Source organism: Talpa europaea, assembly GCF_964194135.1.
Source record: "Talpa europaea genome assembly, chromosome: 15".
Lineage (NCBI taxonomy): Eukaryota > Metazoa > Chordata > Mammalia > Eulipotyphla > Talpidae > Talpa > Talpa europaea.
The window spans coordinates 68826143-68898231 of NC_140083.1; the positions used below are offsets into that span (position 1 = coordinate 68826143).

Sequence of the window (72089 nt, forward strand, 5' to 3'; positions counted from 1 at the left end):
TGCTTTTCCCCAATAAGTGATGATGAGAATTTTTTTTTTCATGTGCATACTGGCCATCTGTATGTCTTCTTTGAAGAAATATTTATTTAACTCTTCCACCCATTTTTTTTTTTTTTGACTGGGGTATTTTCTTTTTCTTGAATTGCATGAGTTCTTTATATATTTTGGGTATTAACCCTTTGTCAGATTTATAATATGGAAATATGCAACTTGACTTGTAATTGATAGTCACTCTGTGATCATGAGTGGAACTAGCCTTTGGAGAACAAGAACACCATGGATAGCTGAGTACAGCCCTGGAAACAACCTAGTCTTCTTATTTATTTATGTATGTATGTATGTATGTATGTATGTATGTATGTAGAAGAACTGGGGTGCAGGCCAGAGTTGGAGGGTGAGAGGATAAACCAGATACAGAGTGGGAAACTAAACAGGTGGATTTAGTGAAATACACTGCTGCGGGGAGGAGGGGGGCAGCAGGCAGGACAAAAGAGGTCTGCTGCAACATGTGGGTCACCTCCCTGGCCAGGGATTGAACTCATGCTGCAGTGGCTGGCGATAGCTTGATAACACTGAAATTTTAACCCCTGCTGGTGAATATATACCATATTTTCTTGATTCACTCACATATTTTGGGGCACTTAGATTGTTTCCATAATTAAACTATAGTAAACAGTGCTGCAGTAAATGGGAGTGCAAGTTTCCATTCAAGAACCTAGTCCTAAGGGCATTGTGGAGCCACTGAATCAACTATTCCTGAATTATCTTCTATTCTGAATTCTTAGTAATGAGAGTTAATAAATTTTCTAGTTAATTAAGGCTGATTTTAGTGTGATTGATATAAAAAATATATTTTTTTAGCAAGCAAAGTTTACTGAGGTTCAGTTTATAAATAGCAAATAACTAGAATTTCAGAGTACAGTTCAATGAATATTTTTATTTAAAATTTTTAATAGATTTACATTTTATTTCTTTAATTACTGAAGTTGTACACTGTCCACCTGTTTATTAGCCATTATCTCTTTTTAAAATTACCTGTTCATATCTCTTGTCATTTTTTAAAATAAATTTTTATTGACATAACATTGCATTATAACATTATATAAGTTTTACCTGTGTATCATTATAAAACAGCATCTGTATCTAATACACTAAATTCACCACTAAGAGTTCAATCCTATCCTTCATAAAACTGGCCACATTTACTTGATTTTCCTTTTCCTTTTCTTCCTTTTCTTTTTGATAAGCCGTTATTGGTCTTATTATCTAAAAGTTTGTTTTTGCCTAATTTAGCTGGTTGATTTGTTTGGTTTCTCTGCTTTCACATATGAGTGAAATCATACAATTTTTATCTGTCTGGCATCTCATTAATTATAACTCCTCTGGTCCATCCATGTTATGAAAATGGCAAGATTTTATCTACTTTTTATAGCTGAGTAATATTTCATTGTTTATATATACCATGTTTTCTTTATTCAACCATCTGTCAATGGGTACTTACCTTTGTTCAAAGGGATACCACTGTCATCTAGATATGGTTATAGGGAAAAGGAATGGAAAGAAGCACAGAGAATGGAGCCCACTGTTGCCAATGGTCAAGATCAGAAGGTGATTAGGGGAGTATTTATTGGAGATAGACAAAAAAGTGAAGAGGTCTTTAATTTGCTTTACATATACATAGCTGGAGAAAAATTTTTCTTCTCCTTGAGCATCAAGTGATTCAATTCTTGAGTTCATGTTTCTTCATTTTGAGGGGAACTGGAAACAGATGGTGAGGCTTTATAACCACTTCTTCTCTCCTTCTAATTTGTTGCCCCTCATACCGACCCAGAGGAGAATATTCTGTTTTCATACTGTCCTAATGTCTATTTCCTCACTATCACTGAAAATAACTTGTTGAGTTCAATATTTATATATTCATGGTATTTTTTTAAGTATTCAATTCTGCACAGTTGAGAATGTGGAGATATTTGTGATGTTAATAAAGAGAACAGTCCAAATTCTAGAGTTGATGTTAGAAAGGATCCCCATGCACTAGACTAATGGCAAGAAATTCATGAAGTTCCCCTTACCTAATCAGGGAAATTATAAAATATACTCTGCCCAACAGTGGTCTTGATGCAATTAGAAGGTATAATCACTTTTGCAGGTAGATTCCAGAATTTTCCCTATGCAATCATATTTCTGAACAATATCACAGCTTTTTATGTAATTTGCTATATTGATTTATCATCTGTGTTATATCTATTCAATCAGATTTGGGTTCACTCCCCATGATGCTGTTCAACATATGATTTAAGTCTTCCATGAAATTCAAGGTAAAAGTTGGTTAAGGAGCATTTAGTTTAATTAAGACCTATAAATACATTTATTTTAGGGCATATAAAGTTTTCTATTTTGCTTGCTAGAATGAATAGGAATCAGAGAAATTTTGTGCCAGGAAATGAACAAATGTTCTGAATATTTTTTGTTGAAATTCTCATGAATAATTTTGGATATATTTCTCAATTTCCTCTTTTACTTTTTTCTGATATTATTTTAAAATCACTGGAAACTTTAGTCCAAACCACTACTTCTTCTTTCAAGCTATTCTTTATATTGGAAGTTTCTGAGCCTTGTCAGAGTTTTAGCAGTTTGTCGCCGAGATTTGATCTTACCCAGGTCCTTGGGTAACATCTTCAGGGAGAGAGACATAAGAGTTCCCTATACCTTCTGAACACAAAGACCCCCACATAATGGTTCAAGAAGGGGAACTTCAGGGTAGAGGTGAGCATTCCTTTTCTCAGTTCCAGAGAAGAAGTGAGAAAAACTACTAAGAGTCATCTGGCCAGAAGATATAGACAACAGACAGACTGAAGGGAAGGAGATGGACCTCAGAGCAGAGTCATGGAAACTTGAAAGAAAGAATAATTCTTCCCAGTCAAAGGCACTTGAAAGAACACTAAAATCAAATACTAATGCAGTGCTATGAGAAGTGAGAGACTAAAGATTGTGTTTTGAGAAGACAGAGAGTGACCAGATGAATGTAATATTTAAGAAAGAAAAAGAAAATAGCAATTGCTGAGGACATTTTGCCAAATACTTTTGGATTTTAGAGTTATTACCTGTTCATTTATTCTAAAGGATTTTCTAGCTCTTTTCTTGCTTTATGTTGAATTATTCAGAGGGTCTTCATCTGCTCCAAGCTTCTCAGGAGCTCCAGCTTCCTGGCATTTGAGTAACTGCATTTATCTTCCTTGCCTGACAGGGAAAGCCATGTGGGGCTCACAGGTGAGGCTGTGGTCTGTTGCTGTGGCTTGCCTAGCACTCCTCAGTGCTAGTTTCATCGTGAGCTGTGTGGGTAAGTACTTTGTGGAGAAGGTACTCTTTGTGATCCTTATCTTGTCATGTTCTACAGAGATTCCCAAGGGCATGTTCTCCTTTCCCCCATTCACATGCGGGCTTTTGCTTGTAATGGCATGCCTTCCTTGATTTACCTGGCCTTTTTTCTTCTTCCTCTGTCTTTTGATAATTGGCTTTGCTCCCAAATTTACTTCACCTGTTTGCCTTTGTTAGCATTTTCCCCAGTCATGACCTCACCTTGAATGTGTGTTGATTGTAGCCATCCTCTAAGACACCATCTTCTACTCCGTGGTCAGGAGTGATCCATGTTCTCCAGTCACCAAGCCCTCTACTGACAGTGCGGCCATAATTGCTTTTGGAACCATAATCCTTTAGGTCTTTGCTATTCCTATGGAAGTGTTTTCCAATATAAAATGAAAAGTATTCATATAAAATATTAGCAATCTTTAGGAATGGTATATTTCCTCCATATTTGACTTATCTCCACATAAATATTTCAAATTCATTTTGTGAGAAGAGTCATAGATCTTTTTTTGCTCAGTAATCTACAGTTTGGTTCTCTATTCATTAATAAGGATATTCAAATATTTCTGGATAGTCTAGGAGAGACTTCATGTTTGAAATTCCTCTGAGATGTAAATCTCATAGTCTTAATAATACACAGGTAATTATTGCTGAAATTAGACTTTGCTTTACTTTTCATGGTCAAATGTAAGAGAGAAGGGGGTTTAAGAATAGTTATTTTATTAATTAATAAGGAACAGATACTCAGGATCCAAGACAGATGCCAAAAGAAAGTTGGAAAAGTTTGAAAATATTGAGCTTAACAGTAGAAGGATAAGAAAGAAATCAGTGAAAAATCAAGTCAGGACCTGAGAGAGAACAGGTCTTATATACACCTTGAACGTAAAAGATCATGTTCCCCTTGGTTGTTATTTTTATTCTACATGTTTATCTGTAGCTACTAGCAATCAGAAACTTAAAAAAAATATCAAAATAACCTACATGTTTACTTCAGAATTATTAAAATCAAGGAGACACAGGCATCCAATAAGTCAACACATATTCATTGATAACTTTGTGACCATCACTGTTCTAAGATTAATTGATGTAGAAAACAGAACATATGCCCTAGGAAATAGAGCTTAAAAGGCAATGGGGAAAGAGCAAAGAAAGTGTAGGTTTGCTAATATAAAGAGGAATAAATAATATAAAGCATTAATTCTGTACAGTCTTCATTGGGTTGTCATAAAGAATCCTGGCACTTAAGGATAAACCAAGTTGGCACAGATTTGTGACACGTGAGGCTATATTGCATGTCAATGAAAGACTCTAATCCTTCTTATTCCTCCACAGTGACTTATCATTTTACATATGGTAAAACCAGCAACAGGTTGTCTGAACTACACACATATTCAAGTCTAACTTGCTTCAGTGAAGGCACAAGCATGACAGGTAAGATATTGCTCTACTTAACCAGACTTTATCTTTTTTCAGTGAGAGGTCAAGGTTGAGCTCAAGGTTGGTTTATTCTATTTTTTTAAAATATCCTTAAGCTGCCTCTAAACATACATGTTTGTATCAGGTTATAGATATGCCCTCAAAACCGTTCTCCCTCCAGTCTCTTGATCTCAATAAATGCTACCAACATACACCATACACTATGCTCCAGCCATTCCTGGAATTGTACATAACAGCTTTTACTTCACATTATCCTCACCCCTCAAATGAATAAAATTCTCTTTTTGATTTCTAATGTTCCAATCTCCATTACAAGTATTAGCTTTATTACTGGCCAATTGGTTCTTAGAACATAACCCAGGATGAGGCTGCCCTTACTATAAAATACAGCCTATGTGGAGAGTGGGGAGAGTTGAATTCAGAATCAAGGTATACATGCAAATATATATTGTATGTATACATGTATATATATGTATATTTTCTAATATATATTTACACATATTTGCTAAATTTATATACATGTAATTAAAATAGATATAGTTTTTTTTTGACCATAAGAGAGTGGCAAATTGGTGCTTCTAAGGGGAAAGGAGAGAAAACTGATAAACTCTTAAGTGCTTGAAACTTTGTAAAAGACATTATTAGGTAATGTTTATAATTAATTATTCCTTTCAAATTACTTTATACTTACTTTGTGATTGTCTCCCTTTAAATTGCTACTGCTATCATTTCCATTTTAAAGATGAAATAATTAAGGCTCAAGGAGATTGTGTAATTTGCCCAAGGGCATATATATGACAAATGGTGAAGCTAGAATTGTAAATGAGGCATAATTCTAATTCTCCTAAATACCCCATGAATAATTATCATCTCCATTTAAAAAATCCTGAGTCTCTGTGGTTTGCCCAAGATTATGAAGACGATCTGGTACCCAATTCACTTGTGTTAGTCATTGACAACTTTAAGAGAATTTTTTTTTTTTTTTGACTGAAGTAAAGAATTTTTTATTTTTATTTTTTTATTTTTTTTTTTTATAAAATTTTATTGTTATATTCCCCATACAATTGCAGCCCCCCATTCTGACCCCAATCCCTTCCCTCCCGCCCCCGCCCCCCTAAAGACAACTTTAAGAGAATTTTGTGCTTTAATGCATAAGTTATATGAAGAACAGACCAAAAAACCAAAAACCGTGTATAGTGACTTTGGGACAAATATCCCGAACAACTCTCCAGGTAAGCCTTAGTAAACATTGAGGAATGAATGTTAAAGAATGTTTATATAAACTCAATTCTATGGATGAAATCATGTAATTCAGGGTGAATTAAGAAACACCTCTAGAAAACAGCCACAGATCCTTGGATGTTATGTATTTAGAACATACCTCTTTAATACAGTTCACATTACCTTGCACTGACCTTTCTCTTTCATGCAACACAGAAAAAGTTTGGGGGTGTTGTCCAGGTACCTGGAAATCATTTGGTTCCAGCTGCTACCTCATTTCTACTGAACTGAACTTTTGGAAGAAGAGTGAGCAGAACTGTGTTGGGATGGGGGCTCATTTGGTGGTGATAAACACAGAAACTGAGCAGGTACTTCCTTTGACTTTAATTTTCATAAAAATGTTTTAATTGTAGAAACAAAATAACACAAAATCTTCTACCTCACGGTTTTTCATTTTAAAAATTACATTTTTTTCAAATTGAGGTAACAATTGACTTATAGTACCTGGGTTTTTTTAAGTGTTTTTTAAGTGTCCAGTTCAGGAGTATTAACTATCTTCATGTTCTTGCAAAAATAGCTCCACATTTTTTTCATTTCACTAAATTGAAGCTCTATATCCATTGAACAACTACCCATTTCCTGTGTTTGATTACTTCAGGTAACTCATTTAGATGGAATCATATTGCATTTGTTCTTTTGTGACTGCCTTATTTCACTTAGTGAAAATTCATCCATGTTGTAGCATGTGACAGGATCTTCTTCTTTTTTAAGACTGAATAATATTCCATTCTTATGTTAATGGGCATTTGGGACGCTTCTTACACTTGGCTACTATGAATATCTCTTTGAAATCCCATTTTCAGTTACTTTGGATATAGTCCCAGAAATGGAATTGCTTGATCATATAGTTATTCTAATTTTAATTTTTGGAGATGCACCACACTGTTTTTCACAGTGACTATACTATTTTACAGTCTAAGAGAGTACACAAGTTTTCCGGTTCAGGGCACTAAGTCCAGAGGGCATTTCAGTCTGGAAATTTCTGGCAATGATCCTTTCTTTTTCTTCCTTCAGAATTTCATTGTCCAGCAGCTGAATAAAAACTTTTCTTATTTTCTGGGACTCTCAGATCCACAAGGGAATAACAACTGGCAATGGATTGATCAGACATCTTACACAGAAAATGTCAGGTGAGTGCAGACTCAAATTCATGAGCCACAGGGTCTTGTTTACTTGAGAAATTTAGGGCAAATTTATTAGTAGGAACTATTACTAATGATAAAAGATACTAATTATTAAACTCTTGCTAAATATATGCATTATTTCAAACATCATGAGAAGTTATTTTTTTATAACCCATTTCATTAGTGAAAAATTGGATAACTTGACCAAGGTCAATAAATTAGTGAGATGAGAACATGGATCTCAGTTTATGTTTATCTATACCAAAGGTGGGACTTTTTCTTTTTTTTTTGTGGGACCCTTACCGGCGGCCGGGGAACGAACCGCAGTGCCCAAACGCTGCGCCACCAGGGGAGGCCCAGGTGGGACTTTTTCAACCATAACATTTTGCTGCTCTAAGCAAATATAGACACTTCAATGAATTTTTTCACCAATTGACTTAAAATATCTGAGTCAAAACTATGTTCAATTCTGGTAGGATAATTATATAGCAGTACCATTTATTTGTGGCTTAAAATGCCAGAATTTTAATTTTACATTATCTCATTTGATTTGCACACAATCTTGTCAGTCATTTGGGGACCTTATTATGATTCTTATTTTTATACATAAATAATACTTAGGAGATTGAATTACTTCCTTAAGATCAAACTAGTCAGCAAAAAAATTCAGTCTCTTAATTGCAAAAATAATGTACTGCTTCCCATCCTCATCACAAATTTGTATTTTCTGAAGGTAAGGTAACTCCTCTTTTCCAGACTCAATCTCCCTTTTTTTAAGGTAACAGCATGAGAATAGGGAAACTTAGAAAGGTGGTAAAAGTTCACAACTAAAGAAGGCCCTTTACCACTAAGAAGGGAATTGTTTAATAACTGAAGTCAAGACAAGGGTTCTGCAAGAGGAGGAAGTATAAAGATCAAAGTCTAAAGGAAAGGTCCAAGATCACTCCACTTAATAAAAATTTTGCTGGGAGAATGTTAGATGGACAAGTATAAAAAGCATGTGTCTGCATCTGAGGTTGTTGAGGAGGGTGGCGTGAGACAAGGAAGACAATCATTGGGATAGTCTTTCACACCGAGCCCCAGTCTGTCCAGCTGCAATGCTACATACTTTTTAATCAATCACTATACTGTCATTGATGACATATTTTTACCCTATATTTCTCTTTAGATTTTGGCACGAAAATGAGCCTAATTTTTCTGCAGAGGAATGTGCTACAATAGTTTTCTGGAATCATAGAGGATGGGGTTGGAATGATGTTTTCTGTGACTCTAAGAGGCATTCGATATGTGAGATGAAGAAGATTTACCTATGAATGGAACTTTATTTATCAACACTTTAAAAATTGAGATCTAGCATAAAATAATTCCCTTTCATAATTATGCATAATATTTATCACAGAAGTTCAAGAAAATCTATAGATACCTTTCTCTCATCAACTGTCTCTCTTCCAGTTTCCTTTTTTCCACTAGCGATAGGATGACCTCTTCCTTTCTTTGTTTTTTCTTTATTCATTTATTTCTTTTTTTTTTTAAAGATTTATTTATTTTTATACAAGAATTGGGGTACAGGTCAGAGATGTGGGGCATGAGAGGATTCACCAGAGACAGAGCAGGGAACAGAACAGGCAGATGGACTGAAGTACACTGCTGAGGGGAGCAGCGGGCAAGACAGGAGGGGTCTGTCCTGCCATGTTGGTTTCTCCCTGGCTGGCTGGGAATTGAACTCGTGCTGCAGTGGCTGTGGATTGCTTCATAGGTTGCGTCTTAACCCCTGCGCCACCAGGGAGGCCCTATTCATTTATTTCTTCCCTTTCTTCATACTTACTTTCACAAACATTCCTTGTGCCATAGATTGTTTTATCTTGTCTATTAGAAGACTTTTAAGGAGATAATATTTGAAAATTATGACCTACCATTCTCAAAATGCCATAGAAAACACCTTTGGTCAATATGGTAACTGGGACGCATCATCTGAAGACCCAATCCAGTCATTTGATCTCTTTACAGATGGCTCATTCACATGGTTAGTAACTTGGCATTGATTATTGGTAGGAGGAAGCCTTAGTTCCTCACTACATAGTGCTACTTGACTGTTCTCATAGTATGGTGGCTGGCATCTACCAGAGCAATTAATCCTAAAAAGCAAATGAAAGCAATAATGTCTTCTATGGTTTAGTCTCAGAAGTTAAAGAGTATAACTTCTGCTGCTTTCCACTAATAATAATAAAGAAGGGGACTACTCAAAGGCACAGGTATCAGAAGGTGAGAATTGTTAAGGTTTATCTTGGAAGTTGACTATCACAGCAGGATTTCTTTCAATGATACAAAAAAGTATGTGTATCAAGAAGGAAAATAATTAAAAATTCTGTCACATTAAAATGATGAACTTTAGGGCCTCCCTGGTGGTGCAGCAGTTGAACGCTGGGTTGCAAAGCTGCCCGCAGCCTCTGCAGTGCCAGTTCGATCCCCGGCTGCTCCCCAGCCACCGGAGGAGGGTCCCACATGGCGCACAGACCTCTCCTGCCGCCTGCTGCTCCTCTCAGCAGTGTACTTCGGTCCTTCTGCCAGCTCTGCTCCCCGCTCTGGCTCTGGTGAATTCTCTCACCCTCCCATGCTTCTGACTATACCCAGTGCTTGTATAAATAAATAAATATCTTTAAAAAAATATTAAAAAAAATAAAATGATGAGCTTTAGCTAGAATGAAAGAACCTGAAAATAGAACTGGGAGAAGATATTTCAAATACTTATAACTAACACAGTATTAATAGCAAAAGCATAAAAAACTGTCACAAATCAATTAGAATGACAATAGAGTAACATATTTGAAAAGTATTTCACAGACGATAAACTACATAATCCACTAAACACGTTTTTATAGAGATGTTCATCATCTTCACTCATAATTTGATAATCACAAGTAGCGACTATAATTATATAATACCATTTCATACCCATTTTAATGGCAAAAACTAAGAAACAGATAATACCAAGGATTGTGGGAGATATAGATAAATGGAATCTCATATGCATTGATGATTTGAGCTTATATTGACAAAACCACATCTGAACCCACAGAAATTTATGTATTTCCTATATAAACATCATCCAATCAAAGATGAATTGAGAGAAAAAGAGATCTAAGAAATGTGGGTGTTAAAATATTGTTTTGTGGGATTAACTTTAACAAGGGAGCCCATCTGCAAAATATGCTTATATTACTTAGGTACATAAGGGGTAAAAGTGAAAACAAACCAAGGATTTGGTAAATACGAAAATCAATATAACAGGTATACTTGAATGGTAAGTAGGAGGTGGGATTGGTTGATTACATAATAAGGAAGCTTGTAGTGCAATGAATAAACTCTCAGTGGAGATTACCCACAAGAGAAGCAAGTATCTTCACACTCTATCCTGAGAGGTATAGCCTTATACCACTTTCCCAATCTTTTTTTTTTTAGTTTATTTTATATATGTTTTACATCATTTTTTATCTTTGTACAATGTGTGCATTTTCATTTTTGTTACCCTCCCCGTAAAATTCCCACCCCCCCTTGTTTTGATCCTACTCCCTTCTTCCCCCCCTGCAGTGTGTCTCTGGTTTATAGTTGCCTGTTGATTTTGATTTTTACTTTGTTATAATTAGTCTTTTTCCTGATCCCTTATTTAGGTTTTCTAAATTCCTGCTATGAGTGAGACCATCCGGTATTTTTCTTTTTCTTTCTGGCTTATTTCACTAAGCATGATCCCTTCCAGCTCCAGTCTTTCTTGATATTGATTTTCCAGTCCCTTTTCTTTCAAGTCAATGACCATCTAGTCACACCATAAGATACTGACTGAATTTATGTAGATTTCTAAAGCCATTTCTTAAGCCATTTTTTTCTTCCAGGCAAAGGGAATCATCAGATTGTATAGTATGAATATACAGTTTAAAGTTATACCTAGTGGGAAAATTAACATTTTTTACAGACCTTCAGAACTACTTCTGAGTAGAGCTATGATATTTTACAGTCCATCTCTGGCTGTTGCCAAAAAAATGAGTAGTGCCATCTGTAATACAAGCTCATTTTCTTTCCTTTCTGAGAAAATTAGTCAGAGGGAACTCTCCAGAAGGATGAGGGGGTTGAGGGAGAGGAGGCATTGTGATAGGAAGAAGCACGCTGGATTGTGAGTCATCTCCTCATGAAATGAGTTTATGCTCAATCCTATTTAAAATGCTTAAAAGTTTGCCTTGATGAATAAGCTAGCACCATTTGTGATGATTTTCCATAATCAAATATTCTCTCTCTATCAAACAATCTGCATTCTGGATGAGCTAGAGATTCTGTTTCTTGTGCTTAGCTTGTCTTGGCTTACAAGGTTTATTGTCAAATGGTTAAGTGTACTAGAACAGCACACACAAATATGGATTCTCTCCCATTTCCATAGTGACCAACAAGTGTCAAGCCTTTTTCTTGGTGTTAGGTGGTCATAGGTCCAGCAATTACCTTTCACTTTGCAGGGAATTTCTTGACAGGATACATACAATTGGGAGCTAGACACTTAGCTAAGTGTCTATTTTGGTGAGCTTTCTTTTCTCCTACATATATAGGTAATACTAAGGCATCTGAGGCATTTCCCCTTTGTGGTAGCCATATTTTTACAAAATGTTATAAAATTCGTGAAGAATTTTTTTTTTTTAAAGATTTATTTATTTATTTATACAAGCACTGGGTACAGTCAGAAGCGCGGGAGGGTGAAAGAATTCACCAGAGCCAGAGAGGAGAGCAGAACAGGCAGAGTGACAAAGTACACTGCTGAGGGGAGCAGCGGGCAGCAGGAGAGGTCTGCGCGCCATGTGGGACCCTCCTCTGGTGGCCAGGGAGCAGCCGGGGATCGAACCGGCACTGTAGCTGCGGGCAGCTTCGCAACCCAGCGCTCAATCACCGCACCACCGGGGAGGCCCGTGAAGAATTTTTTATATCAAATGAATATAAAATTCACACAGTCACCACTCATGTAAAAAAAGAAAAAAGACATGGACAGACGCATAGAAATGTGTTGCCTAGAAATTCCCTTTCCATCCAAATCCCTCCTCCTCCAACCATTTTGCTAACTTCAGTGTAATCAATTTCTTATCCCTTGTATATTTTTGTGCCCTTAGTTTGCATTATCTTGTTTTCAAAATGATTTCAAATTGTTAGAAAATATCGAGATTTGCTTGTGGCCCAGAGAAATATTAACTGCTGTAAATGTTTTATGTACCCTGGAAATAAATCTTTTTTTTTAAAATCAAACCATTTTATTTATTTATTTATTTGTAAATTTTATTATTATATTCCCCGTACAATTGCAACCCCCTTATTTTGACCCCAATTCTTCCCCTCCCCACACCCCACCCCTCATAGAGTGTCTCTGGTTCATAGTTTTTGTTGATTTTGATTTTCACTTTCTAATAATTATTCATTTTCCTGGTCCCTTATTTAAGTTTTCCAGATTCCTGCTATGAGTGAGACCATCCGGTATTTTTCTTTTTCTTTCTAGCTTATTTCATGGAGCATAATCCCTTCCAGCGTCATCCATGTTGCTGCAAATTGCATGTGTTTATCTTTTTTGAATGTAATATTCCATGGTGTATATGTACCACATCTTCTTGATCCAGTCATCTATTTTTGGGCATTTGGGTTGTTTTCGAAGCTTAGCTATTGTAAACAGTGCTGCTATAAACATAGGGGTGCAGGTGCTCTTTGGAACTGATGTTTCTGTGTCCTTTGGGTAAATACATAGGAGTGGAATTGCTGGATCATATGGAAGCTCTATATTTAGTAGGTCCAGAAATCTCCACACAGCTCTCCATAGTGGTTGGACCAGTTTGCACTCCCACCAACAGTGCAGGAGAGTTCCTTCTTCTCCACATCCTCACCAACATTTGTTGTTGCTGTTTTTTTTTTTTAAATAATAAATTTTATTTTTATATTCCCCATACAATTGCAACCCCCCCATTCTGATCCCAATATTCACCTCCCGCCCCCCCCACAAAGTGTCTCTGTTTCATAGTTTTTTGTTGATTCTGATTTTCACTTTCTTATAGTTATTCATTTTCCTGGTCCCTTATTTAAGTTTTCTAGATTCCTGCTATGAGTGAGACCATCCGGTATTTTTCTTTTTCTTTTTGGCTTATTTCGCTGAGCATGATCCCTTCCAGCGCCATCCATGTTGCTGCAAATTGCATGTGTTTATCTTTTTTGAATGCTGAGTAATATTCCATGGTGTATATGTACCACATCTTCTTGATCCAGTCATCTATTTTTGGGCATTTGGGTTGTTTCCAAAGCTTAGCTATTGTAAATAGTGCTGCTATAAACATAGGGGTGCAGGTGTTCTTTGGAATTGATGTTTCTGTGTCCTTTGGGTAAATACCTAGGAGTGGAATTGCTGGATCATATGGAAGCACTATGTTTAGTAGGTCCAGAAATCTCCACACAGCTCTCCATAGTGGTTGGACCAGTTTGCACTCCCACCAACAGTGCAGAAGAGTTCCTTTTTCTCCACACCCTCGCCAACATTTGTTGTTGCTAGTTTTTTTTAATATGTGCCATTCTCACTGGTGTAAGATGGTATCTCATGGTAGTTTTGATTTGCATTTCCCTGATTACAAGTGATGTTGAACATTTTTTCATATGCCTGTTGGCCATTTGCATTTCCTCTTCAGAGAAGTTTCTTTTCAGCTGTTCTGCCCTTTTTTGACAGGATTATTTTCTTTGTTGTTGTTGAGTCTCATCAGCTCTTTGCAGATTTTTGTGATCAGTCCTTTATCATTAGTGTTGTGTGCAAAAATGATCTCCCAGTTGGTGGGGTTTCTCTTTGTTTTGGTTATTGTCTCTTTTGCTGTGCAGAAAGCTCTTTAATTTGGTGTAGTCCCAGCTGTTTATCTTTGCCTTCACTATCACTGCTTTGGGTGATGTGTCTGTAAAGATGTCTTTGATGTGCATATCACGTAGTGTTTCACCTATCTTTCCTTCTATGTATTTTATGGTTTCAGGTCTTATGTCTAGTTCTTTAATCCATTTTGAGTTGGTTTTGTGTATGGTGTGAGGTAGTGGTCAAGCTTCATTCTTTTGCATGTAGCGACCCAGTTTTCCCAGCACCATTTATTGAGCAAACTTTCTTTGCTCCAATGCATAGTCTTTGCTCCTTTGTCAAAGATTAGTTGACCATAAATCTGTGGGTTTATTTTTGGATTTTCTATTCGATTCCATTGGTCTGTGTGTCTGTTCTTGTTCCAATATCATGCAGTTTTGATGATTATGGCTTTGTAGTATAGTTTAAAGTCTGGGAGTATGATGCCTCCATTCCCTTCTTTTTTTTTTTCAGGAGAGCTTTGGCTATTCGGGGTTTTTGGTGATTCCATATGAATTTCATCAATAATTGTTCTATTTCTTTGAAGAATGACAATGAAATTTTTATTGGAATAGCATTGAATCTGTATATTGCTTTTGCTAGAATGGCCATTTTAATAATGTTTATTCTTCCAATCCATGAGCAGGGGATGTCTTTCCATTTCTTTGTGTCTTCTTCTATTTCTTTTAACAGTGTTTTATAGTTTTCTTTGTATAGGTCCTTTACCTCTTTTGTTAGATTTATTCCCAAGTATTTGAATTTTTGTTTCCATAATAAAAGGGATGTTTTTTTTATTTCTTCTTCAGATTTATTGTTTGTGTATAGGAAGGCTACTGACTTTTGCGTGTTGATTTTGTATCCTGCCACTTTACCGAACTGATTGACAAGTTGAATTAGATTTTCTGTGGAGTTTTTGGGTTCTCTATGTATATTATCATATCATCTGCAAATAGTGATAGTTTGACTTCTTCTTTTCCTATTTGGATTCCTTGTATGTCTTTCTCTTATCTTATTGCTCTGGCTAGGACTTCCAGTATTATATTGAAAAGCAGTGGTGAGAGTGGACATCCTTGTCTTGTTCCAGATCTTAATGGAAATGCTTCCAGCTTTTCACCATTGAGAATGATACTGGCTGTTGGCTTGTCATATATGGCCTTTATGATGTTGAGGTATGTTCCTTATATCCGAAGAATTTCAAGGGCTTTTATCATGAATGGGTGTTGCACTTCACTTTGTCAAAAGCTTTCTCAGCATCTATTGATATTATCATATGTTTTTTATATTTCTTTTTGTTGATGTGTTGGATAACGTTGATTGATTTTCAGATGTTGAACCATCCTTGTGTCCCTGGCATGAATCCTACTTGGTCGTGGTGAATTATTTTATGGATACATTGTTGGATTCTGATAGCTAAAATTTTATTGAGGATTTTTGCATCAGTGTTCATTAGGGAGATTGGCCTGTAGTTTTCCTTTTTTGTGTTGTCCTTGTTCGGTTTTGGTATTAGTGTAATGTTGGCTTCATAGAACGTGTTTGGTATTATCCCTTCCTTCTCAATTTTTTGGAAGAGTTTGTGAAGGAGAGGCACCGATTCGTTTCTGAATGTTTGGTAGAATTCATTTGTAAATCCATCAGGTCCTGGGTTTTGTTTTTTGGGTGGTTTTTGATTACCATTTCAATTTCGCTGCTTGTAATTGGTCTGTTTAGGTGTTCTGTTTCTTCTTTATCTAGCTTTGGGTGATTGTAGAGTTGTAGGAATTTGTCCATCTCCTCTAGATTGTTGAACTTGTTTCCATAAAACTGTTCATAGTCATTACTGATTATTCTTTTGATTTCTGCTGTGTCCATTGTGATTTCTCCTCTTTCATTTATGATCCTGTTTATTTGTGCCTTCTCCTGTGCAGTTGCTAGGTTGCATGTGGTTCTTCTACTCCCTACTGTCTGTTTCCTAATTTGCTGTATGCATTGGGACACTGTGTTGCTGGGACTGGCCGACATCTTGGGCGAACTTCCCAGCTCACCTCTGGCTCTTCCAGGAGCCATCTGCTGGTTTCAAGCAGGCTTTACTGAAGAAAAGTCCCTGTTCTATAAAGGTGATGCAGGTTTGCACTCCTCTGCATGCCTGGTCTTCCCCAGTCTTGTGTGCCCGCTCCCCTTCTGGGTTGGGACTGCAGGTCAGAAGGGGCCTGGTGTGTGTGAACTTGCCAGCTCACCTCTGGCTCCTCCAGGAGCCCTCTGCCGGTTTCAAGCAGTCTTTACTGAAGAAATGCCCCTATTCTAAAATGGCGATGCGGGATGCACTCCCTGCGCGTCTGGTCTGCCCCGGTGGTGGGTTCCCGCTCCCCCTCTGGGCTTGGACTGCAGGCCAGAAGCTGGAAATAAATCTTATTCTGACTTAGTTCAGTGTTTTATCTACATTGGTTAGATCATGTTTGGTAAACACTGTATTCAAATCTTCCACATACTCTATTTTTGGTCTGCTTGTTTTCCTCATTTTTGAGGTGTACATTAAAATCACTTACTGTGATCAGGAATTTGTCTATTTCTCACTTTAGGTTTAGAAAATGTTCCTTTATATATAAGCATCCCTTGTTATCCAAATCTAATCTGTTCCTTCAAAATATGATGGATAGCAAAGTTGCAGATAACTAAAGTCCATAATTCATAATTTTAAAAGACAATAATAATTCATTTTTATTCCATATGGAAATTTTCTAAGTCACTGCTAAAATATTCATTTATACTTATATCATGTAAAAGAAAACTTCTGCTTTCTTTCTATTCACAGCACTACTCTCAATACTTCTGACTTAGAATTCTTTTTTCTGACCAGCCAAGTATTTCCCTAATGCATAGAGATTTCTCCCACACAAACAATTCTGCATCATCAACTGGGTTCCTATAACTCAATTCAATTATGATACTATCTGCCTGGAGTTAACATCAGATCCCTCAGGTTAAATAATCAGTCCCACAAAGTTGTTCCCCTACAACCCTCTTCAGATGTTAAAGTCCAAGTTGTTACCTATGTTTCTGACACACTGGCTCTACATTAGAGGTTCCCATTATCCCCTCCTTGGGCTTGACTAATTTGCTAGAGCAGCTCATACAACTCAGGAAAATAGATTACTGATGAGAGCACTGGTTTGGATGTTAAAGGAGAAGAATTAACAGTCAGATGAAGAGATATATAAGGTGAGTTCAGAAAGTCTTGCGCACAGAAGCTTCCATCCTCATGAAGTTTGGAATGCTGGCACAGGAATGTTGTGGCACAAAGGAAATCATCTCGTACCCTTTGGGATCTTCTAGGTTGGCAAATAATCAAATGAGTATCAGAGATTAATAAGAGAAAAAGCCATATTGTTAATAATAACAATCATGTATCTTGTATACATGGGAGAGACACAGCAGGACTGAGTAGCTTGCTTATGTAGCTTCAGATGCCATCTTAAATAGCTTAGCTAGGACTAGGGATGTTGCCAGGAAGGGGAAATCAGGGTGTTTACTGGGGAAAACTAACATACTTCTGTCTTCTCCATTGACAAAAGGACAGGAGATTCAGTTCTCCTGGTATAGACCTTTACAGAGAAATTTATAAATGACTTGGAGAGAGATCGTCACTCTTCCCTGGACTTCAAATTATTCTTGAATATTTGATATGTTGCATCCTCCATTTCCAAGCAGAACAGAAAACTGATGGGTGGTATTGCAGAATCTACTGTCCCTTCCTATTCCCTGAATAAAATGCTGATCTCATCGAACCCTGGAGGAATTTGCATGATACTTAGCTTGCTCATGGGCTTTCATTTATTATTAATTATTCTTCCATTTGGAAAGTTTCATCGAGAAATTAAAGTCTCATATTCTTTTTTTTTTTAATAGAGGCATGCTTTATTTATTTGTTTGCTGGTTTTTTTTTTTTGTTGTTGTTTTGTTTGTTTTGTTTATACATGCACTGGGTACAGTCAGAAGCGCGGGAGGGTGAGAGAATTCACCAGAGCCAGAGCGGGGAGCAGAGCAGGCAGAAGGACCGAAGTACACTGCTGAGGGGAGCAGCGGGCGGCAGGAGAGGTCTGCACGCCATGTGGGACCCTCCTCTGGTGGCCGGGGAGCAGCCGGGGATCGAACCGGCGCCTCAGAGGCCGCGCGCAGTTTCGCAACCCAGCGCTCAACCACTGCGCCACCGGGGAGGCCCCTAAAGTCTCATATTCTTGAGGTTTTTGTATATTCAGTACTATTACCCTGAGAATATATGCAATTGATGATTTTTTATAAAGATTTATTTATTTATGGATATAAGAACTGGGGTACAGGCCAGAGATGAGGGGGAGTGAGAGGATTCACCAGAGACAGAATGGGGAACAGAATAGGGAGATTGAACAAAGTACACTGCTGAGGGGAGCAGTGGGCGAGTCAGGAGAGGTCTGCTGAGCCATGTGGGTTGCTCCCTAGTTGGCCAGGGGGATCAAACTCTGCTGCAGAGGCTACAGATAGCTTCATAGGTTGCGTCTTAACCATTTGCACCACCAGGGAGGCCCCACAGTTGATGATTTTGAATAAGAAAAAATGCCTATTAGTTAGGGAGTCTCACCCAACTATTGCTATTGGGTCAGAGAAGGTGCCTCTGATATTCCAGAACTTCTGTGTCATCTTTTCTTGCTTTGGCAATTTTGTTGTTATTTAGCTAAGGAAATCATAAGATACTTTTTCCAGCATGGGGTTCACGTTGACCTTGACTCATGAAGACTAGTTAGCAACCTTCTCAGTTCCTTGAAACTTCAAGAATTATATTTTTATAAGCATATCCGGTATAGTAAAAAATTCATGTTATATGTTATTACCTCCCTTAGACCTTAACTCATACCTTAAAAATTGCTCATCTTTTGGGGGTTCTTCTTTCTAAGGCATAATTTATTTCATGGACACAATTTCTAATGAAAATTTACTGTAAGTATAATATATAGGAAAAGCAATACATGTGAATGCCTATTTTATATTTTGAAGGCATACAAACGTTATATGCCTTTATATCATACATATGCTTGTCTTTTGTAAGATCTAACATAGCAATCAAATAGAGAAAATTCATGTGAAACACCAAACAATTTTAATATTTGGAGAAGTTCTTACCATTCTTTTATTTTTCAAATGTACTTTATGCTTGCTGTTTTCTCAATATGTGTAAAGAAAAAGCTTTTTTAATTTTTGGTATCTTTAGCCTTTAACAGTAATACTACTTCTTTTGAGAAAGTCTAGGAAAAAGAAATTGGAGCTGGTAAGTGTAAGTTGGACCAATGATTGTGTTGTCCAGTGCCCTGATTAGACAGGGAAATTGAATATTGGGCTAAGCTACCGAAAAGTCCTTTTTTGAACAGGTAGACCAAATGGCTGACTGGCAGGCCCTACTCTAACATCCTGTCCAAGTAATTTGGCTACCAGACAGACCAAATGTGCCACAGTAGAATAAAAATTAATAAATCCAGGTGATATCAACTTAGATTCCTAGAGAGGGAAGCCAAGACCCTCATATGCACAGTTGGAATGTAACCATTCCATTCCAGTCTGCATGTGCCCAGGCTCAGCCCATCCCAGAGCAGCTGTGACATGCTCCTCTCAGCCCCACCACATGGACCTGCCCCTTTAAAAGCCTTCTCCTAGTTTCCTTTTGAGAGGCCAAAATCTTCCTATTCTGTTGCTGGTTTTCTTATGCCTGAGCCTCTGATAAAGCCTTGCCTGGTTCACATGAAACACTCTAATGAATTCTTTATCCTAGATGGTCTCCAGATCCACACATTTTGCGGGATCCACAAAAAGAAGATGAATCTTACATCTAAAGTTTCCTAACCTTTCAGATGGGATAATTAATGTCTAAATCCAAGTTCTGCATAAAAAACTTCAAAGAAATAGACATATGAGATTCTTGGTCTACTTTACTATATAGGAGTGCACAGGTAGTGTTTCTAGAAAATAACCCAAAGTGGAAGTAAGAACTTATTTTCTTTCCAGTTCCAGATAAGAAAGTAGAAGTAAAACCAAAAATGGAAGATTAGGAATTGATGTTGTTTTTCAAAGTGATGTTCTACAAAGTAAGCAAGCAAATGAAAGAATTGTAAAGTTAGATGATTTTTAGTACTGAAATAGCTATTAGAACATAATAATAAGTTAGAAAAATAACCCAGAATTATGAACAACTGAGAGTGTAAAGAAAAATTATAGTATTGTTCAAATGGTGTCAGGGGAGAATCCTGCACTCAGACACTATAGACACTGCACTCTAGACAAAATCTATAGCTACATATGAAAAAATTTCCTCAGAATGAAGCCCCAAATCTAGCTGAGCAGATCACATGAATGGAGGAATAATTTTATATTATTCCATGTGTGTAACTCACTTATATAAACAGAGACCAAACCTCTGATGGTGGACCAGTCACTCAGAAAAAATCTGAAGATAGGGCCTCCCCGGTGGCGCAGCGGTTGAGCGCTGGGTTGCGAAGCTGCCTGCGGCCTCTGCGGTGCCGGTTCGATCCCCGGCTGCTCCCCGGCCACCAGAGGAGGGTCCCACATGGCGCGCAGACCTCTCCTGCCGCCTGCTGCTCCCCTCAGCAGTGTACTTCGGTCCTTCTGCCTGCTCTGCTCCCTGCTCTGGCTCTGGTGAATTCTCTCACCCTCCTGTGCTTCTGACTGTACCCAGTGCATGTATAAACAAACAAACAAATAAATAAATAAAACATGCCTCTATAAAAAAAAATTAAAAAAAAATCTGAAGATGGTTTCCAGCGCCTGGATTCTCAGTTTGTCTCTGAACAACCTCTTTAAAATTCCTATTTTATTAAGCTCTAAATTCATGTCATGATTAGTTTAGTCTACAATCTGTATAGACTACATTATGTTCATCATTAAAAGTCTGGTTTCCAACCCAAATGCCCAAAAATAGATGACTGGGTCAAGAAGATGTGGTACATATACACCATGGAATATTACTCAGCATTCAAAAAAGATAAACACATGCAATTTGCAGCAACATGGATGGCGCTGGAAGGGATCATGCTCAGCGAAATAAGCCAAAAAGAAAAAGAAAAATACCGGATGGTCTCACTCATAGCAGGAATCTAGAAAACTTAAATAAGGGACCAGGAAAATGAATAAGCATAAGAAAGTGAAAATCAAAATCAACAAACAACTATGAACCAGAGACACTCCATGGGGGGTGGGGGTGGGGAGGGGAGGGATTGGGGTCAAAATAAGGGGGTCGCAATTGTATGGGGAATATAAAAATAAAATTTATTTAAAAAAATAAAAATAAAAGTCTAGTTTCCATCCTTCACCAGAAAATTGACGCTTTTTACCTGGTTGACACCCATGAACCATTACCATAGTCTTTTGTGCCCTTCCCTCCCCTGTTTTGATACTTTTCCCTCCTCATGCCCAGCAGAATGATTGATAGTTTGCCTGCTAGTCTTGTGTTTTTCTTTTTCCTATCCCTTGTTTGGTTTCCATTTGTTCCTCCTATAAGTGAAACCATCCAATATTTTTCTCTTTGCTTTTGACTTATTTCACTGAGCATAATCCCTTCTAGCTCCATCCATGTTGTTGCAAATGGCATGAGTTTATCTTTTTGATTGCTGAATAGTATTCCATTGTGTATGTGTACCACATCTTCTTGATCCACTTCTTGGGTTGTTTCCATATCCTACCAATTGTAAACAGTGCTGCAATAAACGTAGAGGTGCAGATATCTTTTTGAGTTAAAGTTTTTGTGTCCTTTGGTAGATCCCTAGGGGTGGAATTGCTGGGTTCTATGGAAGTTCCATTTTTAGTAGTTTGAGGAACCGCCACACAGCTTTCCGTAGTGGCCCACCTGCATTTGTTGTTGCCAGTTTTTTTAATGCATGCCATTCTCACTGGTGTGAAGTGATATCTCGTTGTGGTTTCAATTTCCCTGATTATAAGTGATGTTGAACATTTTTCTTATATTTGTTGGATATTTGCATTTCCTCTTTGGAGAAGTATCTTTTTAGTTCTTCTGCCTACTTTTCCATTGGATTGTTTGCTTTGTTTTTGTTGAGTCATGTGAGTTCTTTGTAGATCTTAGAAATTGGTCCCTTATCAGTTGTATGGAGTGTAAATATTTTCTCCCAATCAGTAGGGTGTCTCTTTGCTTTGGTTATTGTCTCCTTTGCTGTACAGAAGCATTTTAGTTTGATGTAATCCCAGCTGTTTATCTTTTTCTTCACTTTCTTTGCTTTGGGTGATGAGCCTTAAAAGAGTTTTCTAAGATGTATGTCAGGGAGTGTTTTGCCTATGTTTTCTTCTATATATTTTATGTTTTCAGGTCTTATGTTCAATCCCTTTATCCATTTTGAGTTGGTTTCTGTACATGGTGTGAGGTAGTAGTCTAGTTTCATTCTTTTTACATGTGGTACAGTTTTCCCAGCACCATTTATTGAACAGGCTGTCTTTGTGGAACCCATAATTTTAACAAAAAGAAGGAAAGGAGTGAAGAAGTGATGTGAGGAATTGAGAGAGATCACTTGCGTGTTCTTGCCAAAAGCAGAACTTTTATTGCAAGACATTTAAGCTATTTCAAAGCACTAAAAATTTCCCTTGTTCATCAAATTAAAGAGCTTCTGCACAGCAAAAGAGACAATAACCAAAACAAAGAGAAACCCCACCGACTGGGAGAACATTTTTGCACACAACACTAATGATAAAGGACTGATCACAAAAATCTGCAAAGAGCTGATGAGACTCAACAACAACAAAGAAAATAATCCTGTCAAAAAATGGGCAGAAGAGCTAATAAGAAACTTCTCTGAAGAGGAAATGCAAATGGCCAACAGGCATATGAAAAAATGTTCAACATCACTTGTAATCAGGGAAATGCAAATCAAAACTACCATGAGATACCATCTTACACCAGTGAGAATGGCACATATTAAAAAAACTAGCAACAACAAATGTTGTCGAGTATGTGGAGGAAAAGGAACTCTCCTGCCAATATGGAGAGCTGTGTGGAGATTTCTGGACCTACTAAACATTGAGCTTCCATATGATCCAGCAATTCCACTCCTAGATATTTACCCAAAGGACACAGAAACATTAACTCAAAAAGAGAATCTGCACCCCTATGTTTATAGCAGCACTGTTTACAATAGCTTAGCTTTGGAAACAACCCAAATGCCCAAAAATAGATGACTGGATCAAGAAGATGTGGTACATATACACCATGGAGTATTACTCAGCATTCAAAAAGATAAACACATGCAATTTGCAGCAACATGGATGGCGCTGGAAGGGATCATGCTCAGCGAAATAAGCCAGAAAGAAAAAGAAAAATAATGGATGGTCTCACTCATAGCAGGAATCTAGAAAACTTAAATAAGGGACCAGGAAAATGAATAACTATAAGAAAGTGAAAATCAAAATCAACAAACAACTATGAACTAGAGGCACTCTATGGGGGGTGGAGGGCGGGGAGGGGAGGTATTGGGGTCAAAATAAGGGGAGTGCAATTGAATGGGGAATATAAAAATAAAATTTATTTTAATAAATAAATAAATAAATAAATAAATAAATGAAAACAAAACAAACAAACAAAAAAAAACAGAAGCTTAAGCTAGGCACTTGCTTTACAATAAAAACCTGATTGTCAGCTCTCACATATATTCCTCATCTAATCTACTCTTTCTTTCCTCCTTGCCTCCTTCCTTCCCTCTCTTCCTCCAATTTCTCATTCTTTCTTTCTTTCTTAAGAAATATCTGACATAGGGGCCTCCCCCGTGGCGCAGGGGTTGACCTCTGGGCTGCGAGACTGCCCGCAGCCTCTGCAGCGCCAGTTCGATCCCCGGCTGCTGGGCGAGGGTCCCACATGACGCTACAGACCTCTCCTGCCGCCCGCTGCTCCCCTCAGCAGTGTCCTCCATCATTCTGCCTGTTCTGCTCCCTACTCTGGCTCTGGTGAATTCTCTCACCTTCCTGCGCTTCTGACTGTACCCAGTGCTTGCATAAATAAATAAATAAAATCTTTTAAAAAAGAGATATATCTGACATATATAAATTGTATTTTTTAAGGTGTACAATATGGTCCTTTAAATACATGTTTATATTGTGAGATCACCAATGTCAAGCTCAATAACGTATCACTTACATGTAGTTACATGTATGTATGTGTGTAGAAAGGATTTAAGATTTAGCATCTTAGAAAATTTCTTATTTTTGAAATTTATTTATTATATTTTTATATCATTGTTCATTTTTTGGTCATATTGTAACAGGGTGGTCCCCAGGAAAGGGGGAGTTTCACGGTTCCCTGCCCCACCCAAATGGAGGGTGGAGCTGAGTAGGGAGAGAAGAAGCTGCAGAGGAGACTGAGAAGGAGGGAAGCAGGATGGAGCCAGAAGGAGACCTGGAGGAGGTGCATGGAGCCTAGAGACCCGTGAAGAAACTGCGCTTGCCTTTTGGTTGTGGACTGGGTGACACAGATGTGGGTGAGACCCGTGGAGAGGTGACAATGGCAGCTTTTATCTTGATTTTGATTTTGCTCTTTTCCTTCTGGGCTTGTCTGTTTGTTTCTGGCCCTTTGCTGTGGGTCCCCGCTGGAAGATGCTTTAGACTTGTGGCAGGCTTTGGGGCCTTGCTCTGGACCAATCCCATTTGGATGGAGTTTTACCCACGAGGGGACGGGTAACCTTGGGTGCTTGTTTTAGAAACTATATTCTTTGCCTTTTCTGTTTTGTTTCCTAATTGTATTAAAGTTCCTTCCCAGTAGTCTCATATGTTTTGTGTTGATGCGGCGGATGGCAGAACCCATTTAGAATAGGCAGGTTTGCAGGATTTGGGCTGCCCCTCTCCCTGCCCTATAACAATCTTAGCAAATTTCAAGTGTACAATGCTGTACTGCTAGCTACCATCACCATGCTCTATATGCTATATATTAGATCCAGTATCATTCATCTACTGTATTTTAAATTTTCTACACTTGGCCAACATTCCCTCCTTTTCCCCCATCCCTGCATTTTCCTTGGCCACCACCATTCTTCATTCAACATTATAGTGGAGGTCTTACCTAGTGCAGCAAGGCAAAAAAATCAATCAAAGGTATAAAAACAGAAAGAAGTCAAGTTGTATTTGCAGAGAACACGCTTGCTTACACAGAAAACCCAAAAGAATTTGTGAAACAACTACTAGAACTAATAACTGAAATTAGAATACAAGAACAATACATAGGAATCAATTATATTTTTATATATTATCAGAAAATATATGAGGTATTAAAAATCCTATATATAATAGTGTCTAAGAGAAAATATTTGGGAATAAAAAAAGCATGGAAATTGTTCTGATAATTCCGTCAGATGCTATATTTCCTTCATTTGGTATTTTTCTATTAATCAGTTCCCTTTTCTGCCACTGTGTTCAGTTATTCTGTGCTGCAAGCTGGAGTTTCCCTAGAAATATCAACTACCCTGACTGTGATGGTCTATGTCATTTTTAGTGAGTTTAAGAGGAAGAAGGACTAATCCTCACAGCAGAGCTCCCAGCAACCTCCGTGGCGTCCCCCTCCTGACTGCCTCTGCTGCAGGAAATTTCTTTGGTCAAGGTTCATCTCTGCATCCTTAGTGAAGTGCGGATCTGGAAGGAGGTCATTTTAGTAGGTTGGATCCACCAGCTTTAGGACTTTTACCAAGAAGTGTCATAGGTGTGAAATCTTAGGACTGATGGGCCAGCCATAATTTGTCCCCACTGATTCTCTACCCTAACATACACCACGCTATTATTACCCTGTGACACCTGGACCTCTAGATTGGGTTTTTAACTTTGATTTCTGCTGCAAAGGGACAAATGGAGATTGCTTGCCCCAACCCACCCACTGCCATAATGCAAAGGGGAGGTAGCAAGAGCTTTTCAAGTTTTCTCCAAATTATCATTTTACTGGCTCCTCTGTCCTGTTGCTCTTGGTCTAGAATGCAGACCTCCACTTTAAACATGAGGCCACAAACAATCTTCAGTCACTCCAGGGATCCGTTATTGTTTTTTTTAAGCTCCTGGAATACATGCTTCCCTTTGACTTTTATAGATTATGTAGAATTGGTTGAAGAAGCCAGGATTCAGTGCTTGTCTTCCACGTAGTTAGGAACCAGAGGTTCTGGGCTAGAATGTATTAGTTTATCAACTAGAAATGCAAGCTAAAAATTGAAATAGGGAAAATAAGTAGTTTCATGTGAGTTGGTTTTTCACAGCCTTTAAATTATTACTGTGAGTTATTCATAGATGGTGTTAAATGATCTGCTATTGATTCTACTCCAATGAGAGAACTACAAAGGAAATAATCTCTCAGATCCCATGGATTTAACCACAGGAATTCCAATTAGCTATGAACATAACTTTTGGCTTATTTCAGAGTTTGGGATTTGTGTGTTCAACCACAAAATCAGGAAGGATTTTGCCACTTGAACAATGATAAAAAATGGTTAGATACATTTATTATCTAAGGGATGAGTTATCTCTTTGGGAGCAGTGAAAGAGGAAACCCCAGTAGAGTTATTATAAACTTGAAGTTCACAATAAAATAAAAAATCATAAAAAGACCCCTATGCTTTAAGAATCAGGTGAAGTCAATAATCATGTTAGTTCAAAAAAGCTTGTTTTGGGTCAAGTTGGCAAATAACATGACTCCGTTGTCAAAATTAATGCTGCAGAAAGTATAGAAACAAGAAAAAAATGTGGATTTTAGGAACAAACAACAAGGACAAACTCTGAGGAAACACTGGGAGGTTGATGCTGTCATCCACTTGGAGGTGGGGAGCGATGCCTGCCTGCGTCAGAGGTGGGGATAGTGTGCCTCATGTTAGCACTTCTGGTGCCTTTTTTTTGTGCCCTACAATACCATCCTACTATTCTACTTGAATAACCTATGACTTTCTTCTCATCAGTCAGAATTTCATTATCTAGTGCCTGCATAAATCCTAGGACACTCCACCCCATTTCTCTCCTTTGGTGAAACTGGTAGTCATCAGTAGATGCTAAGTACCTTGGTCCAATAAATAAATCACCAGGAGTTCCCAAATTGTGAGGTTGTAATTGTATCATTTCTTTGTCATTTATCAGCGGGGATACTTTTATTTATTTGTTTATTTGCTGGTGATTTATTATTTTTTTCAATTAAACTTTTTTATTTTCTTACATTGTTGTTCATTTTTGTACAATATTTGATTTCTCCCCTCAGGTGTAGTCCCCATCACTACCACATCACCTGTGAACCATCTCCATAGTCCCTTGTGCTCTTTGCTCCCCTGCTGCATGCCTCAGATCTATGGTTTGCCTGCAGGATTTGTCTTTTTTTTTTTTTTGACCCTTTGTTCTGTTTCCCTATATTCCTCCTATACGCGAAACCATCTGAAATTTTTCTTTTTCCTTCTTACTTAATTTCCCTGAGCATAATCCCTTCTAGCTCCATTCACATTGCTGTGATCAGCATGAGTTTATCTTTTGCAATTTCAGCTGGGATACGTTTTTAATAAGAGATGCTTCGGCTCAACTACTGCTTGTTTACCTAGCAGGTTTCATCTGGGGAGGGGAGAATATATACCTGATTCTTTTCATTTACTTATTGGTTACCAGCATTAATAGAATTGTTCCCAGCAACTTTCTTAAGGAGAACAGATAGTGCTTGTAATATTATTATGAATTCACGGACATTGATATTTGATGGGTATGTGGATCCACTGGAATTATTATTCATATTGAAGCTCCAGTAGTACCATCATTGGGCAGAGGAAGACTATTCAAGTTGGTTCCTGATTATTTTTGACATCGATAGCTTCCTTGCTATTTAGTAGAGTGCCAGGTTCATCTTCTATATTTCTTGCCCTAGACATGAAATCATCCATTTCTATAAGAAGCCCAACTTTCTCTAGGTAAGAAATAGCATTTCAAGACAACAGCCATGGGACTCATTGTTCATCTGGGAAATAGTTTTAAAAGATAAATACCTTATAATTGCATACTGATACCTTTAATTCAGTTGAGGACTGGCTTTGCAGTAGCTAAATTGTGATGCAAATATATTTTATTAGCATAAACAAGTTACTTCTTTCCTCATGGCTTCCAGATACTACGACTATCTACACTATCTATAATGATGAATGGATAACCACATTGATATAAAATTGCCTTCCAAAAACTATAGGTTATCACTGTATTTTAGGGTGGACTTTCAGGTGTGGGTATGGTTTTCTGTGACTTCATGCCAAGATATTATCAACAGATATAATACTGGAGCATTTAAAAATACTTTGTTTTTATTTTCCAGTTGTCTTTGGCCTTATAAAATTGATTTAGTCAAAATTGAAGTGTTCCTATCAATCTACACAGGACCTCTGCGCTTGATGCCAGGCTGCCATTCAACTTAGGATGAGTCGAAACCAAATTGAAGGTATGAACTTCATGTGGCCGGTCACTAGTGAATTTTCCTTTATCCCTTAGGAAGTACAATCTCTGCCTTGTACTGAAATTCAATCTCTATCCAGCTAAAGAGAGCTGATAAAGATCCAATATGCAGGAAGCTGTGGTGCAGATGGTGGTGTTCTATGTGGTATAAGAATTTTTGGTCCTGTTTCTGTAAAGAACTAAAATGGGATTCTTCTTGACTCAGTTCATACTGATGAGACAATATAATAGATGTCAGATACCAAAGTGAGTGTGAAACTGAACATTTGACGAGTGTTTTCTAAAGTACTAAGATCTCTCTTTGCGTTCTTTCATTTCGAAGCCACAACCTCATGAAATGGGTATCACTGGATTGCATTTTACTACTGACAAAAAAAAAAAAATAAAATAAAATAGTGCCACAGTGTTTGTGGCTTACCCAGTATCTCCAGCAGATTCCTTTCCATCTTTAGGCCCTGACTTGAACATTGGCGTTCATAATTTTATGCTGGTATCTTACATGGGTGATGCTCTGGTATTCTCTTCTCCAGCACAAGAGAGCAGAAGTGGTATGAACCTGGCAGTTCACATGTAAAAGTTTCCTGCAAACATTCACTGAGGAAACTGGGCTATTGTGTCTAAAGAAGTAATTTTCGGAAACACTCCAATGACAGGCACATTAGGTTAGGACGTAAGTCTGTTACTAGTATTGGAGGTTGAAGCCTTTAAATAAGTTAAGTTTATTGGATTTTTTTTTTTTTAAGACAGCATGGTTTCTCTGAAGCAAGTGATTCTTGGAATTGTGCAGAGGCTCCTGTAAAAGCCACTAACCTTCTGGGTGTTAAAGGATGGCTAAATGCGGAATGAGCTTTCAATTCCCCATACTGTGTGGAATATAACGAATGGTAGCACATTTCATTTAAAGAAGTTGGATTTCTTGTGGGTGGGAGGAAGGGAGTAAACTTTTGGCTCCAAATCTGAAATATAAATGAGGGACTCTCCATTTTTCCACAAGTTCAACTTTGTGACTAAGATGGCTGGGCTCTTCTTTCTGGGTTTCCTGGTCAATTAAGAAGGCAGCAGGCTGAATTTGAAAGTGTAGGGTAAGGAAAAAATGTCAGGCTTTTCTGCCTTCCCGCCATCAGGATAGATGATGGATCCTTGCAGTCCTGAATGCATGCCTGATGGTGGGCACCTAGAATAGGGTGTGGGCATAGGTAGATGGGGTTCACCTGGGCTAAGACTGGGCTTTTAAGGGCGGCATCACGGGGATGCCAGCAGAAGCTGAGAAGAAGCCAAGAATGAACAGAAGCAGGAGAGCAGAGAAGCAGAGAGAACACAAGAGATGGCCGGAGAGCCCAGGTAGAGTGGAGATTTGCTGGGGGCTGGGAGGACTGCCAGCCTCCCCTCAGCACCCCTACCTGCCATGTACCCGGTAAATCTCAATAAAAGCCTGAAAAGCCACTGAGGACTCTGACTCCTCCTTTACCCGGTCTGCTGGCTCAGAAAACCTGCACTGTGCGCATTCCTGCCTCTACAGAAAGGCTGTCTCCAACTGAAGTCACCAGGGTGTCTGTGAGTGAACATCCAATGATGTTTTGAACTAGGCCATCAGGCCAAAGTGCTGGTGGTTTGTTGAAAACAGTTCTACAGGATGCACTTGCCATGTGGATAAGCCAAGAACAGAACTTCACAATTCAAACTAGTTTCAGAATTCTAGTTCAACCTTGAGAAGATTTCTTTAAGAACCTCTGAATTTTACATGACAACATATATTGTGAATCTCCAAAGTGGGATCGGCAGCACCTTTTTTGCTAATGTTTTGGGGCACCCTAATAACTCCCACAATGTTATTCTGTGCCATATCTGGGAAACACTGCTGTAGCTGTGGAAGTTAGAGGAAGTATGTACGGCAAAGCAAAATTTAGTGCATAATTCGTAAAACAAGAAGACATTGACAATACAACAGATGTTTAACCTGATGCCCCATGTATTACTCAGAAAACATACTGCAAAGCTATTATGTGCCAATTTTTCTCCTAAGTGGGGATAAAGTGGTAAAAAAGCAGAATTCCTGTTTACATATATATTGCATCCTAATGGGCAGGAGCAGTAAATAAAAACATCATCTATCATGTAAGTGCTTTGGAGAAACATATAAGCAAGATAAAGAGGGTGTGATGATGGGATACTACTTACATCAGGTACATAGAGAAGCCTCTCTCTTACGGAGACATTGGAGCAACAACATCAGGAAGAGGAACATTGAGCCAGGCAGATATTGAAGAGAAGAGTATCCAGGTTGAGGACTAAGACTCTGAAGCTTGAGAATGTTTCCAAGTCAGAGGCCAGTGTGAGTGGATGTGTGTCTGCAAGGAGGTGAGTGAGGTGGAGAGTTTGGGTCATGTGATGCTTTGCAAATGTGATAAGGATTTTTTTAAAAGATTTATTTATTTATACAAGCACTGGGTACAGTCAAGTGCAGGAGGGTGAGAGAATTCACCAGAGCCAGAGCGGAGAGCAGAACGATGAAATATACTGCTGAGAGGAGCAGCGGGCGGCAGGAGAGGTCTGTGCACCATGTGGGACCCTCGCCAGCAGCTGGGGATCAAACCAGCACTACAGAGGCTGTGGGCAGTTTCACAACCCAGCGCTCAACCGCTGCGCCACCGGGGAGGCCCGTGATAAGGAATTTTAAAGATTATTCTGAGCAAGACTGGAAGTCAGTGGAGGCTTTTGAGATGAGGAATGACATGATTTCAATTTAATCTTTATTCTAGATGTGGAGAAAACTGTGTGAGACTGTTTTAGATGGGGAAACAATGGTTAGTTTCTGGACGTTTTAAATTTGAGATTCCTATGAAGCTTTTGAGTAGAGACACCAGGATTTAATTCCCGCCACCAATTCACCTGTGCACCATCACCATCCTTCCTTGTGCTTTTCCTTCCCTGTTTTAATCTCCCTTCCCTACAGACTGTCTCTGATTTATAGTTACCAGTTGATTTTGTTTTTTATTTTATTATTATTGTTATTTTTTTCCTGATCCCTTATTTGGCTCCCCTATATTCCTTCTATAAGTGAAACCGTCTGATATTTTTCTTTCTCTTTCTGGTTTAATTCACTGGGCAGGATCCCTTCTAGCTCTATCCATGTTGCTGCAAATGGCATGAGTTTATCTTTTTTGATTGCTGAATAGTGTTCCATTGTATATTTATACCACATTGTAGGGTAAGGTAAAAAGTATCAGGCTTTTCTGCCCTCCCACCATCAGGATAGATGATGGAACCCTGCGGTCCTGAATACATGCCTGATGGCAGGCACCTGGAATAGGGTGTGGGCATATGTAGATGGGATTCACCTGGGCTAAGACTGGGCTTTTAGGGGCGGTGTCGCGGGGATGCCAGCAGAAGCTGAGAAAGAAGAAGAGAAGCCAAGAAAGAAGGCAAGAAAGAAGCAGAGAAGCCAAGAGCAGAGAAGCAGAGAGAACCCCGGAGAGCCCAGATAGAGTGAAGACTTGCTGGGGGCTGGGAGGCCTGCCAGCCTCCTGGCCCACCAGCACCCCTGCCTGCCATATGCCTGGTAAATCCCAATAAAAGCCTGCAAAAGCCACTGAGGGCTCCAGGACAACTCCTTTACCTGGTCTGCTGGATCAGAAAACCTGCACTATGGCCAGTCCTGCCCCTACACACATCTTGATCCAGTCATTTTTGGGCATTTGGGTTGTTTCCATATCCTACCAATTGTCAATAGTGCTGCAATAAACATAGAGGTGCAAGTATCTTTTTGAATTAATGTTTTTGTGTCCTTTGGGTAGATCCCTAGGAGTGGAATTGCTGGGTCAAATGGTAGTTCCGTGTTTTTTTTTTTTTTTTTTTTGATCTTTTGGCAATGACACTTTTTTTTTTTTAAGATTTATTTATTTTTATACGAGAACCGGGGTACAGGCCAGAAGCACAGGAGGGTAAGAGGATTCACCAGAGACAGAGTGGGGAACAGAACAGGCAGACTGAAGAAATACACTGCTGAGGGGAGCAGTGGGTGAGTCAGGAGCAGTCTGCTCGCTGGTAGTTTCATTTTTAGTAATTTGAGGAACCACCATACCACACAGCTTTCCATAGTAGCTGGACCAGTTTGCTTTCCCACCAGCAACATAAGAGTTCCTTTTTCTACACATCCTCCCTGACATTTGTTGTTGCCTGTTTTTTTAATGTGTGCTATTCTCACTGGTGTAAAGTGGTATCTCATTGTGGTTTTGATTTGCATTTCCCTGATTATAAGTGATGTTTAACATTTTTTCATATACCTGTCAGCCACAAATATGACTTTTAATATTCATTGAATATTCAACTCATTTACTATTCTTGTGGAGTTGGTTCTTGTTATTTTAGTACCCATCTAACCTTTCGAGAATGTTGATTCTTGACTCTTGTCTTAGGAGATAAACTTCTACTCCACTTTGTATCATCTTAAAAATCTTACTAAACTGCTCTGTAGCTAGGTAAGCAAACTGATTGTTATGCGATTGGTGTACATGTTCTTTTGGGATGATCACTGGGACAAAATAGGAAGCTTAGGGCTATCCTCTTAGTTCTGAAATTTCTTTTGGGAGTTGTCTCAGATAGTTTTGGAATCACTTAGTGATTACTATTTTTCCCTTCTTTCTGCTCTATGTGGTCAAATTCTCTGTTGCAGAGATTCTGGATCTGAGTTTTTGGGAATCAAATTTTATTGATGATAGAGCCCTAGGTTTGAGACATGCTGTGGCTGAGGTGTGTTAAGTTTCTTCATGTGAAATTATAGGAAAAAAATCTACTTAAAACTGCTAGAGAAAAAATAAAATTTGTAAGAGGCCTGCTCATGCGTGTCACACAGAGGCCAAGAAGGGGATGAATACCAGGCTCCCACTGGAATTTGAGCCCAGCAGCTTGGGGAACCTCATAGGGACAAGAAGTAGGACAATAATAGCCTGAGAATCAGAGCGTGGGGGAAGAGTTTGGGGGAAACAGAGCTTGGGGGAAGAGTCATAACCTTAAAAGAGGAGTTAAATATATCCTCTCTTGACTTCAAAAGAAATATAGAAGTTGGTGTCTAATCACCCTTTCCTAAAGATTTCATCTTCTGTATATAAAACCGCCCAATATTCTAGAAGGATTGATACTGCCCACCCTACTTGGAGAAAGTTCTTGGTTAATGTCTTTGACTGCAATCTAGCCTCTAGGATGTCAGCAGCACTTCCAGGAGGAAAGTAGTCTTTAACCTGAAACATTTACTTGTCTGATCTCTTTGACCTCTGATTTTCTCTGACCTGTCTGACCTCTAGGAAGCATGTTGCCTCAGAGTTCTTTACTTGCTCCACCAAAGAGGAAGCTATGGGTTCCCATTGAGTCACTGGATTGTTGCTGTGGTTTCCTTTTTTTTTTTTTTTTTTTGTTTATCTGGGTTTCATCACCACTTAGCTGGTGTAGTTCCTCTCTCTGCTTCTTGCACAGACTCCTTTGTTAGTGTGATCCAGTCATACTTTCCATACTGAAGTGTTCTTATTCCCTTAATTTTATTATTAAGCCCACGTTCTTAATTTCCCTACCATCAGTGATGTTTTGCCTGATCAAATGTTCCTTTCTTAGACTGCATAGCTTAGAAGGTAACAGTGCCAAGTTGCTAGATCTGAATTCCCATTCTAGCATATTGTCTATGGAAACTCAGGCAAATTTTCATCTTTTCAAAGACTTGAATTTATTATCAGCGAAGGAGAGAAAAAATACTTGTTTCATTTAGACTGAACAGTTTCTGGTCAGCATTTACGCATTTACAACAATGCCTGGCATATAACAAATGTTAACTAATACTGCTGTAGAGTTATGCTTTTTATGATGCTCCAGGGTTATAGCTAAACTGGGTACTCATATTCTCCCATGTGTATTGCATTGGTTACTAATATTAGCTATTTTGGCCAAAGGAATTCTTTTTATCCCTCCTCACAAACTCTCTGTAGAAAACCCCAATATTTATAAAAAAATGTATTCAAAGTTTTTTTTCAAGCAGTCTACATCTTTGTATTTCTTTTTTTTAATAAAATACTTTGTTGCCTGAGGAGTTATTTCAGTATTGAAAGCTAGTGTAATAGTTCACCTTTTTCATTAAAGTGAAGGGTACATAGTTTTGAGCTGCCATAACTGAAGATCTACTTCCTAGGATTGCTTATAAGAATTTGTGGGTAAATACAGTTGTGGCTATGGGAATAATTTTGAGTGTGACAATGTTGAGAAGTACATGGATTGTCAAATTTATCATTTTAATACAATCCACTCCCAATATTACATAGTTAAGTAGTATTTCATTCACTATCACTAAATACATACACACACACATATATTAAAAGTAATACTGTAGCTTAAGGAAGGATGCAGGGAAAGGGTCATATTCTGGAAGTTAGAATTTAAGATGGCTCTCTAAGCTGCTAGGTAATTGTCCTTATCATCTTGGCTTGCTTTAACAAAATACCATAGGGGGCCTCCCCGGTGGCGCAGCGGTTGAGCGCTGGGTTGCGAAGCTGCCCGCGGCCTCTGCGGCGCAGGTTCGATCCCCGGCTGCTCCCCGGCCACCGGAGGAGGGTCCCACATGGCGCGCAGACCTCTCCTGCCGCCTGCTGCTCCCCTCAGCAGTGTACTTCGGTCCTTCTGCCTGCTCTGCTCCCCGCTCTGGCTCTGGTGAATTCTCTCACCCTCCCGCGCTACTGACTGTACCCAGTGCATGTATAAACAAAACAAACAAACAAATAAATAAATAAAAACATGCAAAAAAAAATTAAAAAAAAAAACAACAAAGTACCATAGGGATTATGCTCAGTGAAATAAGTGAGAAGAAAAAAGAAAAATATTGGCTGGTTTCACTTATAGCAGTAATATATATAGGGGAACCAGATACGGGATCAGGGAAAAATTAATAATAAATTTGAAACTAAAATTAACAGCCAAACATAAATCAGAGACATTGTGCAGCGGAAGGAGAGAGAAGGAGGGAAGAGCACAAAGGACTATGGTGATGGTGCACGGGTAACTTGGTTGTGGGAATTTTACAGGGACCACACTGAAAGGAGAAAGCAAATATTATACAAAAATGAACAATGGTGTAAAATATATATAAATAAATTTAATTTAAAAATACCATAGACTGGATTGCTTAAATAATAAATATTTATTTCTCACAGTTCTAGAGGCCAGAGAATGAGATCAGGGTACCAGCTTTGGGGGAACACAAACATTCAATCCATGGCAGTACCATAAATGAAGTCAGGGCTCCCAATGGTGTCTTTATCTCAGAATGCCACATTTCCTCTTCCTTTGCTTTAACAAACCTATTTTCTGGCATCTAGGAAGAATTTTGAGATTTAATCAACAGCTCTACCAACTGTTCTTCATCATTATATAGGTTCTTGTATCTTTGTATACAATGTACATACACTTAACATTGAAAGCTTTTGCTTGTTGTTCAGATTGTCTTTTACCATCTTGCACACAACTTAGTCAATGCAGAGAACTTTCTAGGGCAGAATTACCTCAAGCAGCTAACTGCCTTTGGAAATGCCATATCCAAGAAAAGAGAAAGATGAGGGAATGTTTATTAAATTTTGATTAGGTATAATGACTCTGCTTTTAGGGCTTTGCTAAACATTTTGTTTGAGTGAATAGAAGCAAATTGAGAAATTTCATGTGTCACCCTGACCTAGTGATCTCAACATACTTATGGAAATTTTCTACTAACTGTTTTTGGGTGTTATTTTCTCAATTTCCTCTTTTCTTTGCTCCATCTCCCATGGTGAATCAAAGGAAACCTTAGTCTTTGAAAAGACTTCTCCCTTTGAGTTAAGTCTTTTTATGTTGGGAACTTCATAATCTCTCCAGAAAAGGTAAGTGTGATGTTTAGTCTCAAGTATTTCTGAATATATTCCCTTATTTACAAAAAGACACACTGGGAAAATATATTCGAGGGTTCTGACCCTCCTTCCCACTGGAGAACACAACAAGAGAGTTAACACACCATGGGACAAGAAGAACCTCAAAATAAACGTGAGTACTGTCTTTTCATTTTTAAAGAGGAGAGATAATTCTAATCAAGATTTAAAATTATTAATTGAACAACTTTCCTCCCTGCCTGCCTGCAAACGTGCAGGTGACCTTAATTTTCTTTCTCGTATTCCTAATAAACCTGCCCTTTAAAATATATATGAATTGACAGTGGTTGTCATTGTAAGGACTGAAGATGATGATGGGGAGAAGGAGATGGAAAGAAATGACTTTGATGATTAAGAAAGTCACAGATAGGGCCTCCCCGGTAGCGCAGCGGTTGAGCGCTGGGTTGCGAAGCTGCCCGCAGCCTCTGCAGCGCCAGTTCGATCCCCGGCCGCTCGCCGGCCACCGGAGGAGGGTCCCACATGGCGCGCAGACCTCTCCTGCCGCCCGCTGCTCCCCCCCAGCAGTGTACTTCAGTCCTTTTGCCTGCTCTGCTCCCTGCTCTGACTCTGGTGAATTCTCTCACCCTCCCGCGCTTCTGACTGTACCCAGTGCTTGTATAAATAAATAAATAAATCTTTAAAAAAAAAAAAAGTCACAGATATATTCAAATATGTTGGGGAATAGAAACTTCTTAGAAAATGTAAATTTGGTTAAAGGAAGAGATAAAGTATAAAAAAAGAAAAATAAGATGGAAAGAAAGAATATTTGGGGAAGATTCTCTAAAAGGAAGAGAGAGAAGGAAGATAAAGCACACTGACTAAAACTCATAGTGTACTGGAGGTTCTGACTTTATCCCATTATATGTTTTACTGATGGGCAAAAACATATCTGTGTTAAAGAACATTCAATTTTTTTTAAAGATTTATTTATGCATACAAGAGCTGGGGTACAGGCCATACATGTGGGAGGTGAGAGGATTCACCAGAGACAGAGTAGGGAGCAGAACAGGCAGACTAACTGAAATACACTGCTGAGGGGAGCAGTAGGGGAGACAAGAGAGGTCTGCTGCACCATGTGGGTTGCTCCCTGGCTGACCAGGGATTGAACACGTGCTGCAGAGGCTTCAGATTGCTTCCTAGTGTGTTGCTTCACCCCTTGCGCCACTAGGGAGACCCCAAGAATATTAAATATTTTTGAAGAACATTTGGCATGGAGCCTCCTTGGTGGCGCAGCAGGCTGAGTGCAGCACTGTGAAGCTATCCACAGCCTCTGCAGCAATGGTTCAATTCCTGGCTGGCCAGGGAGCTACCCACATGGTGCAGCAGACCTCTCCTGTCTCACCTGCTGCTCCCCTTAGCAGTGCATTCGGTCCGTCTGCCTGTTTTGCTCCCCACTCTGTCTCTGATAATTCTCTCACCCTCCCATGCCTCTGGCCTATACCCCAGCTCTTGTATAAATTAAAAAAAAAAAAGAAAAATATATGGAACATATACACATATATGTAACAAATACAAATAAATTATATTTTAAAATATAATTTTAAAAATTAAGATTCTTCTTCATGTCATCATCCCACCATGGCAGACTTCAAAAGGACCCCATTGTACAATGGTCCTGAAAAACATCTGTTGATGCAACAATATGTCTTGGAGATTTTTTATATCAGTATAAACTGATACACATGATTATTTTAATTGCTACAAAATTTCCTCATAAGGATTCACATAATTTAGAATTTCTACTATGGGTAAAACACATGCAAGTATTAGGTTTCAGTGTGTATTCTATTTCCAAAATCACTACAATGAATAATCTTTTATACAAATAAATTCAGTTGTTTCTATAGTCTACATCCCTAGGATTGAAATTATTGTAAGTGTGATGCACTTAAAAATTGATCAACATTTTAACTTGATTTTCCAAGAGACTTTCTAACTACAGTGAAGCAGCAACATTTATTTCTCATGGAATGCTGGTTCCCCTCAGGCTTAGCAAAAACATATATTTTTAATTCACTTTTTAAAATCTGATATATGAAAAATCATACCATGTTTTGGTTTATATTTCTCTGTTGGAGCATACTGTATTTGTTTAGTGACCATTTATAATTTCCAAAAAATTGTTTCAGTAAATTTCCTGCTCAAATTTTTTTGCTAAGCTTTCTGCTTGATTTTTATAATTCTTTATACAGTAACATTGTGCCAAGATTTTTCTTCTATGTGTTCTTTATGTTTTAAGATTATTTGTGTTGTATAGACTTTTAATTAGTTTATGTACCCAAATTATCAATTTATATGATTTTTGGGTTTTTTTGGTCTTATTGATAAAATGTTTTATGTTTAAAAACAAAAGCATTCTCATTTATTTATTATCTATCAGTTCTCAAATTCATGTATTCAGGGAAAATTTTTAAGCTCTTCTCTGGATCTAAAATACTTTGAAAGATTCCATATTTATCTTGCTCCTTGGTAGAATTCACTTCCCTAGCTCTTGTAGTTGAGAAGAAAATAGCCTATTTACCTTTCTTTTTGTTTTTAGAAGGATGCCAGCATTCCCAGTTCATCCCTTGGGCCATTGCTATTCTTTTCATCTTACTTCTCAGTGCCTGTTTTATTGCAAGTTGTTTGGGTAAGTTATTAGAAAAGGGAACTCTCCTTGAATTATTTTTCTAAACAGTTTTCATAAAGTTGCTCAAAGTCTTTTGTTACCTTGATTTCCCTCAACATATCAATCTATAATGCCTCCAGGGTCTTGGATTTAAAATTTAGAGCTACATTCTTCACCTTCCATTCTTTGATAGTGCTGCCTTGTATCTGGAATTATATTGATATTATGATCTGTTTTATTTTTTAAAGTTATGTCTTTTAGTTTGTTTCTTAAATTGCGTTATATACTTATTGAGCTAACACTCATATACAACATTGTTGTATATGAGGACAGGTTCACACATCTTCAGATGTATGTTACCCCACCACACCTACCACCAGGTACCCATAGTCCATCCAGACTTTGCTCCCTACCCCCACCTTCTCTTTCTGGTAGCTTCAGTTCTGCAATCAGATTTTTATGGTTTGTTTTGGTTTGGTTGTGTCTGTTCTTCTATATTTCACATAGGCGAGAAATCATGACAGATGGACTTTAAATCCCTTTTCTATATATGTGATGGTTGGTAATTCTAGTGAAATACCCCCATGTTGTACTGGGACTATAAGGAACTGCATCTTATGAGTAAAGAGTAACCAAAATTCAGAATAATTGCACTTTGACATTGAGAACAAGAACAGTTGGAAGACTTGTCCTTTCTGATAATCAGACTTGCATAAAGGTATCATAATTAATTTAATATAGAAGTACATATATCCAAATAGACCAGAAGAAAAGAATGGAGATCTTACATATAGGAACTCTCCATATAAAAATGACATGATATTGCAGATTTATAGCAAAAGGACAGTTTTGTTCAATTAATGTGGTAGAGACCATTGATTATCCATGTTTTAAAAATTAAGTTGATTTTCTATCTCATATCATGTACAAAAACCAACCCAGGGTAGATTACTGGTCCAAATGTGAAAAGCGAAGCAATAACCCTTTTTTGAAGATAAATAGAGGATATATCCATGACACTGAGATGGGAAGTGATTTCTTAAACAAATTACAAAGTGTATTAGCTCATAGGAAAATATTGACAAATTATTCTATATTGAAGTAAGAATCATTGCACAACAAAAATATCACTGAGTGAAAGCAAAAGCCACAGATGTTTGCAATGAATATAGTGAAGAACAAAAAAGAGTGCAGGGGCCTTAACTATTAGAGGAAGTCAAAGCCTCTCTTTTTCCTAATTAAGTGGTTATGTTGGGGAAAGAAACTCACTTTTTTTTCTCTTGACAGTGACTCACCGCAACTTTCTCCGGTGTAAGAGAACTATGAGGGGTTTCAAGTCACTAGAACACCATGCAAAGCTGACATGCATCAGAGAGAAGTCAGGACTCAAAGGTACAGATAGCAGAGAGCATAAGGAAATAGACTTTTTATTTCCATTTCTATTCAAATTCATTATCTGATTTAAAGAATATCAGCAGTAAGCCGGGGGAGATTAAAATAACATAAGCTGATCAGTGGGCACAAGAATGAATGTCAATAAGTTGAGATAGAATTGTTTTTTGTTTTTTTTTTAAGATTTATTTATTTATTTATACAAGCACTGGGTACAGTCAGAAGCACGGGAGGGTGAGAGAATTCACCAGAGCCAGAGTGGGAGCAGAACAGGCAGGCTGACGAAATACACTGCTAAGGGGAGCAGCAGGCATGGCAGGAGAGGTTTGCACGCCATGTGGGACCCTCGCCGGTGGCCGGGGATTGAACCAGCGCTGCAGAGGCTGTGGGCAGCCTCGCAGCCCAGCTTTCAACCGCTGCACCACCAGGGGAGGCCTGAGATAGAATTGTTTTTGATGACTGTAATGAGCTGAGTACCAGGAAAAAATAGCAACACAATTATGGGCCATTTTTAGCATCTAAAACACAGCATTGATTTAATTCCATTTTCTTTGGATTCAGATCTATCACAAGGACTGTTTCTTCCTATAATATATAGTGTTCCTGAAGTGTCTTTATCTCTTTTATTATTCTGGAGTATGTGAAGTCTCATTTGGAAGAATAGGGAAATGTTTGAGTTTTAGTAGTTTCTTTGCCCCTTTCAGATAAAATGCCCTGCAGAAGGTTTTGGCATAGGAACACTCTAAATGAGGAAGTGAATAGATACAGGGATGCTGAAAAATGATCATTCTTCTACGAAGAGAATATCTTGTCGCTTTCTCATAGTCATTATGTGATTCAGATGTTTTTGTTTGGAAGATACTTAGAAATGTAATTTTCGGGATTTCTTAAAGGGGGAACAGAATGATTTTGGTAATCCTGGTATTATTGGCATAAATGTTAGTTGGACTTTCAGTGATAGAATAGCTATGTGATCTATAACAGATGAAATACATCTTTGCCCAAGTTTTCACTTTCATGTTCACTCAAGGAAGCACCTGGGATTGCTGCCCGGTAAGCTGGAGAGCCTTTCAGTCCAACTGCTATTTTCCTCTTAATGACAACAAGACCTGGGCTGAAAGTGAAAGGGACTGTATGCAGATGGGCGCACATCTGGCTTCTGTCAGCACAGCAGCTGAGCAGGTAGGCTGGGAGACTCCCACGGTGTCTCTGCTGCTTTGAATCTCTTCGCAGAGAAAGAGGAGTTTTTCTGCTCTGCTGCACCTCTGTGCCTTTGCTCCATCTATCCCATCTGGGGGGGGGGGAGCCTTTTCCTCCTCTCTCATTTTTCATCATATGACAACTTCTGGTCTTTCCAGATTTGTATTATTTTCCTCCAGAAAACTTCCCTGGCCGCCTTCCCTGCTCCTGCTCTCTAGTTTAAGTTGGAGGTGGTTCCTTAGTGTTTTGTGTGCTCTGTGGCTGTGACCCTTACTCCAGTGTCTGCAGAGGTCTGTCCTTAACTCTCTCTCTTCTGGAGATTCTCTGTAGAGGGCTGGGTCTTGCCCTACTCTTTGTGTCTCCAACAATCTGCACAGCAGATGAGTAGTGATAAATATCTGCTGATTGAATACATAAAGGGTTTGTTGGAACTGAAATAGCTTCTCAGGCTAAAGTGTAGGGAAAAGATTCAGAGGTTGGTTGCAATTCTAAATCAAAAAAGTCAAATTCAGTTCAATGCTTTAAAAACTGAAATTTATTTCCTCGTGTGATACATTTCCAGATATGTACCATGACTAAGATTCTGCTCTTTACTTGGTCAGCAGGGTTTCCTGGAGTTTTTTTTCTTCATGGCTTTGTAATCTCCAGGTTCATGGACTTAATACAATGGCATTTAATGAGATACACAAATAATGAAAGGAAGCAATTTGAAAACCCAAGTAGTTTTGCAAAGTGATTTTGCAAATATGATCTCAGTTAATCTTCAGGGAATTCTCCATGAAGTATGGAGCTGCCTTTCTTGGAGATGAGAAAACTAGGGTTTGGTGAGATTAATGAATTTAGTAACATTGTACAGTCAGTGGGAGAGGCAGGATGTGAAAGAGATCTGTTTAGTGGCCTTTTCTGCTTGTCTAGTAATCTACTTGACCTCTTTACTTTATTTCTAACATAATAAGTATCACATGATAAATGCAAATACATCTCTAAAAATGACTTTTTTTATGCAGAACTTTATTATTCAATTTTTGGATAGACAGTTTCCATATTTCCTGGGACTAACAGATGTGAACCGTAACGGCCAGTGGCACTGGGTGGACAAGACACCATTTAACCCACACATGGTGTGAGTATATTGTCTGGGGTGAAAGAGCTTTGTAAAGGTGAGAAGGTAGCAAGCCAGTTCATTCTGGGGGTGCAATTGTGATGTGACAATGCTTACTCAGAACAGAGCACTGTTTGTTGAAAAAGTTCTGTACTAGTACGCTCTACAGGTATTAGAGCAGCTCTACATTTTTTATTTTTTAGTAAAGTTGTATTTATTTAAACAGTGTTGATTTATATCATAATGTAAGTCTTAGGGATATAGGTTTACACCTCTCCAAATGTATATTATTTCACTAGGGGCATTTTTCTCTGCACTGTCTTCTCACCTACAAACACTCACACATACACAAAGAAACATACATGTGCACATATATTTTTTTTTTTCCATTTCAGATTCTGGCATGAGGGTGAACCTGACAACTATCCAAGAGAAGATTGTGTGGTCCTTGTTAATGACCAAGACAGATGGGCGTGGAAGGACTTTGCTTGTAACTCTAAGACAAGTAGGATTTGTAAGGCTCCTGGCACAACACTCAAATAGAAAGCTGTGGAGAGATCCTTGTGATGAGGACAGAAAAGAAGAATGATAAAAATAACACAGGAAGCACATGCATTACTGAGACAGAGAAGGGATGCTGGGCATAGAACATTTTCAGAAATTGATGGATTTATCTTTGTTCAATTCATTCAAGATAATGTGTGATATTTTGGTGGAAAAAAGACACTTCTGTGAGAATTAGTTTTCATTAACATTGTTTCTTGAGGTTATTTCGAAGTATTTTCTTTTTGTTCCAAATATTTTATTTTATTTTGATGGCCAGGACTTATATTTATTTTTAATTAAATTATAGCTTATAAACAATAACATTTTTATAATTGATATAAAATGATTACATATAATGTGATTATAATATATGGTTTGATGAATCTTGACAAATGTGTATGCTCATAAACATCACTCTGAACAAAATATAAAACATACCCATTATCCCAGAAATTACCCTTACACTTCCCGGTAACCTTTACCCCCAACCCTGCAGAGGTATCCACTGTTCTACCAGCATGTGTCAGTTGGCCTAATCTAGACCTTGTATAAGCACATTCATATTGAATATGCTCCTGCACATCTGCCTTCTTCCACTCAGCATAATATCTATGGGGTTCTTTTTTTAAAATTTTTTGTAACTTTTTTTAAATGAAAGTAACGCGGTTTATAATTTAGGTGTATAGCAGAAAAGTACAGAGATTTTCCACATCCATGACCCACACATGAGGACCCCCACTGTAGACATGCCCCACCACAGTGGTACATTTGTTATAACTGATGGAACTTCATGGAATACGCAGAGCATTAGGGCAATGAAAAATTTAATTCTTCATCCTAAATGTTTTCCCCAAACAGGGAGTCCAAACCTAAGGGGTTTTTTTTTGAGTCAGAAAAGCCTTTACATACCACTTTAACCAAACTCCTTCACTTCTATAGCTGAGAAGCCAGAGAGTTTGCCTTCACGTTGCTAGTTCACAACAGAAGCAGGACTATGACCCAGGTCTATCCTTCCTCAGGGATGAAATGAATTCCATTTGGCATTATGGGAAAAATTCTGGAGGTGACATGACACCTGGCTAACAGATAAAAATTCTTATTAGAAGCAATATTGTATTAGTGTATCTATATTTTTTATTTTAATCAGAGCATGGTGTTTTCAACTTGTTTATGTAAATTGTTCACAAGTTTCTTTAGAACTGTAAAGCTATAGTACAAACTAGCAAGGAAGGCATTGTTTTAACTGAAATTATGCTTTTGTAATGTATGAGGTATTACTAATCACGAAACAGTCACATTTAACAAAATATGGTGGTTTTTCTTCTGCTCCATTTGCTGATGTTTGCTGGATCTAAGCTAAACAATTTTAGCATTTTAACCTAACTTCCTTACCACTATTTTTAAAGATGGTATTTATCTTGTAAATTAGTGATTTTCTGAGTTTGAATACAGGTGTGTGATTGTTGTGTGCATTTGCATTTAAAGCTGATACTTTAACTGAAGTAGTGCTAAGTGACTTTAGTTGTGTTTCCCATATTCACTAAATTACAGAGCACAAAATCTAAAAGAACTTGTTCCAATAACTATGTAAAGGCTAATAGACATTTTGGATTAAAGGCATATTGATTTTAAAACCAAAGACTGTTGGGGCTCCCTCATGGCACAGGGGTTAAATTCTCAATGCTGCCAAGCTATCACCAGCCAATGTGGCCTGAGTTTGGCCAGCCCCTGAGGCCTCCTGAGTTTGATCTCCCAGCCAGGGAGCTGACCCACATGGTACAGAATCTCTCTCCTGTCTTTCCAACAGCTCCCCTCAGCAGTACATTTCAGTGGATCTGCCTGTCTGTTCCCCACTCTGTCTCCTCTCATCCTTGATGTCTGGCCTCTACCCCAGTTCTTTAAGGATGAATAAATAAATTAAATCTTAAAAAAACAAACCAAAAAACCCACAGATTGTTACTTATGCCTAAGATAAATACTTTTTATGAAAGCAAATCTTATATCTTTGTCTTCAGTTGAATTTTCCCATTCAAAGATCACAAATTCCAATACATGAATTTTGAGCGTCTCTTCATGATGCTCTTCATAGTGCAAGAAACTTGGTTACAGAAGCCACTAGGTTGTTTAGCTATTATTGAATAAACTTATCAGAATTAGTAGCATATCATGCAATAAGTGGATAGACTTGAGATAGGAAAGTGTCAAGTTGAATGCTTCTTAGAATAATTGACTGTTGGAGTATGGCCCTGTTTGACCAATAGATACAAATTCAGGTGAGATCCCCTAATTTGTCATGGAAGAGTAAACAGAGAATAAAGGGAGCGTGGGCTGAATGAGTCTGTTGGTTAATTCATTAAGTATGTTGGATGAGTTGAAGGTTAGTGTGGACCTTCCTAAGAGGTGCAATAAAGCCTGTTGGGCAGAAAGTCCACACAAGTCTTTGGACTAGGGTTACATTTCATGACTTGAAGCAAGTGTCCTACTCATTCTATAGGAGAATATAGTGAGGATATGTACTTGGGCAGGGTGGAAGCAGTGTGAAAACAGGAAGAGAAGAGAGATTTTTAGAAGCTAAAAAACAGAGAAATTGACAGCCTAAATTCAGGTATTAGTTGAAAGGTACTTGCCATTATTTCTCAGCATTTTGGCTAAGATCAAGTACAAAGGCATTTCCCCCTCCCTCTACTTTGTTGGATTTTGTATTTTTTTTTGTTCCTGTGTTTTCATATAAATACTCCCAAATGAAGTAAATGAATTAAAAGGGGCATTCCTTCCTTTTCACAGTATTTGCTAAAGAATTGCTCTGTAAATTTTGAGAAGTCTTAAGACTTACATAGGGAAAAATCATGAATTATTACATTCAAAGCTACTTATTTTTATTTATATGCTATAAAGCAATGAAACATATGGAGTTCTCATGAAGTGCAATGCACACTTTCCTCCTGTTGGGGCTGTAGCCATAGTCTTGCTTTTATTCCTCTTCATTTATTTGTGCCTTCTCGTCAAAGAGATTTTTCTTGATTCAGAATATTTGCTTGTGGCATTTCACAAATCCGAAACATATTGAAGAAACAGGGCACATCATTCCAATTTTTCCTTGGGTTTGAAGAGTCTCTTATGGTGACGCAGTCCTCAACTGTAGCTAAGTTGTTAGGCTCCCCTGCATCCCAGAAGCTGAAAGAGAGACACATGGGAAATTGGAAATCCTAACCACAATAGGGCAAGTGCCCTAGTACACTAAGCAAACTGCATTTGTGTTTTTTCACTTCCCATAGCACGTAAGTGAAGGAGGTGTTATAATGTCCACATCATTGACAAAGAAAGGGAACCACAGAAAAGTGAAACCACTTGTTTAAGTTATAGTTTGTGAGTCATGAAACAGACTGGATCTTTCAGATTTTCCATTGAAATTTTCTATTTCTATTTTCTCTCTCATGTTCTGAGACCCAGAATGAGAAGTTATGGAAAAGATTCATATCCTGATGGACTTAATTCCTTTGCACTCATACCTTCTATCTTGCTTGGTTTCCTTTTTCTAGAAAGCACTTCTATTAACTTAGGTACATACATCAAAGGTGTTACAATGCTTAAGTGAAGTAACTTTCTAAAGTATCAAAGGATTTGGGCTATACTCTTAGAAATGATTTAAGCCCCCCTGCTCTTTAATTTCCTCAGTTGCTAAGTGAAGATCGATAATACCGATGCAGGAAAATTTAAAAATGATTGAAATACAAAAATTAAAAACTCAAAAATACTGTGCTCTAATGACATAGAGCCATCAAAAGGAGAAAAAGATGACATCACGGAGAGTCCCATGTTCACTCCATTAAGCAGCTACTGTTTTTCTCAAGTCACTATTTTTATCTCATTTACTACAGTTTGAGGGTATAAGACTCTGAATGCCACTCTGTGCCTCTTCTGCATTTCCAATGAGTGAATCTTCAATTCCAATCCCTTCTCATAATCATCTGTTACTTTCCCTTTATTTTTAAGATAGTTCTAGGAAATGAAAGCAGCAGATACTCATACGTCTATTTTCTCATCTACACTTGCTCTTTCCCTTCTTGCTTTGAATATCACCAAGGATGGATCTGAACATATCTCATGAAACAGAAGGATGTTCTGGTAATGCCCCTCAATGATATTAAAAGGATCAGAGTAGGGTTGCAATTCCCCTACAAGATGGAAAGTACCTGAGAAACTGGTTGAGAGGTGTGCCATCTACCCATTTCCATTGACTCTCAACAATCCTGTCTGTCAATCCAATATAAAACTCTTTTCCTTTAGGTTTTGTATGGAAAAGGAATTCCTATAAGATGCACAATAAAAAAAATTATTTCAATTCTGAACAAATGTTGAAGAATTGTTATTATAAATAAAGCAGGGTTTGGTCTAGAAATGACAGATAAATGGGTTTGAAATTATAAGTTCATCAAGGATTATATTCTGATTTCTTTTATTGTGGCAAAACTACACATAACATAAAATTAAACCAACAAACAAAGAATCTTCAACAGAGGATATTCTCTAGAACTCATTCAAAAATTTATCTGTTGTTATTACTAGCAAAATCTACAGTATATACCTAACACAAAACATTATTAATCACTTGTGTCCCCTCTTTCATAAGATGTAGCTAAACTTACTGGTCATCCTGAAATGAACTCCCTACCCTTTCTGCCTGCCTAGTAACAAAGGAATGAAATATTCCTTTTTTTCTTAAGATTTTCTAATGCTGAAAATAAGTTAAAGTTGGTATTCACTTACAGAAATAGTAGGAATAGCATAATACATACATATCATAAATTCATTTAACCAGCAGTCAAACTATACACACGTATGGAGAGGGCTATCGATGCTGTGAAGAGTGTCATATATGGGGGACTGTACTCCAACTACCTGCTCCTCCTGGGTGTTGATAATCACCAGATGAGCTCCCATGTCTGAGCAGTTTTTTACACTTAATGTCCAGGTCAATGTGTTTGTAGAAAAGAAGTAGCAGCTGGAGTGAAAATAGACCCAATTCAGTGGACAGCAATTCTTGACTGAACCTGGGAGAGAAGTGTTTGAGGGTTTCCTGTGTGAACTGAGTAAGAAACAGAACTACAATGATGTAAGGAAAAAAATAAGATTAAAAAATTCTTTTAAATAAAATATAAAAATTTTACTTGTTTTTACTGAAGTACCATTGTTTACATTCTTGCTAGTATTTTGAAAGTATAGGGTTCCCTTCTGAGGTGTAGTCACCATAGCTCTCCACTACTGAAGCACCCATTGTCCTTCACCTAGTCCATTGGGATCTCTCCACCCCTAACCCCACCCCCAATATTACTACTCCCTTCCCCCTCTGAAAACCATAGATCTTTGGTCATCTTTCAAAAGTTGGATTTAAAGTTTCTCTTTGGATCTTTGATGAAACCCATCACTTACTGTCAGAGATTAGACACCCTTGTTCATGTTCCACATCTTACCAAGACTTTAGATAATTCCTATGTCAATGAACACAAACAGCAATTTTCTTGTTTTTGAGATGAAATTATCCTCTCCAAATGCCAGTACCAGTAAATTAAAACATATACTATCTCAGATATGTTCTTGAGATAGAACCTTTTATCTGTTCTTAGACAGCAAAAGTCAGAGAAGTTATGTACTATATCTGAGCACCATTTCTTATGTTGCCAAACAATGAACCCTCAAAAAAAAAAATCTCCAAATGGGTTGTATAATGAGTGAAATTTCTTAGAATTATAGAATGTAAGCCTTCAAGCTTATTAAAAATAAATAATTCAATTTGTCTCAATTTAATGGTGAGGAAATTATAGCTCAGAGAAGGAAATCCCTTTTCTAGTGTCATTCAGAATTTTGATAAGACTTGGAACAGTACTATATGTAAAACTTCATTTTGGAAGCAGGTGATGAATTGGATGGGATGCATTCCTGCGGACATTATCCTTCTACTTCTATATTAACTGTTAGGGCATATACATCAAATATATTCCAAAAGTTTGTTATAATGTTCCCCAAATTTTCTGCACCAATGCTAACTGCTTTCCCAAAGTTCTATTCCTATCTTCTCACCATCACCTCATCATTCTCTCACAGAATAAGCAAGAGTTTGCATTTGAAAACAGGCCCTAATTCAATTACTTATCCCAAAATTGATCTAGAAACTAGAAAATGCTGATATGTAAATGTGGAGGTTCAAATGTGAGGATTCTTGTACCTGACCCATCATTGTAGCAGGAGAGTCCCATCAAGTCATCACGTGGCTGGAATTCTTTCTCATTGCAACATTGAAAGATGTGATATGTCACTGGAAGGAAAGGGGCACATGTAATGTTGATTACTCTTGCTAAAATAAATTTTATCTTTTTGTATTCAAAACAGAAGTGCCCATAGCTGTGATGATATTCTATTACTATGTAATTTTCCTTCAGGAAGAGGTGAGGGGGTGGGAATTCACTTATGGTTTGTCTGACTTATGAGGATGAATGTACTTTATTTCAGGCCCTGAAGGCCCAGAGAAAACAAATATGTTTGTGTATCTCTCATGCAAAATCTTACCCTCTCTATTCTTTCCAGAAAGTGATTTCTCATGTCTCTGACTATGACTGTTATCAAACCAGCACCCCAGAGACCAAAAAAGCGGGGATTGTTATGGCAGTTCACTGTCTGATGTATTCCCAACAAGCAGTTAAATGTGCTTGATGATTTACCTTAAACAATGTCTCACCCTGTCTTGCTGACCAGATCCCAACCACCTCTCTCTGGCTCAACCACCTGGATAACAAACACCAGAACAACCTAGAGCTGGGCAGACCTGATCCTGAGTGACTGCAAGTAGCCAAAACCTCATTAAAATCCTAAACTCTCCTCTGAGGGAGGAGCCTCAGCGCCAAACCGCCAGGTAAACTGAAGCATGTTCTGTCTCCAGGGCCTGGGCAGAGATCCTCAGCTGCCCGGTACTCAGCATCCAATCACCCAGGACTTCCTCTTTCTACTTCTGGGCTTTCCCTTTGAGGAAACCCTTGAAATCAGGATGAGGTTTTGGGGCTGATGGAAATGTTCTTTGTCAAGTTTATGGTGGTGGTTATACGACTATATACATCTGTTCAAACTCATCAAACTGTACTTAAAGGAGCAATTTTTTATTTTTATATATTATTCAATAATTGACTTTAAAATAAAGAGTTTGAGGCTGAACTATTAAAAAAGTGAAATCAGAGAACAATAGGAAGACTGAAGAAGGGATGAAGCTCACACTGGGGCAGTGGTTGCTTGATAAGAGGCACAGGGTTTAAGAATCTTATTCTTGAAAGTCAGGCTGACTTGAGCTTGAGTATTGACCAGCTGTGTGATCTTAGGCAAGTGCTTGAACCACTGTAATACTGTTTGTTCACCTATAAAATGGGGATAAGAATACTATCAATCTATGATGCCTTGTAAAAAAAATTAAAATATTTTGAATTCTCTATTCAGGGAGGCAATCCTTGGAGATATCACCCTGCCACCTTACTTGTCACAAGTAATAAAACTTCTCTTTCCTCCATAAACTTGGATCTGGTCTATTGGCTGAAACCCCCCAAGATGTGAACCCCTTCATTCAGTAACTGCATCTCACAGAGGGGATTACAGTAATGATCAGGGAACAGAAAGAAGGGCTCAAGGCCACCAAGGAGTTGAAGAATATCTGTCATGAAAATTGAGTCAGGGGTCACTGAAATTTGGTAACAGTTCTGTGCTAATTGGGGTTTCTGGCTTAAAGAATAACCCAGGTGGAAAGCAGGGAAGGGAAGAGTAGAATAGAAATAGCTTTTGCAGGAGAAGAGAATCCACAGGCAGCAAGGAAGAATTTACTTCTGATACTCACTGGAGAGACTGAACTTGACCTTCAGAACTTACCAACACATCTGGTGATAAAACAGGCACTGAGTAGTAGTATGGCAGCCCCGGAAACAGTCCACAAGAACATTTGGGAGGAGAATAGTCTTTCTGTAGAAAGACAGAAACATAGTCAATCTTCCCTAAACAAGATACAAAAGATACATATGAGATTTTTATTCACCATTACTGATTTCCTTCCACCAGCATTATGTGTGTTGAGTAATTCTCAAGCTTCAGCATGCATCACAATCATTTGGGGGATTTGTGAAAACACAGAGCCCCAGAGTTGACAATTTAGTAGAGGTGGTATGGATGCAAGTTCTCGAGAGCTGCTGGCGCTACTGGCTTGGAGGCCACACTTTCAGTTCTTACTAATTTTAATACTGATTCATGAACTTGGACAGAAGTGTGATTTTTTTTTTCTTCAGCTTTCACAGATTTTCTCTCTCTCTCTCCTCTCTCCTTCCCTCTCTCTCTCTCTCTTTCTCTCTCTCTCTCTCCCTTCCCCCCCCTTTCTCCTCATTCTGTTTTTCTTGTCTCTGTTCAGCTCTTCTCTTTTCTGTGTCTCATTTTTCCAAGCCCTTTGTAAGTCATTAAGCTAACACTTGCAACTATCTAGTAGTTTCTCTCCTCCTTCCTCCAACGCACATTTTAAAGATAAGGAAAATGGGTTCCCCTGAAGTGCAGTGGTTTGTCCAGTGGGACCCAGTGACTTGTAGGAAGAGGAGAAACAGCAGTAAATTTTCAGTTCGTTAACTCTCCCAAACTGAAGTCTTCTTTTTTTTTTTTTATTTTCTTCTTTTTCATTTTCTCTCCCTGTCTCTCTGCCTGTTATTTTACTTTACTGAAAACTTTCCTATTGTTCTGTCATGCAACACATGTATTAATCCTGCAAAAAAAAAAAAAAGAAATCTATGAAAGAAAAGAGACAAGATTTTACCTGTGCATTGCGATGGAGATGATTTGCATGAATTCATTCTTTCTCTTCCTTTCTCTTCTTCCACCCTCTGTCTCTCCCACCTCAGTTTGAGTCCTGGAGTATTTTGTTAGTAAGATTTAAGGAGAGTGAGACTTGAAGGATGAAAGCTTTATCTTCATTTTAGGAAGCTCAACCCTAAATATATAAGAATATTAAGTGTTCCGTGGCTGTCTGTGTACTTAAGTCAGGATTTCCTCTCTTGCACAAGCAGGACAAGGGAGTTATAGGGCAACAAAGTGAGTCCACATACTAGCACAAGCAGTGAATGGGGAAATGATGAAAGAAGAGGAACAAATTGTGAGGAAATATGAGGGGCTTAAAAATAATTGTCTTATTTGGCAGGTACAATTTCTCTGCTTCCTTCCAGGCCTAATTCATCCCTCATTTATTCCTTGACCCTGGCGGAACCCTCCCCTCCAGTCAGAACCATCATCACTCATTGGTTAACAGAAAAGGAAACCAGCTTTAAGCCCTTACAGCACTTGGCACAGAGCTGGGCACCCTGTTCACATGTTTTACCTTAGCCGTGTGAATTGCTTTTAATCTTTTGCTTCTCTTCCTACATCATTTGCAGCTCTTGAACATTCTACTACTGCATATTTATTTAGCTTTAAAAAAAAAAGATTTATTTATTTACCATAGGTGAACTGAGGGTGGGGGGTAGGCCAGAGGTTTGTGTGGGGGGTGTCAGTAAAAGGATTCACCAGAGAGAGTGTGGAATAGAACAGATGGATTTACAGAAATACACTGTTGAACAGAGCAGTGGGCAAGACAGGAGGGGTCTGCTGCGTCATATGTGGGTTAGCTCCCTGGCCAGGGATCGAATTCAGGCCATGCTGGTGATAGCACTGAGACTTAACCCCTAGCCCACCAGGGAGGCCCACCACTGTATTTATATCCCTTTCATTAGAGCATTGATCACTTGTCTGTTTCACAGGTCCACCTCAGCCTCATGTGCTATGATTACTTTGAGACTCAGCTCAATTCCTTACATCATAACACAACTTCCGAAGACTTAGAGACTCAGGAGGCAGCGCAATTCTACTGTTGTGAATTATTTGGGGATTTGGTTTTATACTGTAGCTCACATTTGAATTTGAAGGTCAGAAATCATTTAAATTAGACATTGGACTATAAGTGCTTCTCTGGAAATTAGCTAGATATAACAATATACCATCTCTTCCTTAGAGATACTTAACATAACTGGTCTCAGTTGATTTAAGTTCACAAGTATGAGGGGGAATTAGTAATTATGTGTGTGTCCTTTTGGGGTGTGGGTACTCACATAGCCACTGACTCACTGCCTTTCCATGTCTTAGAAAAAATTCCTTGTTCTAAAAGGGACTTTTTTTGTTGCAATGTATTGGTCAATTTCTCCTTCAGTCTTCGTTTTGCTCTTGAATAGATTTGTTAAAGAATGTTTTGAAATTATACATATATATAGTAAAATAAACCCATTTTTTAAATGTGTATTATTGATACATGAATTTTTACCGGTAAAAAGGAAGAAATTATGTGGTGGATGAGTATTGAATTATTAAATAGTAAATTGTAATAACTACAGTCACATTTTTAATAATTACTCTCACTTAGCCATAATACTAACAATTATACATTAATAACTTTATGAATATGCAATCTATCAGCTATTGAATATTAATATTTTACCAGACAAAATATATATATTTTTTTAAGTCTTTGCTTTACCACTTCCCCAAATTTTGAAAGTCATATTTTTGTGGGTAACCGATGAGACATATGTAAAAGACCTCCCAGCTATTCTTTTTTTTAATTTTTAATTTTTTAACCTTCATTTTTAAATTTTTTTATTTTTTATATCTAATTTTTTTTATTTTTATATTCCCCATACAATTGCAACCCCCCCATTTTGACCCCAATCCCTCCCCTCCCACCCCCACCCCCCAAAAAGTGTCTCTGGTTCATAGTTTTTTGTTGATTTTGATTTTTACTTTCTTATAGTTATTCTTTTTCCTGGTCCCTTATTTAAGTTTTCTAGATTCCTGCTATGAGTGAGACCATCCGGTATTTTTCTTTTTCTTTTTGGCTTATTTCGCTGAGCATGATCCCTTCCAGCACCATCCATGTTGCTGCAAATGGCATGTGTTTATCTTTTTTGAATGCTGAGTAATATTCCATGGTATATATGTACCACATCTTCTTGATCCAGTCATCTAATTTTGGGCATTTGGGCTGTTTCCAAAGCTTAGCTATTGTAAACAGTGCTGCTATAAACATAGGGGTGCAGGTGTTCTTTGGAATTGATGTTTCTGTGTCCTTTGGGTAAATACCTAGGAGTGGAATTGCTGGATCATATGGAAGCTCTATGTTTAGTAGGTCCAGAAATCTCCACACAGCTCTCCACAGTGGTTGGACCAGTTTGCACTCCCAACAACAGTGCAGAAGAGTTCCTTTTTCTCCACACCCTCGCCAACATTTGTTGTTGCTAGTTTTTTTAACATGTGCCATTCTCCCTGGTGTAAGATGGTATCTCATGGTAGTTTTGATTGCATTTCCCTGATTACAAGTGATGTTGAACATTTTTTCATATGCCTGTTGGCCATTTGCATTTCCTCTTCAGAGAAGTTTCTTTTTAGCTCTTCTGCCCATTTTTTGACTGGATTATTTTCTTTGTTTTTGTTGAGTCTCATCAGCTCTTTGCAGATTTTTGTGATCAGTCCTTTATCATTAGTGTTGTGTGCAAAAATGTTCTCCCAGTTGGTGGGGTTTCTCTTTGTTTTTGTTATTGTCTCTTTTGCTGTGCAGAAGCCCTTTAATTTGGTGTAGTCCCAGCTGTTTATCTTTGCCTTCACTATCACTGCTTTGGGTGATGTGTCTGTAAAGATATCTTTGATGTGCATATCATGTAGTGTTTTGCCTATATTTCCTTCTATGCATTTTATGGTTTCAGGTCTTATGTCTAGTTCTTTAATCCATTTTGAGTTGGTTTTTGTGTATGGTGTGAGGTAGTAGTCAAGCTTCATTCTTTTGCATGTAGCGACCCAGTTTTCCCAGAACCATTTATTGAACAAACTTTCTTTGCTCCAATTCATAGTCTTTGCTCCTTTGTCAAAGATTAGTTGACCATAAATCTGTGGGTTTACTTCTGGATTTTCTATTCGATTCCATTGGTCTGTGTGTCTGTTCTTGTTCCAATACCATGCAGTTTTGATGATTATGGCTTTGTAGTATAGTTTGAAGCCTGGGAGTGTGATGCCTCCATTCCCTTCTTTTTTTTTCAGGAGAGCTTTGGCTATTCGGGGTTTTTAGTGATTCCATATGAATTTCATCAATAATTGTTCTATTTCTTTGAAGAATGACATTGAAATTTTGATTGGAATAGCATTGAATCTGTACATTGCTTTTGGTAGGATGGCCATTTTAATCATGTTTATTCTTCCAATCCATGAGCAGGCAATGTCTTTCCATTTCTTTGTGTCTTCTTCTATTTCTTTTAACAGTGTTTTATATAGTTTTCTTTGTATAGGTCCTTTACCTCTTTTGTTAGATTTATTCCCAAGTATTTGATTTTTTTTGTTTCAATAATAAAAGGGATTTTTTTTTATTTCTTCTTCTTCAGATTTATTGTTTGTGTATAGGAAGGCTACTGACTTTTGCGTGTTGATTTTGTATCCTGCCACTTTACTGATGAGTTGAATTAGTTTTTCTGTGGAGTTTTTGGGGCTCTCTATGTATATTATCATATCATCTGCAAATAGTGATAGTTTGACTTCTTCTTTTCCTATTTGGATTCCTTGGATGTCTTTCTCTTGTCTTATTGCTCTGGCTAGGACTTCCAGTATTATATTGAAAAGCAGTGGTGAGAGTGGACATCCTTGTCTTGTTCCAGATCTTAATGGAAATGCTTTCAGCTTTTCACCATTGAGAATGATACTGGCTGTTGGCTTGTCATATATGGCCTTTATGATATTGAGGTATGTTCCTTATATCCCAAGAACTTCAAGGGCCTTTATCATGAATGGGTGTTGCACTTTGTCGAAAGCTTTCTCAGCATCTATTGATATTATCATATGGTTTTTATACCTCCCAGCTATTCTTAGTACACATTACTAACCTTGCCCACACTCAATGATTCTTTATGTACACTAGGAGACATTTTCTAAGCTCATATAAATATATTTTGTCTGTAATACATTATTTATTTTCATGCAGGTAAGTTCATACCATACGTACGTCTATGTTTTGAATATTAACTTCACAACATATATTCATCAATGTATTTGGACATCTAGATTCTTTTTTTTTCCCCAGAAAAATTTATTATTATCCAGGCATCTGCATTTGGCAAGGGGTTAGGAGACTAAAGAGGTTCACCAAAATATCTGAAAAAAGCAACTAATTTCAAAGGAATATACAGTAAGTTTCAGGAACCACAAAATAAAGAAGCACACAGATGTATTATGTAACTAATGGTTAAATTGGGTGATTCAAGCTTTAAATGCTATGAAAGGTCAGAGCAATCACTGCCAGCCAGTATGGGGTGAAATTTGAATATACATTGGCCTGAGCTTCCACTTGAGAGAATTATTAACTGCCTAACCAATATCTTTTTTATGTTTTTAGTTTTTTTAAGTATCTCATATTTAATTATTTTTTACATCATTGTTCATTTAAAAATAATATTTGCTGTCCCCCACCCCCTCAGGTGTAGTCCCCATAGAGTTTCCTACACCAGTGTACCCATGCACCATCACCACAGTCCACTGTGCTCCTCCCTCTCTCCCTCTGATCCCTCCACCTTCTCCTCCCCTGCAGTACGTCTCTGATTTATAATTGTCCATTTTGCTTTGTTGTGTTTTGTACTGTTATTATTTTTCTACACTGATGTCATATTTGGTTCCCCTATATTCCTGCTATAAGTGAAACCATCCAATATTTTTCTTTTTCCCTGTGGTTTATTTTACTGAGCATAATTCCTTCTAGTTCCATCCCCATTGCTGCAAATGGCATGAGTTTAACTTTTTTGATTGCTGAATAATATTCCATTGTGTATATATGCCACATCTTCTTGATCCAGTCATCTATTTTTGGACATTTGGGTTGTTTCCAGGTTTTACCTATTGTAAATAGTGTTGCAATAAACACATTTGTACAGGTGTTTTTTTTTTTTTAAGATTTATTTTTATTTATTTATACAAGCATGGAGTGCAGCCAGAAGCGTGGGAGGGTGAGAGAATTCACCAGAGCCAGAGCGGGGAGCAGAGCAGGCAGAAGAACCAAAGTACACTGCTGAGGGGAGCAGCGGGTGGCAGGAAAGGTCTGCGTGCCTTGTGGGACCCTTCCCTGGGGGCCGGGGAGCAGCCGGGGATCGAACCGGCACTGCAGAGGCTGCGGGCAGCTTCACAACCCAGCACTCAACCGCTGCGCCACCAAGGAGGCCCACAGGTGTTCTTTTGAATCAATGTTTTTGTGTCCTTTGGGTAGATCCCTAGGAGTGGAATTGCCACGTTGTATGGTAGCTCCATTTTTAGTAGACTGAGGAACCTCCGGGCAGCATTCCATAGTGGTTGGACCAGTTTGCGCTCCCACCAGCAATGTAGGAGAGTACCTTTTTCACTACATCCTCACCATTTGTTGTTGCTTGTTTTTTGATATGTGCCATTCAATGTGGCTTTAATTTGCATTTCCCTGATTGTAAGGGATGTTGAACATTTTTTCATATGCCAGTTTGGCCATCTAGATTCTTAATTCTATTTAAGTTTTCCATAATTTATAAACCAGGTACTTGAAGGACATTTAACTCATTTTTAGTTTTCAGGAAAGATTACTCTTTATGGTATACGGTTTTGACAAATATAGAGTCATCTCACCACTAAAGCAATCAACATCTGCGGCACTTGTATGATCTGTCCCCTACTTCTCTGCACATTTTATTTATTTATTTATTTTTTTTTTTTTTTTTAAGATTTATTTTTTATTTATTTATTTATTTATACAAGCACTGGGTACAGTCAGAAGCACGGGAGGGTGAGAGAATTCACCAGAGCCAGAGCGGGGAGCAGAGCAGGCAGAAGGACCGAAGTACACTGCTGAGGGGAGCAGCGGGCAGCAGGAGAGGTCTGCGCGCCATGTGGGACCCTCCTCCGGTGGCCAGGGAGCAGCCGGGGATCGAACCGGCACTGCAGAGGCTGCGGGCAGCTTCGCAACCCAGCGCTCAACCACTGCGCCACCGGGGAGGCCCATGCACATTTTATTTAAATGCTCACCCACTCCCTACCCTTAGCACTCTTGCCTTTTTCCTGCTTTCAGAGATGTCATCCCAAATGGCAACATACTGTATGAAACCTTTTGATTCTGGCTTCTTTCATTAAGCTTTTTACATGTATCCTTGCTATTTTGTGACTCAATAGCTATTAATTTAGATTGCTGAGTAGCATTGCATTGTATGACTGTGGTACTCTGTGCTTAACCATTCATGAGTTAAAGAATATTTCAGTTGTTTCCAGATTATGGTAGTTAGGGACAAAACTGCTCTAAATGTTTACAGACAGTTGTGTTGGGGACAAAGTCTTTCATTTTCCTGCACTAAGTATCTTGGTGTGAGATTTCTGGATCATATGCTGAATATATATTCAATTATGTAAGACTGTCAAAATTCTTTTCAAAGTGGTTGTATTGTTTGCATCCCTATTAGCCAGTGGATATGGTTTCATCCTCAAGATGTTTAGTCACCAAAGTTCTTGGAGATCACAGGCATTTAATAGATGGAAGTATTGTGTGGCTTCATTTGCATTTTCCTGATGCTGAGGGTGATTTCCTGTGCTTATTTGTCACACATAGCTCTAATTTGGTTAAATTTACACTTGCCTTCTTTCCGCCATTTTAATAATTAAGTTGTTTATTCTCCAATTATTGAATTTTTATATTTCTTTAGATAGTCTGGGTTAAAGGAGATTTGCAAATATTTTCTTGTCTGTAACTTATATTATCAATCTGTGCTTTTGAGATATTACGTGTGAGTACTGAGTCCTATTGAAATTTTCTGAAAGATGTTGATTGGCTTTGTTTATTATTAAGCAAATAATAATCCCAATTAGATTCAGACCCTAAGTTCTGTGGAGTATATGGGTATTCTTTGTGCTGTCTATGCAGCCTTTATGTAAATCTAAAATGATTCTAAAATGAAAAGATCAAAGGAAAATAACAAGGAATAAAAACTGAAAAGTGGGGCCTCCCTGGTAGCGCAAAGAATTAAGGAGTTAAGTCTCAGCTCTATCACACTATCACAGCTGTGGACTGAGTTCAGTCCCCATCCAGGGAGCTGACCCACATGGCTCAGCAGACCTCTCCTTTCATTTTCCTGCCTGCTGCTCCTGTCAGCAGTGTATTTTAGTCATTCTGCCTGTTCTGCTCCCCACTGTCTCTGGAGGTGAGAGGTCACCTCCCCCATATCCCCCCCCCCAGACTAAGCCCCAACTCTTGTATACATAAATAAAATAAACCTCTTTTAAAAAATTGAAAAGATTATGGTCATGAGTTTCCAAGTTTGGGGACACACCAGCTTACTGTTTCAGATTCTTTTGACCAAACTCTTTTCTCAAGACCTTTAAGGGGCTTGCATCACTTCTGCCTCTGTGGCAGTGCAGTGGTGCCTCTGGGACAGGACTGGGTAATGCCAGGAAGAAATGAGAATGAGAAGGAAAAGAAAACAGGAATGCTCCTCACTATTTTCTGGATAATGGGGAATGCTCTTTCTATACTTCAACAGGAAAAAAAGACTGGTTTTCTTCAGGATTTCTTTTTGGGGGGAGTCTATTCTGCACTCCCACAATATGCTTTTCCTTCCTTCGCAGTTGAAGATTAAGGGGAAAAAAGAGGAAACTCATAAGTGTATTTCCATTTTTCACCTTTGCTTTCTTTCTTCAATTTGTCTGTTTAATTTTCAATGTTACTGTTGAATTTTGCTACTGTTGAATTCAATGCAAATGTTTAATTTTCATTGTTCCTTATGGTCAGATAAGAGGGTTAGTTTGATTTCAGTCTACTTAAATTCATTAAGACTTGAATATTTTGTCCCCTTTTGAGAATAATAGTGTTCTGCTGTTAGCAGCATTTGTTCCGTAGTTTATCCGAGTCTCCTATTTCCTTATAGACTTTTTTTTGGTTTGGCTGAATGTAGAGTAAATGAAGAATGCTCAGGCTTTTGTGCCTTGGCCTCTGTGGCTATCACCTGCAGCCCCAAATGCAGGAGGTGCTTGGGAGCATGGGCTGGGGCACGCATGCCTGATGGTGGGCATGGTGTGGTGTGGGCATGCGTAAGTGGGCACACCTGAGCTTGGAGGGTGACCATATAAGGGTAGCGTCACAAAGAGTAAAGAGTAAAGAGAGCCCAAAGAGTGAAGATTTGTGGGGGTTTGGGAGGCAGGAGGCTCCCTGAGTCCCTGGCCCCCTGCCTGCCCTGCATCTGGTTGTCACACTACACCTGGCATAGAAAGATAAGTAAAAGCCTGAAAAGGCCACTGAGGGCTTGAGGATTCTCCTTTACCCGTCTGCCTGGATCCATAGAGAACCTGCCCCGTGCCTTGTGGGCGCTGCCCTGATCTAACCATTGTTGACATAGGGGATTAAAATCCTTGCTATTACTGTTTTGCCATCTATTCCTCCCTTCAGTTTTGTGAATATTACACTCAGGTAAAATGTGGATCAAAGCTTAGGGAAAGCCCTGAGGAGAACAGAAATGCTGGCCAGCTGATTCCTCTAACACATGTAAATAGATAAACCTGGCCTTCTGAGAGAGGGGCAGTCTCTATGGAAAAGAGTTGCTTTTGAATTATAGATTCATAACTTTCAAACATTGTCATCTCTTTCCCAGTATTGCTTACAAATTACTAAACTGTATTTCCCAGTTGTAAAATACATCCACTGCTAGATGTGCATGAAAAGATGAGGTTTAAACCAAAGAATGTCAGAAAATGGTCTAATTGAAAGGTCCTGGGGTGAGCTCAGAATGACACTCTCTGGGAGATGTAGTTTTCACTTTTGTTTTTTTTTTTTTGGGGGGGGGCAATAACATTCTCTTGTACAAGGCATTTCTAAATATCCAGTAATAAATCAATCCTTCATCTAAGGCTTTAAAGCTACAAGGTCAAGAGGACTAGGGAGGAAACGTGTTGGGCTTCTCCCTGTCAGTCTCTCCTTAATCAGCTCATCATTTGAGCGTGTTTATGGGCAGGCTCCTCAGACTTGGTTTCTGGAGCTTAATTTGGAGTTTGCAGTGGTGGAAACATCCCTGCTGAGGGAAGGCAACCATGACCAAACTCTAGAGGCACAGGAAACAACTGCTGCTCAGAAATTTTCATCAGGTAAATGTTCATTTTAGAAAAGAAATTATACTTCCTTCCATGTTCTATAGCTTGAGAGGGATTATGTTTGCACAAAATAGTGAAGACAGTTGTAAGGGCAGGACATGGGCACAGTGCAGGTTTTCTGATCCCATGCAGACCAGGTAAAGGAGGAGTCAGAGTCCTCAGTAGTTTTGCAGGTTTTTTATTTGGGGTTCACCAGGCATATGGCAGGCAGGGGTGCTGGCTGGGGGGCTGGGAGGCTGACAGGCCTCCCAGCCCCCAGCAAGTCTTCACTCTATCTGGGCTCTCTGGAGTTGGTTCTGCTGCTTCTCAGCTTCTCTTTCAGCTTCGGCTTCAGCTTCTACTGCTGCTACTGCTGCTGTTGCTGCTACTGCTGCTGCTGGCGTCCCCCCGTGACGCCGCCCTTAAAAAGCAGTCTTAGCTCAGCTGAATCCCATCTACCTATGCCCACACCCTATTCCAGGTGCCCACCATCAGGCATGCATTCAGGACAAGGATCCATCATCTATCCTGATGGCGGAAGGGCAGAAAAGCCTGACATTTTCTTTACCCTACAGTCCACCCCCTCAGGGTTTTCTGCCATATAGTCTATATATATACAATTTTCTTATCAAACAAACAATGCAGCCATGGCCCACAAAAGCAAATACATCACAACAAAATACAACAGAACACAAATAGGTCCAGGCAGGGCCCCAACCAAGTGCAAAAGACAATTATTGGTACCAGCAGATAAGCCACCAAATCTGCTGCCGAAGGCACTGCTCATACGAGGGAGGGGAATCACTCACGGCATCTACTATATCACACCAGGAGCCGTCAGGCTTCCTGGCCTTCTCTGGCTGTAGTCTCGGCTACAAGGCACACACAGCATCCGCCCCCAGGATGCACTAGCTCTGGGATTGGCAATTTTATTCTGTTGGGGGTAATCACCAACCCTCAGGGTTTCTGTCTACAGTCGCTCCAACACTCGGCCTTCCATAGCCACCCATGCGACTTGCAGACCCCTGCACTCAAGCCAACCCACTGCACAAGCACATGGGTTGGGGATCAAAACTCTACATTTGGCTTGGGCTCCACCCCAAGCCACGTTCCCCACCCATCCCCCAAGGACAGGTTCCTCAGCTCCTCACCCTCACTCAAGAATGAGCAGGGCATCACCCACAGGTGATTTTACGAGACACACAGTTCTTCAGCATACCCAGGCTGCTTAACAGACACTCAGGGCTTCTCAACTTATCATCAGTACCAGCTTTTGCTTTCTTAGTTGTCTTTTCTCCTCCACCTGGCTGCTGGGCATGCACAGGCTGCTTTTGGCCATCTAGGCCCACTGGCCACCCCCAGATTCTCAAAAAAAAAAAAAAAAAAACATAACCTGCCAAGGTCCTCCGCCTTCTGGCGGGATTGTCAGTCCAAGTTTATCAGTCCATGTCCATTGGCCTCTCCCTGTGTCAGCAGCGGCCTGCTGCCTCAGGGGTCATTGGCTGGTCCTTTCCGGTGTCGTTGGCTGGTCCTCTCGGGCGTCTCCTCCATGCGAGGTCTCGTCCCACAACTCCCGGACCGTATCCATCTTCTGTGCCGCCATGGCACCTCCAGCGTCATCACAGGCAAACACAGTCTGTTCTCCTTAGCCCCTCCAGGTCTTCGGAGGGCTCCAATACCCATCTGCATGGATCCTGCCGACTTACGCCAATTGTAGGGTCAGGACTGGCCACAGTGCAGGTTTTCTGATCCCATGCAGACCAGGTAAAGGAGGAGTCAGAGTCCTCAGTAGTTTTGCAGGTTTTTTATTTGGGGTTCACCAGGCATATGGCAGGCAGGGGTGCTGGCTGGGGGGCTGGGAGGCTTAGCTTAGCTGGGGCCTGTCAGCCTCCCAGCCCCCAGCAAGTCTTCACTCTATCTGGGCTCTCTGGAGTTGGTTCTGCTGCTTCTCGGCTTCTCTTTCAGCTTCAGCTTCAGCTTCAGCTTCAGCTTCTACTGCTGCTACTGCTGCTACTGCTGCTACTGCTGCTACTGCTGCTACTGCTGCTACTGCTGCTACTGCTGCTACTGCTGCTACTGCTGCTACTGCTGCTACTGCTGCTGTTGCTGCTACTGCTGCTGCTGGCGTCCCCCCGTGACGCCGCCCTTAAAAAGCACAGTCTTAGCTCAGCTGAATCCCATCTACCTATGCCCACACCCTATTCCAGGTGCCCACCATCAGGCATGCATTCAGGACAAGGATCCATCATCTATCCTGATGGCAGAAGGGCAGAAAAGCCTGACATTTTCTTTACCCTACAACAGTACAATCATAAGCCTGACATTGAATTCAAGCTATCCTCAATCATCAGCTATCTTTTTTTTCTTTCCCTAACAAAATACATTTCTAACTACAATTAAGATATGGTTAATTAGGATGTGGCTCACCATTTTGGTTGTGTTGAACTGACTTGCTTTTATTTGGCTATAAAATTAGCAAAAAAGAGAGCAGAATATCCCATTGAAATATGCTGAGATGTGAATAAACTGAAGTTTATTTACAGTTTATATCCTGATGAGAATGGAAAAGACTGTGTTGAACAACTTTTGTTGGAAATTTTCTACAACTATGCTATTCGTTCATTCACCAAAAAGTACTACTTATGGTGAGAAGCTTAGCTGGCAACACTGGAAAACCAGGACAAGCATGTCAGTGTAAGGTCATTCTTTCTAGAGCACATCTCCCTGTGTTGAGGTGCACATCATTAGAGATTCAAGTTTCTGAAATGTTTGGAATTGACAAAAAGAATAGAAAGTTTTCAGAAACATTTCCAAATGTATGGCAGCGATGCGACCTTCTGGTAGGAACTTAACCAAGTATTTAAGTGAATACTCACCCAATATATGTTTGAAACCAAATGTTCACAAATTGAAATGGATTTTAAGAGGAGAGACTGTGTGTTAAGTAATTCACCATTAATGCAGAATAACTCAGTACCCAACCCTCTTTAAAATGATCTAAATGTATCATTTGTTATTGTATTATAAAGTATAAATGATGCCCATTATGTGTTAAAAAGAATTTTCATTATATAAATTACCATCTTGTTTTTGAAAAATCAAACCATCTGGAGCTTCCTGGATGTGCTTTCCCAAGCACTTCTGCCCCCTGTAGTTATTGAGAGGGAAACACTCTCCAGAGTGTTTTTTTTTTTTTATCTGTGTATTCATCGCCATCTTGCATTGTTTTAAAAATATTTTTTCATTCCCAGATAATATATTGCTGAATTTTGCTGTTTTTAACTTTTACGTATGTTCTATTGTATACATGTTTCTGTGATTTACCGTATTTCTTGAGCCTGTTTTAAGTATTGCACATGTAGTCGTTTGTAATACAGATTTTTAAATTCTTCTTCACTACTGCATATTGTATCTCACTGTGTAAGAAAATATCAATAACTAGCGACTTCCCCTCATGCCAGATATTTGTACTATTAGTTCCCTATTGCAAGCAATGCGGTTTCTTGTCTTGTAAAAATCTCCTGGTGCAAAATTGCACCATTTCTCTAGAAGACAGGCTTCTATGTTGTAGGATATTTCTTTGCCAGAAAACATCAAATTATTTTCTACATTCTATTTGTAATAATGTGAACTTTCAACAATTGTTTATAAAAGTTTCCATTGCTGTACTTGGCTACCATTAGACTTTTAATTTTGTCACCTTGAGATCATGAAATGAAATTACGTTTTGTTTTAATGTAAAATTACCAAATTCAGAATGATATTGTTCTTTTACTTCACTTTTTTTGGGCATCTACAATTTCACAATGTTATGACTAAATGTGGATTTCTATTTTTTATCCTGCCTAGGATTGTCTGGCTTCCTATATTTGTAGATTAACTTTTAGCTATTTCAGGAACATTCTCTGACATTATTTCTTCAATTATTTTGCCTTCCCTAGCCTCTATTTCCTGTCCTTTACAATGTATAATAGATATTCCTTTTTTGCATGCCTCTTAAACTGATTTTACATTTTTCTATGTCTCTTAAAATCTAATTCATATATTTGATTAACCGGAAAATTTGTTATCTCATAAATGCCTTTAAGCACCCAGTGCTCCTAAGAAAATCCAATATCCATTTCTAGCAAAAACATTCATTAAAATATCGATTGGTCATTCCTAAAGCCAGTATCTAATACTGGGAAATCCCCATTAAGGTAAAGAAAAAGGTAAGAATGTTTACCATTTCTATTGCTGTTAAACCCTGTGTTGGAAGCATGGGCCAATGCAAATTTTTCAAAAAGAAAATAACTGAAAACATAACAATTGGAAAAGAAGATCTAGAACTATGTACTGGAAGATGATATGGGAATAGGCCTGGAACAATCAAAGAGAATCAATGATAAAACTAATTCAAACAAGAGAGATGTTTAGTAATTAGATAACAAGGCAATTACTAATCTTTGAACTAGCTTTGTCATTATAAGAGAGTTTAGTAAGAAAATAGAGTAGAAAATTCACTTATAGGGCCTCCCTTGGTGGCGTATGCGGTTGAGCGTGGCACTGTGAAGCTGTCCGCAGCCTCTGTAGCACTGGTTCGATCCCGGCCGGCCGGCGAGGGTCCCACATGGCGTGGCAGACCTTTCCTGTCTCGCCCGCTGCTCCCCTCAGTAGTGTATTTCAGTCTGCCTGTTCTGTTCCCTACTCTGTCTCTGGTGAATCCTCTCACCCTCCCACACATCTGGCCTGTACCCCAGTTCTTGTATAAATAAATAAATAAATAAATCTTTAAAAAAGAAAAAAAAAAGAAAATTCACTTATAAAATTAATGTGTATGCTAACAACAACCAGTTAGAAAATATAATGGAAGAGAAACCCCCAATTATAATAGCAACAAATATGATACAATTCCTAGGAATAAACAGCAGTATTTAAATTGAAGTGGGTGGTATGCATTTTTATTTGCTAAATCTAACAGCCCTCTATGAGATTCTGGTCGACGGAGATGTAATCTCATGCTAAGAGTTAATAATAAAACATTTTCCTAACAAAATACTTTTTGTGGGCCCCTACAAACCCTGGCGTAACAATATTTACAAAATCACTCTCCTTGGCCACAAAATGTGCCCTCATACGCCTCTTGTAAAATGCACACGAAAATACAAATCTGACTACTGAATACAGTAAGGTACCAACTCTACTTCTAGATTTTTCTTTTGTAACAGACACTGTCCTGTGAGAGTGAACTTTGCTGTGATTTTTCTGGATTGGAATCTGGTAAGATGAACAAGTGAAGTCACCCTACAGCAGAGATCATCTTTTTCTCAGGTCATCAAGGTCTCAGATTTGCCTGAGAGAGCTCCATTTTCCCCTCTTACTGTTATCTTGTGTTGAAACTTCTGTCAGCTTAAGGCAGCAGGAGCTAGAAAATCTTAATTTCAGAGACCAAAGTGATTCTTAACTTTGGTTCAATATTTTCAATTCTATATAATGTTGAATCCAATGAATTATTCAGTGAATCAATATTTATTGGATGGCTACCATGGGTCAAGTGATGTTTTAAGAACTACAAATGCTGTGCAATTGAATAAAACAGATAAATGATGAGATGAGAGCAATGACAAATATAGGAAATATTTTCCTGTTAAATCATTTGTTGTATCAATTTTTGATTCTGGAGTAACAGTTCCCTCTTGTGGCTGTAGATTGCTGCCAAATCCTTTGTTCCCTATTTCTTTAGGAATTCAATGTGTTTACTACGAAATGGGAAAATAGGTAAATCCTGAGTAATAATTTTGTCTGGTTCGAAGAGAAAAGGAATTAGTATTTTATATCAACTTGTGCTTCCAGAATGGCCCATTGGAAATAGTACATGGAACATTTTCCTGTTGGACATAAATTTACCATTCAGTAAAGGTGAATCATTGAGTTTAAAAAGCGTTTGCCTAATTATTTTTTGGTTTTGGTCTTATTGGTTTGACCATTGTTTGAATTTATTACACTTGTTTTGACTTGACAATTCAAGCTTTTTAAGTCTTTAACTTGTACTTTGTGACCTTTACTTCATTCAGCATTCACCTCCAGGCAGCAATTTGAAAGTAGGCATATTGAGACTTGAAAGAAGAGGTTAGAATTCCTGCTCATCACTCCCCCCTGGGGTCCGATTTGCCAAAGGTAGTTATCTCCTCGAGATTTTGAATATTCCAAACATATCATTCATTTTCTCTATTTTAATTGAAGGCAGGTGCAGAGCTCCTGGGCAGTAATTTCTCAAGGATTGTAATCTTTGATGTGTGAAAGGGAGGGGGAGACAAAGTAAAGTGAATAAAGTGATTGAAAGTTTTCATCAGTAACAATAGTGGCCACAGGCTCTGTGGGAAGTTACAACTCTCACATCACTTTTCAGGAAAGTGCTAAAGTACATTATTTGTACCTATGTGCCTACCCCTAGGCACCATTAAAAAGTTGCTAGAGTTGGTTTCAGCAATACACCTTTGACCCTGCTCCCTTCTGTCTGTTAGCAGGTGTTAGCCTACCCCAGGACAGAGACTTTGCTTCTCTTCTATGCCTTTTGAATACCTCCTGATGATTAGGCCCTGCCTTTTGGATTTCAACCTGTGTTCCAGTCCGATATCACTTTAAATCAGAACCATTTTAAATCAAACCTTTAAATTAAACTGGTTTAAATTGAATTGGATTAGATTAAGTGAAGCATTTAAATGAGAAAAAATCGATTTATGCATGACTTTTCAGACTTGTGTCTATACCTTTACCTTTGAGTCTGCACTCTAGACACTCCCTACAGCAGTCTGATACCTGCCTGGGTCTTCTGTTTTGTGATGTAGACATTGGTGCCTAAGGATCTTGGTTTCTAGAGCTGGTCAATGACTGTGCTAATCCCTTCTACCCCCACCTCCTTGTGAGTCTGGTTTTAGTCCTGTGTTGCTTCCTTTAGATTTTCTGTTCTTCCTCCATCTAAACTGAGCTGTGCTTCACTGGCACAGACACCAGAGTTGTATTATGTCCCTCTTAGCACAGGACCAAGAAAGGCTGATCCAAAAAACTTAAAAGATATAGCAAGGGATGTTAAGTATTATGGATGATGCTACTGTTACAATGATGGGCATTATACAGGGGACTACTTAAGATAGAAGTTTATTTTCCTGTAAGAGTAACAACCTGACATATCTGGATTGGCTAGGTAACTTTGTTCTGACAGATAATCAAGAAGACTCTGGTTCCTTCCATCTTAGATCTCTATCATGTCTTCCCAACCTGTTCAGGAAGGAATTAAGTCCTAATGACCAATTCATTCATTGTATGTAATTCCATAAAATTAATTCTATCTTTTTTATTTAAATTTTATTTTTATATTCCCCATACAATTACAACCCCCTTATTTTGACCCCAATTAATTCTATCTTAATGGGTAAGATAATTATCTTGTAAACACATAAAATAGTCCTAGCTATGCACCATCCCTGGGAGACTCCAATCAATTTCTGTAGGGAATTAATTCCCTGGAAGCCAATGTTGAGAAAGCCTGCCTTGGTGCATTATTCTCCTCCGCATGGTCAAGGCTAAGCCACTGCCACATCCTGGTTCAGATGCTAAAATGGGCAAGTAAGGAAGTGCAGGTGCAAATACTTTCTGTGTAGGAAAAAAAAAGTCAGCTGTGTATTTGTGTCACATTACTTCGTTGCATGAGTTGCTCCAGTGTCCACTCAGGTACTGTCAGGTATTTTTGATCCTATGGCTAAACTTATGGCTCAAGAGAGTAAGAAATGTGTCCTTACCTGGGTGACCAGGTGCTAAGAAACCAGGGGACTGGATTTGGATCCAACCAACAGCAGCGTTGGCGAGAGGAGATTGCCCTAGACATTGTGGAATAGAAACTTTTGTGATCTCAGACTGGTTGTACTCACAACTTCCTTGCCTTTTTCGCTCTAGTTTTCCCCTTTAAACTCAACCTGCTGGCCATTTCCTGAGATCAATATGTTTATCCTATTGAGACCTCTATTATGTTTTTTAATTCAGACAACTTTAAAGATTCTGCTGATACATTTGAAAAGAGACTATAAGGCAAGTTTCATGAATTCAGTTGCTGTTGTACAGAGTATTTACCACCTTCTAATATAAATTATCACCATATAATATATTTTGGTGATATGATTGTTTCTCTCTCCCAACTGGAATGCAAAGTCCACCAGGGCAGGGATTGTTGTTTCATTGTTATTGTTGCTTATGGCTGTATTCCAAATGCCCAAAACAAAGTTATGAGAGTAACTAGTGGTTATATGGCATTTGCTATGTGCTGTATAATAGGATGACTATGTAATTTATATTCTAAACTAGGACTCCTTTTAAAATGAAAGGAGGGCCCTATTAGTAATTGTGCTGGGACAATGGGAATCATCAAGAGTGTCCTAGGCAAACTAGACTCAGTTAATCTATGTCACTACTCTACACAGACTGTATTTATGTTCCACAATCAAAACCTCATTCATTACAGCATTTAAGCTGCTTACTGCTGTTTTTTTTTTAAAGAAATATATATTTAATACTGGTATTTAATGAAGTTGGGCTTTTGCACAGAACTTTATTATGCTTTGTTTTAATTGGAATTTATTTGATCTTGTGCCTTTCTGACACAAATCTGTTTTTTTCTCTTTAATTTTTATTCAATTTTATTATATATATATTTTACATCATTATTAATTTTTATACAATATATGCTTTTTCCTGAGGTGTAGTCCCCATATAATTCCCATGAACAGTTCACCCGCGCACCATCACCATAGTCCTTTTGTTAGGGGGAAAAGGATGTCCCAAAGCAAATTCCATATAGGCTTTGTGGACTCCACCCCCACCCCAGGTCAAAGCCAAAGACACTGGGAACTCCAAATCCCATCACCACCAAAGGGAAGGTGGCTGGGACCTGAGGGTGGGGTTAAGCAGCCAGGTGGATACAAAAGGCAGACACGTGGGCTTTGGGGGGGCTCTCTCCATTTTGGGCTCTCGGCCAGCTTGCAGCGTCCGGTCAGCTCTGAGAGTGACTTTGGGTTTCCAGGTCGTCGGATCGGGTAGGACGCATTAAAGACTTTATTTCCCTATTTTCTCCCTGAGTTGTACCTTTTCCTTATTTTCTTTTTCTCTTGTAAATAAACCTTTTATTAACCCTTTTGTGTGTGTCTGTAGTAGAGTATTCATAAGTCTCTTTAAAGCGCGCGGGTGAGGACCCACAGCCAGGAACCCGTTTAATATCGGGGCTGCTCTATAACACTTTGTGTTCTTCCCTCCCCTCTTTTGACTCTGTTTTCAGAAACCTAATGGGGGGAGTACTTAAAACTACTATGTCCTTCTTTCCTCATTCATAAAATGGAAGTATCAATAGTATCCCACCTGTGAGGAAGATGGGGACAACATCAATAATTGTTGCATGCTGGGAAAACTGGACTGCTACATGCAAAAGAATGAAGCTGATTACTACCTTATGCCATGCACAAAAATGAACTCAAAATGTCTAAAATATTGGACATAAGACCTGAAACCATAAAACATAGAAAATATAGGCAAAACACTACATGACATACATCTCAGTAACATCTTTGAAGACACATTCTCCAGAGCAAAGAAAGGGAAGGGAAAGACGAACAGCTGGGATGCCATCAAATTAAAAAGCTTCGGTACAGCCAAAGAGACATTAACCAAAATGAAGAGACACCCTACTGATTGGGAGAAAATTTTTGCAGACAATGCTACTGATAAGGGACTGATGACAAAGATCTATAAAGAGATGATGCAAGTCAACAAAAAAAAAGTAAACAATCCAGTCAAAACATGGGCAGAAGAGCTAAAAAGATACTTCTCCAAAGACAAAATGCAAATGGCCAATAGGGATTTGAAAAAATGTTCTACATCACTTGTGTCAGGGAAATGCAAATCAAAACCACAATGAGATAACACCTTATACCAGTGAGAATGGCACATATTACAAAAACAGGAAACAACAAATGTTGGTGAAGAGGTGGAGAAAAGGAACTACACTGCTGGTGGGAATGCAAACTGGTCCAACCACTATGGAAAGCTGTGTGGAGGTTCCTCAAACTACTAAAAATGGAGCTACCAGATGACCCAGCAATTCCACTCATAGGAATCAACCCAAAGTACACAAAAGCATTAATTCAAAAGGATACCTGCACCCCTATCTTTATTACAGTACTATTCACAACAGCTAAGTTATGGAAATGACCTAAATGTCCAAAAACAGATGACTGGCTCAAGAAGATGTGGTACATATACACAATGGACTATCACTCAGCAATCAAAAAAGATAAACTCATGCCATTCCTAGCAACATGGTTGGAGCTGGAAGGGATTATGTTCAGTGAAATAAGTCAGAAAGAGAAAGAAAAATATTGGATGGTTTCATTTACAGGAGGAATATAGGGGTACCAAATAAGGGATCAGAAAACAATTATGATTGAGTAAGAAACAAAATTAACAGGCAACTATAAATCAGACACTCTGCAGAGGAGAGGGATCAAAAGCGGGAGGGAAGAGCACAGGGACTATGGTGATGGTGCACGGGTGAATTGATGGT

The 72089-nt window shown here is 38.6% G+C and overlaps 3 protein-coding genes across 3 annotated transcripts; 2 read left to right on the plus strand and 1 right to left on the minus strand.

Moving 5' to 3' along the window:
• Positions 1-2735: 2735 nt before the first annotated feature.
• On the plus strand, positions 2736-8834 carry LOC311185458 (C-type lectin domain family 6 member A-like; the record flags this gene model as incomplete). The annotated part of the gene is made up of 6 exons (XM_084256083.1): positions 2736-2766; positions 3248-3340; positions 4699-4797; positions 6241-6392; positions 7099-7214; positions 8377-8834. The coding sequence occupies 6 exons, from the start codon at positions 2736-2738 to the stop codon at positions 8519-8521; spliced, it is 636 nt and encodes a 211-aa protein (XP_084112209.1). The 3' UTR covers positions 8522-8834.
• Positions 8835-36554: 27720 nt separating this feature from the next.
• CLEC4D (C-type lectin domain family 4 member D) lies at positions 36555-43312 on the plus strand (the record flags this gene model as incomplete). Its single annotated transcript, XM_084256084.1, has 6 exons — positions 36555-36582; positions 39007-39096; positions 40363-40467; positions 41498-41649; positions 42675-42790; positions 43165-43312. 6 exons carry the CDS (start codon positions 36555-36557, stop codon positions 43310-43312), a joined length of 639 nt encoding a protein of 212 aa, XP_084112210.1.
• A 2955-nt stretch (positions 43313-46267) lies between these two features.
• CLEC4E (C-type lectin domain family 4 member E) lies at positions 46268-52176 on the minus strand (the record flags this gene model as incomplete). Its single annotated transcript, XM_084254580.1, has 6 exons — positions 46268-46489; positions 47509-47624; positions 48215-48366; positions 49539-49628; positions 51218-51307; positions 52140-52176. 6 exons carry the CDS (start codon positions 52174-52176, stop codon positions 46318-46320), a joined length of 657 nt encoding a protein of 218 aa, XP_084110706.1. The 3' UTR covers positions 46268-46317.
• Positions 52177-72089: the final 19913 nt, after the last annotated feature.